Here is a 70,554-nt window from a genome sequence, read left to right as displayed (position 1 = left end):
ATACTGTACCTGAGGTAAAATAGAAAAAAATATATTTTAAGATCTTCTGAAAGGCATATGTGAAGACCTTATAACTTGAAACCAACATTTAAAAAGTAAATGTAAACAAGAGAACTATATGTATTAATAACAGATACAACATGACACTCGTTGGAATTCTGAAAGTTACAATGAAAGTTAGTTTGGGAATGTTTTTAATATCTCCTCAGGAAGGGCTTCAAAAGCCTGGCTCTGACAATGAGGTTTGTTTTAAACAAAACACATGAAAAACTTACACCGATGACCCTCTTAACAGTGTTTCCAGATAAAAAACTACAAATCCCTGCATCCTACAAATATGGTTTATAGGACGTTTTCTAATTTGTTTTTTAAAATTTGATTTCTGCATTCATCTAGACAATAATACAAGACGAGGGATTTCTGATTCTGATTCTGATTCAATGTCCAGGCCACAAATACACTCCTTGATCGTGATGTGAGCGGGATTGCACCATCGGTTGTTAACTAGAACAATAAGCCCCCCTCCTTTATGTTTACTGCTCTTGGGGCAGTCTCTGTTGGCATATACAGTATGGAAGGCCTCAATGGAAATTAATAACAAGACTGAACTTTAATTATCACACTTGTGGTTATCCAGCTATGGAACTCTGGGCAAGAACAAAGCTAGATAAAAGTGCCATGGAACAGAGTTTTTCATTGGAAGATATTTTATAAATGAAAGTCATCACTAATTAAACACATAATGATAAGGTTTCTCCCTTTCCCTCTCTCTTGTACATTGTTGACCATCCTTGCTATTATGTCATTTCAACAGATGCACCACACATCTGATTGGAAAGGAGAGAGTTAGATTCATTCTGTTAATGAGATAGGAAGTGATAAATGATAACTGTAAGTCCAGCAAAGTGCCACACTAACTAAGGTCAGTGTGGACTTACTTCATGGAGGGCAAGGACAAATGAAATCAAATGTTTGAATTGTGTATTAATACTAAACATATTATCTTGTTAATCAGCTAAGAGCTGAAATTTTATCATTACTCATTCACATTACTCATTATTATGTATTCATACAGAATTGCAGGAATTCACAGGCATGGAAATAGACACCAACTTCAACAGCTCTAATGTTTGTGCTCTAGTTTCATTATCTGTTGTAACAGTTGCATTTATATAGGGAAAATATTTAAAATAAGCACAGATTTTTGACATTTTTAATATTATTAATCATGGATGTAAACTGATTTGCAGGAACCCAGAAACATGGCACCAGAAGTCACTGACAACCGCACTGATGAAATACATCCATGTTATCAAATAGATAAGGTCTCTAACACACTGATACACACACGCTCTGCAATATGTGTTTTTTTAAACATTTTCCTTGGGTCATTATCTGTTGTAACAGTTGGTGGAAACCTTCTTGTTATAATCTCCATCATTTACTTCAAACAGCTCCACACTCCTACAAACTATCTTATTCTCTCTCTGGCTGTGGCTGACCTGCTTGTTGGTGTTCTAGTTTTTCCTCTCACCATAGAATTCTCTGAAACCATTTGTCTGTATCATACTGATTTATTTTGCAAAATGCAGGGTAGCTTTGGTATATCATTATCTATATCTTCTATTTTGACCTTGTGTTGTATTTCTATTGACAGATATTATGCAGTGTGTCAGCCTCTGACATACAGAACGAAAATAAATGATAATGTTGTTGTGACCATGATCCTGGTGACCTGGGGTATGTCTGTCATAATTGGACTTTTCTTTATAACTGCAGAAATAGACACAGAAAACTGTGGAGAAACATGTTTTTTTGAGATTGTGATAGTAAACATTATAAGTATGATTTTCATGTTTGGCCTTCCGATGATCATAATGCTCTGTATCTATCTCAAGATTTTCCTTGTTGCACAGAGACAGGCATGCAGCATCCACAACACAACAAAGTCTGGAGCAGCTATCAGTAAGACGGAGAGAAAGGCCACAAAAACTCTGGCTATTGTAATGGGAATTTACTTGGTGTGTTGGTTTCCTTTCTTTCTTTGTTCCTCTATTTATTTTTTCAGTCACTTTAACCCACCACTTCCTTTGGTTGAGTTTCTTAACTGGCTTGCACTGTCAAATTCAACATTCAATCCATTTATTTATGCTTTCTTTTACACTTGGTTCAGATCAGCTTTCAGAATGATCATTTCTGGGAAAATAATTCTAGGTGACTTTACTAACTCAAAGCTATTCTGACTAAACTGTTTGGTGTGCTGAAATATTCTATAGACATGTCTACACTGTACTATACCTGAGGTAAAATATAAAAAATACATATTAAATCCTTTGAAAGCCACACTGTATGTGAAGAGCTGTTTTTAATCAACTTTAAACAAACATTTTGAGAGTGAATGTGAGCAACAGAATTCTATAGAGAGCAGATACAGTATCACATACTCGCAGCTGGAGTTTTCAAAGGTATCCTTTTCCTGCACCTCCATACACCTTTAAGGACCATACCAGTGATTTTGCATGTTAAGCCACATAACTACTGTCTGCTTGAAACTTAGTGCCAGTCATTGCTCAAAGCCTGTAGACATATTTTAGTTTTTGTAATATTTTACAGAATTCAAATTTCAAAATGAAATTATGATATTATATAAAGTGTGTTTTTACACCAAAAGCAGGATTGATTGTACATATTACAAATTTTACACAAAACACATAAAAAACTTGCAATGATGACCCTCTAAACAATGTTTGCAGACAAAAAACTACAAATCCCTGCATCCTACAAATATGGTTTATAGGACGTTTTCTAATTCGCTTTTTAATATTTGATTTCTGCATTCATATAGACAATAACACTAGTAAAGAAGTCCATGTTTTAATTGTTCCATACACATCTATTGTCAGCGGTATAGTTAAAGTTATTTTGGAAATGTTTTTAAGATCCTCTCAGGAGGGGACTGAAAACCCTGGCTCTGACAATGAGGCTTGTTTCACAGAAAAGTGAGTTGCATGTCTTATCTGAGGCTCTGTTTATGGAAGTCACTTAGGCCAGTGCAATTTGGCATCCTTTTGCTGCCGTAAGATGTCAAAGTCTTCATTCTAAATTAAGTCACCCCCAACCACATGTTATCCACTGACTCAACAACTATCCCTGTGTCTTTCCAGAGTCTGTGGAAAGATTGATTGTTTCAGGTTGGTTCAGTATCTGACAAACTGTCTATAGCCATGAAAAATACTTTCTTATCAATCCCAGGTTGTTTATTACTATATGTAAACTTTACTAATTTATCGACTTTTTCACTAAATTCAATGAAGTCAAAATGATAGAGTTTGTCCATTGTAATTTTTCTTGTTATCAATAAGTTTTTCTCCAGCTGATTTCAGGTTAAAAGGAAATGAAATGAAAACAAGCCACAAAGTGACAGGTTGTATGAATAAGAATGCAGCTTTGCAATCTACCTCTTACAGTATGAATCAAGTTTTGCTGTCATCTCAACTTTCTGTGTAATAATATCCAGAGGAAGGAAAAGTCTTCACAATCAAAAAGAACCGAACCTGTTCAACAACAGAGCAGTAAATCCTGCCCCTGCAATGTTCAGTTTGGTCAGGACTATGCAAGAGAGGTGGTGATTGTTACTCTGTAATTTTGTAGGTTTCAGTGGTAGTCTGTGTTATTCTGACACGGTAAGTTATAGTTGTCATAGTTGGTATTTAACTTAACATTTTAGTCACCCGTTTTTTCATCAACGATAATGCATGATTTAGTTACAGCTATTGTTTTTTGACTCTTTTGACTTCAGTTTCATCTTGTCTTGGAAAATAGGTTGTCACAAATTTCATGACAGAAATGAACACTAAATCTTAATGTGTGACAAACTGGTCCCTCTAGAAAAAAAGACAGGGCAAAATCAATGTTGCTGGTTTTACACTTTTCACAGAATTTGACAGCCACCTGTAGTCAGTCTGCGGTCAAACCTTAGTGAACACAACTCCTCCAGAATGAGAGACAAGTCTCACAAGGGACTTAAACAGAAAGCACACATTACAGCCACTGAGCTGAAATGTTGTGCTTTTTGTTTTGAATGTACAAAGCGCCAGTTTGTTTTCAAAGACCAATTGTGAGATCACCCCTCCATTTCATTGCCAATACCAGTAGGAGAGGTTGAGAGAGGTTGGCAGATGCTGTGGACCCATTAAGTGACCTTCCCACCTTTTCATAATAATAATTATATAATAAAGACAAACTTCTCACTCTATAATATAGGTGTCAAAAGGAACATACACCAGACCTGGCACTACCATCTTTAACTAAGATAACCTTTGTTGTGATGCAATGCTATATAAATAAAATTGAACTGACTTGACTAACGTGGTGTGACTGATGTTTTCGTCTGATAATACAATTCATAACAAAACTGAATTTTAATTACCACACTTGTGGTTATCCAGCTATGGAACCCTGGGCAAGAACAAAATCAGATAAAAGTGCCATGGAACAGATACTAATATTTTAATTCAGCAAACTGAAATATTTTCTAAATGAAAGTCATCACTAAACATATTAATGATAAGGTTTCTCCCTTTCCCTCTCTCTCATATACAAATACAGACACACACACACACACACACACACACACACACACACACACACACACACACACAGTACATTGTTGACCATCCTTATTATTATGTCATTTCAACAGATGCACCACACATCTGATTGGAAAGGAGAGTTAGATTCATTCTGTTAATGAGATAGGAAGTGATAAATGATAACTGTAAGTCCAGCAAAGTGCCACACTAACTAAGGTCAGTGTGGACTTACTTCATGGAGGGCAAGGACAAATGAAATCAAATGTTTGAATTGTGTATTAATACTAAACATATTATCTTGTTAATCAGCTAAGAGCTGAAATTTTATCATTACTCATTCACATTACTCATTATTATGTATTCATACAGAACTGCAGGAATTCACAGGCATGGAAATAGACACCAACTTCAACAGCTCTAATGTTTGTGCTCTAGTTTCATTATCTGTTGTAACAGTTGCATTTATATAGGGAAAATATTTAAAATAAGCACAGATTTTTGACATTTTTAATATTATTAATCATGAATGTAAACTGATTTGCAGGAACCAAGAAACATGGCACCAGAAGTCACTGACAACCGCACTGATAAAATACATCCATGTTATCAAATAGATAAGGTCTCTAACACACTGATACACACACGCTCTGCAATATGTGTTTTTTTAAACATTTTCCTTGGGTCATTATCTGTTGTAACAGTTGGTGGAAACCTTCTTGTTATAATCTCCATCATTTACTTCAAACAGCTTCACACTCCTACAAACTATCTTATTCTCTCTCTGGCTGTGGCTGACCTGCTCATGGGTGTTGTAGTCTTTCCTCTCACCATAGAATTCTCTGAAACCATTTGTCTGCATCATACTGATTTATTTTGCAAAATGCAGGGTAGCTTTGGTATATCATTATCTATATCTTCTATTTTGACCTTGTGTTGTATTTCTATTGACAGATATTATGCAGTGTGTCAGCCCCTGATATACAGAACGAAAATAAATGATAATGTTGTTGTGACCATGATCCTGGTGACCTGGGGTATGTCTGTCATAATTGGACTTTTCTTTATAACTGCAGAAATAGACAGAGAAAACTGTGGAGAAACATGTTTTTTTGAGATTGTGATAGTAAACATTATAAGTATGATTTTCATGTTTGGCCTTCCGATGATCATAATGCTCTGTATCTATCTCAAGATTTTCCTTGTTGCACAGAGACAGGCTCGCAGTATCCACAACACAACAAAGTCTGGAGCAGCTATCAGTAAGACGGAGAGAAAGGCCACAAAAACTCTGGCTATTGTAATGGGAATTTACTTGGTGTGTTGGTTTCCTTTCTTTCTTTGTTCCTCTATTTATTTTTTCAGTCACTTTAACCCACCACTTCCTTTGGTTGAGTTTCTTAACTGGCTTGCACTGTCAAATTCAACATTCAATCCATTTATTTATGCTTTCTTTTACACTTGGTTCAGATCAGCTTTCAGAATGATCATTTCTGGGAAAATAATTCTAGGTGACTTTACTAACTCAAAGCTATTCTGACTAAACTGTTTGGTGTGCTGAAATATTCTATAGACATGTCTACACTGTACTATACCTGAGGTAAAATATAAAAAATACATATTAAAATCCTTTGAAAGCCACACTGTATGTGAAGAGCTGTTTTTAATCAACTTTAAACAAACATTTTGAGAGTGAATGTGAGCAACAGAATTCTATAGAGAGCAGAAACAGTATCACATACTCGCAGCTGGAGTTTTCAGAGGTATCCTTTTCCTGCACCTCCATACACCTTTAAGGACCATACCAGTGATTTTGCATGTTAAGCCACATAACTACTGTCTGCTTGAAACTTAGTGCCAGTCATTGCTCAAAGCCTGTAGACATATTTTAGTTTTTGTAATATTTTACAGAATTCAAATTTCAAAATGAAATTATGATATTATATAAAGTGTGTTTTTACACCAAAAGCAGGATTGATTGTACATATTACAAATTTTACACAAAACACATAAAAAACTTGCAATGATGACCCTCTAAACAATGTTTGCAGACAAAAAACTACAAATCCCTGCATCCTACAAATATGGTTTATAGGACGTTTTCTAATTCGCTTTTTAATATTTGATTTCTGCATTCATATAGACAATAACACTAGTAAAGAAGTCCATGTTTTAATTGTTCCATACACATCTATTGTCAGCGGTATAGTTAAAGTTATTTTGGAAATGTTTTTAAGATCCTCTCAGGAGGGGACTGAAAACCCTGGCTCTGACAATGAGGCTTGTTTCACAGAAAAGTGAGTTGCATGTCTTATCTGAGGCTCTGTTTATGGAAGTCACTTAGGCCAGTGCAATTTGGCATCCTTTTGCTGCCGTAAGATGTCAAAGTCTTCATTCTAAATTAAGTCACCCCCAACCACATGTTATCCACTGACTCAACAACTATCCCTGTGTCTTTCCAGAGTCTGTGGAAAGATTGATTGTTTCAGGTTGGTTCAGTATCTGACAAACTGTCTATAGCCATGAAAAATACTTTCTTATCAATCCCAGGTTGTTTATTACTATATGTAAACTTTACTAATTTATCGACTTTTTCACTAAATTCAATGAAGTCAAAATGATAGAGTTTGTCCATTGTAATTTTTCTTGTTATCAATAAGTTTTTCTCCAGCTGATTTCAGGTTAAAAGGAAATGAAATGAAAACAAGCCACAAAGTGACAGGTTGTATGAATAAGAATGCAGCTTTGCAATCTACCTCTTACAGTATGAATCAAGTTTTGCTGTCATCTCAACTTTCTGTGTAATAATATCCAGAGGAAGGAAAAGTCTTCACAATCAAAAAGAACCGAACCTGTTCAACAACAGAGCAGTAAATCCTGCCCCTGCAATGTTCAGTTTGGTCAGGACTATGCAAGAGAGGTGGTGATTGTTACTCTGTAATTTTGTAGGTTTCAGTGGTAGTCTGTGTTATTCTGACACGGTAAGTTATAGTTGTCATAGTTGGTATTTAACTTAACATTTTAGTCACCCGTTTTTTCATCAACGATAATGCATGATTTAGTTACAGCTATTGTTTTTTGACTCTTTTGACTTCAGTTTCATCTTGTCTTGGAAAATAGGTTGTCACAAATTTCATGACAGAAATGAACACTAAATCTTAATGTGTGACAAACTGGTCCCTCTAGAAAAAAAGACAGGGCAAAATCAATGTTGCTGGTTTTACACTTTTCACAGAATTTGACAGCCACCTGTAGTCAGTCTGCAGTCAAACCTTAGTGAACACAACTCCTCCAGAATGAGAGACAAGTCTCACAAGGGACTTAAACAGAAAGCACACATTACAGCCACTGAGCTGAAATGTTGTGCTTTTTGTTTTGAATGTACAAAGCGCCAGTTTGTTTTCAAAGACCAATTGTGAGATCACCCCTCCATTTCATTGCCAATACCAGTAGGAGAGGTTGAGAGAGGTTGGCAGATGCTGTGGACCCATTAAGTGACCTTCCCACCTTTTCATAATAATAATTATATAATAAAGACAAACTTCTCACTCTATAATATAGGTGTCAAAAGGAACATACACCAGACCTGGCACTACCATCTTTAACTAAGATAACCTTTGTTGTGATGCAATGCTATATAAATAAAATTGAACTGACTTGACTAACGTGGTGTGACTGATGTTTTCGTCTGATAATACAATTCATAACAAAACTGAATTTTAATTACCACACTTGTGGTTATCCAGCTATGGAACCCTGGGCAAGAACAAAATCAGATAAAAGTGCCATGGAACAGATACTAATATTTTAATTCAGCAAACTGAAATATTTTCTAAATGAAAGTCATCACTAAACATATTAATGATAAGGTTTCTCCCTTTCCCTCTCTCTCATATACAAATACAGACACACACACACACACACACACACACACACACACACACACACACACACAAAGTACATTGTTGACCATCCTTATTATTATGTCATTTTAACAGATGCACCACACATCTGATTGGAAAGGAAAGTTAGATTCATTCTGTTAATGAGATAGGAAGTGATAAATGATAACTGTAAGTCCAGCAAAGTGCCACACTAACTAAAAATGAAATGAAATGAAATAGAATGTTTGAATTGTGTATTAATACTAAACATATTATCTTGTTAATCAGCTAAGAGCTGAAATTTTATCATTACTCATTCACATTACTCATTATTATGTATTCATACAGAATTGCAGGAATTCACAGGCATGGAAATAGACACCAACTTCAACAGCTCTAATGATCTTATGGTGATACATCCCTGCTATAAAATAGAACTACTAACTAATGTAATTGCAAGCAATCTTTCTGCAATATGTGTATTGTTTCGTGTATTGTATATTAGATGGTGATGATGTGAAGATGATGAAGAGATCTCCGCATTGTCTTGCTTGTATATAGAAGTTTATTACAAAGAAGTTCAGCATCAAATCAAGCACTGCGGTAGCCTGTGAGAGGATCCGAGCCAATATGGATCTCTCTCTCTAACAGCTCTAAACATCAATATATATATAGGGTAGTTGTTTTCATAATCTACGGGGAAACATCCAGTCCTCACTCAATGTCCTCTAACATGTACATCTTTATGTTCATGGCTGTTAACTTAAACATGACCCCATCAAATAGAAATCATGTGAAACTTCTGACATTCCAAGAAAATTAAAACCATATATGAACCTTCAGATACTACATATGTTTTCCTAGTTTCATTATCTGTTGTAATTGTTTGTGGAAACTTTCTTGTAATAATCTCCATCATTTACTTAAAACAGCTCCACACTCCTACAAACTATCTTATTCTCTCTCTGGCTGTGGCTGACCTGCTTGTTGGGATTGTAGTCTTTCCTTTCAGCATGGCATTCTCTCTCAGCTCATGTCTGTATCATGAAGGTTTATTTTGTAAAGTGCGAAGCAGTTGTGATACATCACTGAGCACATGTACTATTCTGAACCTATGTTGTATTTCTGTTGACAGGTATTATGCAGTGTGTCAGCCTCTGACGTATAGAAGTAAAATAAACCATTGTGTTGTTGTGATCATGTTCCTGGTGAGCTGGGGTATTTCTGCTCTAATTGGAATTGGTGTCATAATAGCTGGTTTAAATAATGAAAAATGTGAGGACAGGTGTTTAATTGATGTTCTCATGGCAAACACTATTGGACCTTTTCTCATTTTACCTTCCAGCGATCATAATGTATCTGTATCTACCTCAGGATTTTCCTTGTTGCACAGAGACAGGCTCGCGGCATCCACAACACAAACTGTCAGAGCACAAAGTCTGGAGCAACTGTCAGTAAGATGGAGAGAAAGGCCACTAAAACTCTGACTACTGTTATGGGAGTTTTTCTGATGTGTTGGCTTCCTTTCTTCCTCTGTTTTACCTTTCAGCTTTTGAATCATGTGTCAGTGCCAGCTGCAGTGTTTGAAACTCTTAACTGGGTTGCACTGTCCAATTCAATGTTCAATCCCTTTATTTATGCCTTATTTTACAGCTGGTTCAGATCAGCTTTCAGAATGATCATTACAGGAAAAATATTTCAGGGTGATTTTTCTAACACAAAACTGTCCTGACTTATTGTTTGGTGTGCTCTAACAGCCTACTGACTTGTGACAGTGTTGATGTGTTGGATGATATCTTTGTGCAGGTAAAGTGGCTGAGACACAAAGAGTGGTGTATTATAAGGAGCTGTTCATGTTTACAGTCATGTAAATGAAGAACTGTATTTACATCAGTGGCACTATTGTGGAAATAAGATGAACACTGTGAAAGCCTGTTTAATAAATTGCATGCAGCATTTCTAACTTCTGGAACTTATTCACTATTATATCTATTATATGATATTTATGTAATGCATCTATTGAGGCCACTATTCAGCCCATGATGCCAAGTGTTATGGCTTCATTAAAATGAGATGGAAAACTCAACCTGTTGTGTGCATCAGTTTATGGACATTTATCTAAAATTCAGCAAAGATGTGTACAGTTTGACTCTGCAAGATAGAAGATCTGATTTTTTTAATTAAAAGTTATTCAAAGTTATACATACTGTCCATATTTACATAGATAAGGTTCTTGTTAGTACCTAAATCCCTTGCAAATTTCATAAATTTCATCATCATGAAACCAAAGCCCAAACTTAAACCTCATAGAACATCTATGGAGGGGCCTGAAGATGGCAGTTCACAGATCCTAGCAGGTCATTTAAGAGTTTGAAACACCTCAGCTGGCTTTTGGTTCAAAACCAGAAAGGTAAAACAGAATTCAACAGCGCCCTATAATGCACCAGTCTATGTATCTCATAATGACAGTGATTCCTGCTGTTCCATTCCACAAAGTTAGCCACCAGTTCAATTAGGAGAGACTTAGAACAAAAAGCCTGTATAAATCCAAGGTAAACCATAAACCATATCTGACACGTGGCGCTTAATCAGCAGGGAGGAAGAGCAAAAATTAGATCCGCACATATAAAGCAGTTATCATGGAGTGGTAGCGACAGTGGGGAAAAAGGCCAGCTATTAGGGAAAAGGGGCTAGTGAAAATAAAGTGTCCAGAGGTCATGGGAGGTAGGAATATGCTACCTGATGCAGGAGAATGCAGACGTGCAAGTGATTGGCTCAAGGTGATTGTGAAAGGTAGTGAATAAATGAATACAGGAGTGAGTAGGGGAATCTTAGCAATAATGGGAAACAATTCATGAAACTCAGATGACCTGTGCAGGGGGATAAGTCTTCCTGACTGAAGTTTCATTTCAATCATGACAGACTAATAGCAGAACAAAAGAGAGTGAGAGAGAAGAGGATGAAAAGGAATAATTTTATTGTGCACAGAAGAATAGCCTGTGCTGTGAATGCGGGAAAAATGCATGGACCTAGCCTATTGTTTGAAAAGAGGCGGAAGAAATCCCTTACATTACAGAGGAGGTGGAAGTTATTATTCTAAAAGAATGACCTGAATATAACTGAGTAGATAGATTACACCTGAAAAAGTGATGATTAAACCATGCTTTGACATGTGGGTGATTGCCCAAGGTTAAAAATGGGGAGAAGGTGCATAAAAAGGTCAGCCTTGAAAGGACAAAAGGGGGAATCTGTACAGAACATGGAACCCCTTGCTTTAGAATGTTTGAAAACCTAAAAAGAGATTAAGGTGAAATGCTAACTGAGAAAGGATACCTCTGTCAGGCTTGAAGAATTTGAAGGAGAACTGAATTCTTAGAAAGCCATAGAATACTAAAAAGGAATATACTGCATAGAAACAAGCCAACATAGGAAAAAAATGGACCCTCTCTGAGCAGGATATATGCAGAACTTGGAGTGTGATTAGGCATCTGTTATCTGGAGCAGAGGGAATTACTAGTCTTTAATGCAGGGAATCACCAGTAATGATGCAGGGAAAGTGAAAACATGGAGCAGAAATCATATGAGTTTGTAACACCACCACCAGTAAATACATGACTTACATGCAGTTTTGGAGAACGCTGTGTATCTAGAACTGAGGCAGAATCTGGACATATGTAGGAACCATAAACTGACACATTGAAATATTATTTGGTTACAGCTAGGGATGCAACGATACCACTTTTTTTCAAACCAATACGATACCGATACTTGGATCTGAGTACTTGCCGATACCAAGTACCGATATGAGTACTTATTAATGCCATTACACTTCATACATTTTCTTGAAAACGTGTTTTATTTTCATCAGATATTGTTTCATTCTCTGGCTGTAAGAAATAGCTGTGACTGACATTTGAACATTCCATTGTATGTGGCATTGCCACACATTTTACTCAAATAGAAGTACTGTTAAAGTACTGTTATTGACATTTTAGCATTCAACTGCATCTTTTTTTAACAAACAGAATATCTTCAAGGCAGGAGTAAGCTAGGCGGAATGTTTAAAATGTCCAACTATTTTCCGTCCAACTGCCACAGCATCAGCCACGATCCTCTGTGCTAAAAGCCCCTCATTAACAGCCAACTGGAGGGTGTGTGCGACACACGGCAGGCTCAGGAGTCAAGCATCACTCATGGCTTTGTTCATGTTTTTTGTATTATCACGTAGCACAACATGAACGGAACTTTTAGGGACCCCCCATGTCTGAAGCACACCTGCGATGGTTTACCCCTAAATTGTTTTGTATGCAGGACGACTCTTCGCAGAGTAAAATCCTCATCAATCCTCTGTGCAGTTAAACTGATGAGGGACACCGGGCTAACGTTGCTTGTCCAAAGATCAGTGGTGAAGCTGAGGGCCGAAATGTCTTGCAACAGGCTGCAGATGTGCCTCTTCACAAAGTCGTGTAGCTTTGTGTCAGTGATGTGGTGTCGGCTAGGGATCTCGGCTCCAGTACGCTGAGAAGACGTCTAAATCCCACATTATCAACAACCAACAATGGCTGGTCATCAAGAGCAATGTACTGGGTAAGAGCCTCTGTTATTTTACCTGCACATGAGTTGCTTCTTGACATCGTGACATCTTCTCCAGAGTTTGCTGCAAAGTTGGTTGTTGCTGTTTGCTATTATTAACAAACGCTTTGAACTCAGCATCATATTTGTTTTTTAGATGTTTTATCAGATTGCTTGCTCGCTTTCGTCCCTCCTCTTGACAATTTTGCAGAGCATAATTTGTAGTCCAGTTTACTTTAGTCACCATCATCCACTGTGAAATACCTCCACACCACCGATATTGCTCCTCCTTGCTCTCAATTAGCACCTGACCGCCCAAGTGAACGTCACACTGCCGTAAAGTGGTATTGATGCTGTGGTATCAGAACACTTTTACGAGTACGAGTACAGGAACAGGGTATCGAACCCGATACCCGATACTGGTATCAGTGCATCCCTAGTTACAGCACCTATTCTAAATGAATGACCCAATGCTACTGAGGGGATAGATTTATATGATACCCTGTCTAGATCAGATATCATATTATGCAGAAACAATGAATGAATGGGATACCTATAGATGCTAAAGGGGAGCATATTGAGATTCATTTTAATAGAACTAATATTGGTTTAGTAAAGGCTAGGTAAAAAAGGATCAAAACATTTAGTTGGATCCCAGCACAACCAAAGTGAGCTTGAAATGACATAATGCAGTAATTAAGAAAACATGTATCTGGACAGGTTTCAGGGGAAATATTAGTGAAACACAAAACATTTCTCAAATGACCCAAGCTAAATCATAAGATTTAAGTGAAAAAGTGCTTTGTACAGACCTGGTTGTATCTCAATATTTAAAAATAGTTCCCTAACTAATGCAGAACTCAAGAAGAGGGACAAACATGGAAATTGGGCTAGAAGTGACTCTGGTAGACCTGTAAATTAAATGGGATAAAAGTCAGAGATTATAGAATTTACCAGGCATGTGGTGATGGTAAAGATGAAGTTGTGTGTAACAACCACCCAGGTGAGGCACCTCATAAAGAATGTGATCGCTCTTGAAGGGGAACCCCCAATTTATAATATTGATGGTGCTTTGTTGTCATATAGCACGGGATATTTTTGAATTGCTACTGATGGCTCCAAATGCAGGCAGGCAAAAGAGTCAGAAGGCCAGTACAGTAATCATTTTTTTAAATCCAGCAGCTCAGAAGAAAACAAGCCCCTACATTGTTGAATAGGCATCTTTTGCCCTTGCAGTTGACATAGCAGGAGGTTTTGTTTGTTCAGAGAGGCTGGCTTTTTAGGCCAAGGTGCTAGTGGAGAAAAGGCAACTGAGGTCGATGGGTCTGTGACCTAAACTTCCGCAGATTAAACAAAAGACTAGCTTCTCTTGAAACATGAGAATATCTGAGATTGGAATTGACCAATTAGAGTTATGATTGACTGAGAAATGTGGAATGTTGCCACTGAAAACTTTAATACAGCTTGCAGGATTTTTGTACTTATGTGGGGTGAAATGTTTGCTGATGGGATGTAAGGCCTATCTAGCAGAGGCACAGGAATAGGTTAGCAGAGCCTGGAAAGTGAGGACAGGCCTCTGGTAGGCTGGGGGACAAAATGTGACTGAAATGTATGGGTGTGTGCTACAGAAGCTAAAGCTAAGGCATAATTTAAGCAACTGGAGACGTGAGTCGAAGTTTGAACTGATCTCAACAGCATTGTGTTAGGAGGGCGTCAGGTACTGGTGTGCCTGGAGCGGCTGGAACAGCTGGAGCAGTAGGGACTGGAGGAGCGGCAGTCCGTGTGAAAGAACAGTGGCTAAAATGACTGCCTTTCTAAGATGAGGAGTGGCAGATTTCCTGGTTTGTTTATGTTGCACTTGCTCTCCTCCAGGAAGTGGAGAAGCATCTGGTAAACACTGACAGCAGTACGCTTTTCAGCTGGCCAGCCAGAGGAGCACATTCAGCCACAGACTCATCCCACCACGTTGCACGACAGAGCACCACAGGAAAGATGGCTGATGCCATAACAATGTCATAAAAAGTCCTCAGGAGCCCCCCCTCCACTCCAAAGGACCCGAGTCTTCTGAGCAGGTTGAGTCTGCTCTGAGCCTTCTTATAAAGTCCAGTGGTGTTGTCTCTCCAGTCCAGTCTATTGTTCAGCTGTCAGCATCTCAATGTCTCTTCCCTGGATATTCACTGGTGTTGAGGGGAGGTGTCTGCTCCTGCAGAAATCCACCACTAGTTCTTTGGTTTTCCCTGCATTGATCTGGAGGCAGTTCTGCAGGCAACTGTCCACACCTGTCTCTGTACTCTCTGTCATCCCCATTTGTGATGAGGCTGACAACTGTGGAGTTGTCAGAGAACCTCTGCAAGTTGCAGTGAGATGAGTTATACTGGAAGTCTGCAGCATGTCAGACACACAATCCAGTATCCTCACATACTGTGGTCGGTTGGTGAGGTTGTCCAGAATCCAGAGTGTGAGATGCCGGTCCACCCCCATGAGTTCCAGCTTGTCCCTCAGGAGCATGGGCTGTATGGTGTTGAAAGAACTGGAGAAATCAAAGAACATGATTCTCACAGTGCTTCCAGGTTTATCCAGATGAGAGAGAGCTCTGTGGTAGAAGGTAAATGAAAGCATCATCCACCCCGATGCCAGGCCAGGTAGGCAAATTGCAGTGGGTCCATTGACTGTCTCACCAAGGGCTGGAGATGGACAAGAATCAGCCGCTCCAGGGTCTTCATCAGTTGGGATGTCAGTGCCACCAGCCTGTAGCTGTTGAAGTCCTTGGGGTGCTGCGTCTTCAGCACCGGTACTATGCAGGATGTCTTCCACTCTCACCAACTTCAGGTTCATGTTCTAGAGGTGCTCCACGATTTCACACAGCTGCACTGTGCAGGACTTCAGGAGGTTGAAGCTGATGCCGTCTGGACCCGTGGCCTTTCTTACCTTGATCTTCCTGAGTTCATTTCTCACCTGGGTTATTATGAGGGACTGATTGAAGCAGGGGAGCTGTGTGTTGGAAGGTGTGGGTGGAGGGGGTGGGTGTTTGGCAGGAGAAGCAGTGGGGAGTAGCTTTGAGCTGAACACTGTGGTCAGGGGTGTGGAAATGGGGTGGGGCAGTGTACTGGGGAAGCAGACGAGGGGGGTTTCAGCAGGGATTACTGAGCAGGGGGAGGTGGCAGGTGACGGATCAAATCTATTGAAAAACAGATTCAGATCATTCACAAACTCCTGTCTCAACAACCTGGAGGTCTGGTTTCCTGTGCCCAGACGTGGTTTTCAGGTGTCTCCAGACTCCACCAATGTTGTTCTGCTCCTTATTTCCTGACATAAAGGCTCTCCTCAAGGAGAAGAGGGCCTTTAGGTCAGGATTAATCCAGGGTTTGTTGTTTGAGAAACACTGCACAGTCCTGGTGGGTATTGTGTCCTCCACACAGAAGTTGATATAGTCCAATATGCAGTCTGTTAGGCTGTCGATGTCCTCCCCCATGAGAGTCATACGTTGCTATCATGATAATGTGCGAGAATTCCCTCTGCAGATAGTAAGGCCTCATGCTAACAGCCAACAGTTTAATATCCCTACAGCAGAGTCATTCTGTAACTGCGATATGGCCATTTGATAAAGTAGGGTGTGAGCCAGTGTAAATTCTGAAAGTGGTCAACTTTATATATTTAGTGTTTGTTTTGTTTATAACCCCCCCGCCCAAAAAAAAACAACAAAAAAAAAACTGAATGATATTAGAAGTAGTAATATTAGTCACATGAACATCAAATGCAGCAACATAACTTAAAGCACTATCTGCTTTTTCATGAGTCTACCTGCATGAAATTGTTTTATGATAAATTTATACAAAGACCATTTCTCTTCCACTGCTTTTAATGGACTTCAGTACTATGGTGCATTAATACTTAGACTGACTAAGAGCCCTGAACCCATGTACATATGGACAGTATGTATAACTTTAAATAAGTTTTGATAGAAATTCTGATTCTTTCTTGCAAAGTCACACTGTACACATCTTTGCTGAATTTTAGGTAAATGTCTGTAAAAGTGATGCCCACAACAGGTTGAGTTTTGAAATTCATGTTTTAATGAAGCCAGAACACTTGATATTTTGGGCTGAATGGAGCATTCAACAGAAGCACTACATAAATAAAATAAAATATCAAAACAATCAAATAGACAATATGCTGCATTGTGATACAGTACAGAAATATTGCTCTGACTTTAACTTGAGTGTAATATAGCAGAAAATATGTTACAGAAGTTAGAAATGTTGCATGCAAATTATTAAACAGTATTTCACATTGTTCATATCTTATTTACACAATAGTGCCACTGCTGTAAATAATGCAAGAAAAGCAGTGTTTCTCATTTACATGACTGTAAACATGAACAGCTTCTTATAATGCACCAGAGTTTGCATCTCAGCCACTTTACCTGCACACAGATATCATCCAACACATCAACACTGTCACAGCTGTGTGTGGTGCCAGTGTTGGTAATATTTGCAAGTCAGTAGGCTGTTAGAGCACACCAAACAATAAGTCAAGACAGTTTTGTGTTAGAAAAATCACCCTGAAATATTTTTCCTGATATGATCATTCTGAAAGCTGATCTGAACCAGCTGTAAAATAAGGCATAAATAAAGGGATTGAACATTGAATTGGTCAGTGCAAGGTAGATAAGAGTTTCAAGTAGTGCAACTGGCACTGACACATGATTCAAAAACTGAAAGGTATAACAGAGGAAGTAAGGAAGCCAACACATCAGAAAAACTCCCATAACAGTAGCCAGAGTTTTAGTGGCCTTTCTCTCCATCTTACTGACAGTTGCTCCAGACTTTGTGCTCTGACAGTTTGTGTTGTGGATGCTGAGAGCCTGTCTCTGTGCCACAAGGAAAATTTTTAGGTAGATACAGAGCATTATGATCACTGGAAGGTAAAATACAAAAAGAGGTGCCAAAATGTTTACAAGTAAAATTTTAATGAAACACATTTCTTCACATTTTTCATAGTTTAATCCTGCAACTAAAAAGCCAGTGGCAACTAGGATGGAAACACTCCATGTTACCAGGATCATGACTGCAGCACTGTGAGCATTTATCTCAGTTCTATATGTCAGAGGCTGACACACTGCATAATATCTGTCAATAGAAATAAAACATAAATTCAAAATGGAAGCTGCGCTCAGTGTTACATCAAAGTAGCCACGTACTTTACAAAATATATCTTCATAATACAGACAAGAGCTTACAGTGAATTCCATGCTGAAAGGAAAGACTAGAACACCAACAAGCAGGTCAGCCACAGCCAGAGAGAGAGTAAGATAGTTTGTAGGAGTGTGGAGCTGTTTGAAGTAAGTGATGGAGATTATTACAAGAAGGTTTCCACAAACAATTACAACAGATAATGAAACTAGGAAAATGTTTAAAAAAACACATATTGCAGAGTGGGTGTATATCAGTGTGTTAGAGACCTTATCTATTTGATAACATGGATGTATTTTATCAGTGTGGTTGTCAGTTACTTCTGGTGCCATGTTTCTGGGCTCCTGCAAATCAGTTTTAATTCATGATTAATAATATTTAAAAAATCAGTGGTTATTTTAAATATTTTTTCTAGATAAATGCAATGATAATCTCTCAGAAGAAGATTTTCAGTTCATGTCCTACCTTTGAAATGCTCAAGACAGTTCCTCTTTACTGTGTGACTGTGCATAATCTTGATTTTTATCAACTCCTTTCTCATTAACATAGTTGATACCATCTTTATTTGTCCAATCAGATGACAGACTTTTCATCTTAATGACATCAGAGTCAGAGTATCATGCTGTGCTGTGGATGAGTTTAATCTATTAAATAAGTTTTGAATTCTTTCATTTTAGCAGAATAATTAATTACTGGTAATAGTGTCATCACTAAGACAATAATACTAGCACATACAGTACAGTGGTGGAAAAAAGTTTTCGGACACCCTTAAAATTTTACACAATCTCAAATATTATCATGAAATATTTGGGGAAAAATCTTTTTTCTTATTTTTATTGTTTAAAAGAAAAACTAACAAAATAAATTCTTGACAGTTTCAATATGTCAGTTCTCAACATTGTCTGAATCAAAGTCAACAAATAACAGAGAATGTGTTTAAAACTGAACAAAAAATAAATAAACCATCACATCATCAAATTAATATTTAGTAGTCCTGCCATTAGCGCGCAGTAGAGTTCTAATGGCATGTTCCCCACGAGCCTTTTACACTGTTGAGGGATAATCTTGTCACGTTCTTCTTGAATTACTACTCTTAATTCTTCTAAATTCTTTGGTTTACGCTTTGAAACAGACATTTGATAAGCCGTGTTCTCCTGGCCCTGGATGTGTGGCAAGTGGCATTATCTTGTTGAAACATCCAGTTTTTACCTTGACGGAACAGTGCACGTGCAGAAGGGAGCATGTGGGTTTAGAGAATGGCACAATACTTGGCAGAGTTCAATGTGCCATCACAGACAGTGAGAAGGCCAACACCAGCAGCACTCATGCATCCCCAAACCATGATACTGCCTCCATCACACTGCCTCCGCCAGCTTGCCTTCTTCGCATAGCGCATCCTGCTGCCATGTGTTCCTCAGGTAAGCAACGCACACGCACCAGTCATCCACGTGATGTAAAAGAAAATGTGATTCATCAGGCCAGGCCACCTTCTTCCATTGCACCATGGTCCAGTTCTGATGCTCATGTGCCCATTACTGGTGCTTTCGGCGGTGGACAGGGGTCAGCATGGACACCCTGACTGGTCTGTGGCTATGCAGCCCCATACGCAACAAACTGCAATGCACTGTGTATTCTGACATTGTTTTATCAGAACCAGCATTAACTTTTTCGGCAGTTTGAGCTACAGTAGCTTATCTGTTGGATTGGACCGCCCAGGCCAGCCTTTGCTCCCCATGTGCATCAATGAGCCTTGGCCACCCATGATCCTGTTGCTGGCTCACCACTGTTCCTTCCCTGGGCCACTTTTGATAGATACTGACCACTGCAGACCAGGAACCCCCCGCAAGAGCTGTAGTTTTAGAGATGCTCTGACCCAGTCGTCTAGCCATTGCAATTTCTTCCCACACTTCAACTTTTAGGACAAAATATTCACTTGCTCCCTAATATACCCCCCCCTCCACTAACAGGTACCATGATGAAGAGATAATCAGTGTTATTCACCTCACCTGTCAGTCATCATGATGTTATGCCTGATTGGTGTAAAGTGGTATAGGATTATATTTTATGATAATCATAGTCTTTGAAAGCTCTGGCAGGCCACATTAAGTGGTGGGCTGGATTTGGCCTGTGGGCCTTGCATGTGCATGCACGAAAAATACTTACATGGTTACGGCCACAGACAGGGTTCATGTGTATCTCTCTTGTGAACTACAGTGTGTATGTGTCAAAGTGGTTAAAAAAAATGCGACCGAGGTCAAAAGTATGTCTCCATTTTAGTAAGACTGATGCCAGAAAGTTGCTCCAAGCTGCACAAAGATTTAAAGGTCCTTAGTATGCAGCTGTGAGGTTTAGACACTAACTTGTTCTTTTCCACTGAAAATTATTTGTTGTATATTTTTTTATGTTAAAAAAAACTGCTTTGAGTGGAAAAATGCCAAAGCTAATGCCAAAAGCCAATTTTCAGAGGTATAGTTAAGGTTATTTTGGAAACATTTTTAAGCTAGCCTCAGGTAGGGGCCGAAAACCCTGGCTCTGACAATAAGGTTTGCTTCACAGAAAAGTGAGTTGTGTGTCTCAACTGAGGCTCTGTTTATGGAAGTCACTTAGGCCAGTGCAATTTTGGCATCCTTTTGCTGCCATGTCAAGGTCTTCATTCTAAATTAAGTCACCCCCATCCACAAACTTGGAGTTACATGTTACCCACCAACCCAACAACTATCCCTGTGTCTTTCCAAGTCTGTGGAAAGATTGATTGTTTCAGGTTGGTATTCAGTATCTGACAAACTGTCTATAGCCATGAAAAATTGTTTATTATCTATATTATCAATCCCAGGTTGTTTATTATTACATTTAAACTTTATTAATTTATCGACTGTATCACTTTTAATTCTCTAAAGTCAAAATGATTGGGTTTGTCCATTGTAGTTTTGTTATCAATAAGATTTCATCCAGCTGATTTCAGGTCAACAGAAAATGAAATGAAAACAAGCCACAAAGTGACAGGTTGTATGATTAAGAATGCTGCTTTGCAGAGAGTGTGCATGGCCTGATGATATTAAATTAACTAATATATCCAGACATAGATAGAGACAAAGAGGATAAAAAGATGAAGCCTGGACAGATGCAACAACATTAGCAAATCCAGTGCCATCCACTTGTTACAGTATGAATCAAGTTTTGATGTCATCTCAACTTTCTGTGTAATAATATCCAGAACAAGGAAAAGTCTTCACAATCAAAAAAGAACCTGTTCAACAACACAGCAGTTAATCCTGCCCCTACAATGTTCAGTTACTGGTCAGGACTATGCAAGAGAGGTGTTGATTTTTACTCTGGAATTTTGTAGGTTTCAGTGGTAGTCTGTGTTATTCTGACACGGTAAGTTATAGTTGTCATAATTGGTATTTAACTTAACATTTTAGTCACCTGTTTTTTTGTCAACAATAATGCATAATGCAGGTTTTCAAGAAACATAAAAACAGACACATTAACCATCAGGATGAGGGTGCTATATCCATGTAACAGATGTCATCAATTTGGGCAACAGTGCATCGCAAAGATGGTAAATATAATGAAGGATTCTATAAAGTTACACTACTCACAATAAGTTAGGGATATTGTGAGAGACTCAGTGGATGTCATACATACGGTGTTTGTTTCACTTCAGGGATTTTTGGGATAGGGAGGCAGTTGTATTGGGGTGATAGACACACCTCATTTTGTGTTTTCCACGTAATGGTCTCACTGTGTACAGTGTGTACAGGAGTGGAGCCCCACGAGTGACAGACCGCAACGATGACCTGTACCTAAGGACCTATGCACTCAGACATCGTTAAGCAACTGCCACACAGCTGCAGGCCCATTTACGAGATGTGAGGGGTACTAGGGTTTCCAGACAAACCATTCGCAACCGACTCCACCGCTTTGGCTTGAATGCCAGACGACTGTTGCAGGTGACTCCACTGACACCAAGACACCGCCAGTGAATGTTTGCAGTGGGCACAAGACCATGTGACCTGGACAATGCAGCAGTGGTCTACCGTCCTGTTCACTGATGAGTGTCGGGTCACCTTGCACAGAAATGATGGTCGTCAGCGTTGCTGGAGAAGGCGAGGTGAGCGATACGCCGAGGTCAACATGGTCCCCAGGGTTCACTTTGGTGGAGGAGGTGCAACAGTCTGGGCAGGCATCACCAGTCAGCCCAAAAAAGATTTGGTTATTGTAGATGGCTCAAACACTGCACGTTCTTAACTTAGAGACATCATAGAACCCATCATCATCCCCCAATTCCGCCAGCACACCCCCAACTTTCTGTTCGTGGACGATGATGCTCCACCACATCATGCCAGAATTGTCACAGCTCGACTTCAGGAAGTCAGAGTGCCTCATATGGTATGGACAGCAATGTCCCCTGACCTGAACCCCATAGAGCACGTCTGGGACCAGCTGAAGCAGAGACTGGATGATCGTACCCCACCCCCACGTGACCTGGCAGAACTGCGTGTAGCACTTGTTGAAGAGTGGAATGCATTGCCTCAGAACAACATCATGAGGCTAGTGAGGAGCATGAGACGTCGCTGTCAAGCTGTCATTGCGGCAAATGGTGGAAACACCCGCTACTGACATTTTCAATTTTGTTATTTGGGGCTATCCTTGTTATTGTCTAAATTTTTGGGGTAATACATATTAAACAAATGAAAATGGTGTTTCTTCTCATTCATTATTAGTAATATCAAAGGGAACTTTTACTTATTTCATTAAAATTCAGACCAAACAGGAAAAGCATTCATGTAAACAACAATATCCCTAACTTATTGTGAGTAGTGTACATCTCATGATTGTGCTTATACTGCATTACAGTATGATCCTCAGACTAAAACCCAATTAAAACAATTCAGTAGGTCTCCAAACACTGCAGCCTCAGCTGAGCCACATACATCATCTCCAGCAGAAGCATCAATATTAATTAATAAAGGCAACACTTTCATTCATCATTTATTTTAAATGACAAGGGCCTGCACTGTTGATTCTTGAGGTGTCGAGACAGATTTCTGTTAAACTGACATCACAGGGCTGAAATCTGATTGAATTAAAGCTCTATCATAAACAGACTGGATTGGAAGCAGCGCAACCAAGTGGAAAGCTATGAGGTGAAGAGAACAGCGATTGGGAACAATTTAATACATATAGTATTAATGGAAAAAAAACATATAAAAATATTATTCAGTGATTGTGACAGTGTCTAACAATAGCCTCACTGACCATTGTTTGAGAGGCTTGTTTTCTCAGGACTCACGACGGGCTATGAGTACCAGAGGAAGCTCCAGCTACAGGAGGGAAGAGCAAACTGACTGGGTCAGGAAAACTGTTTGATTCTTATTTTGTTCACAAAAACATCTATCTGGCAATAGTGGTTTATATATTCAACTATGAGTATATTTACCTTTAGTGCCTAGAGCAGAACTTACAGGGAGCACATTACCCCACACACACATACTTCCACATTCCCTTTCCTTGAAATTTTGTAAATGTTTTGAAAATAAAATAGAACAGAGCATTGTAAACATCTTTCAATTGCATTCTTGACATAATCATTAGAACAGTTGCTATTAGCAGATATTGTGCTGCAAAACTGGATATTTGTGGGGTAAAAAAAATCCCAGAAATTACAGAAAGACATTAAATAATGAATTAATAAAATATCACTGTCTGAGGTTTCACAGAAAAACACTGACCACCCACAACATTCACTACCATCTAGATTTAAAGGAGCAGTGTGTAGGATTTAGTGACATCTAGTGGTGAGAATGCACAATGCAGCCAACTGAATAACTGTCCCCTCAACTTTCCTTTTCCAAGTGTGTCAGAGAGTCTATGGCAGCTGTCAGGCAATAAAATGGCACCAACTATCACATCGCCAATCAACTCTGTCAAGAAAACTAAACAGTGGCCCTATATATAGCCACTGGTTGGTTCAGTTTGTCCATTCTAGGCTTTTGTAATAACATGGCACTGCAACATGGCGGACTCTGTGGAGGAGGACCTGCTCCCTTTGTGGATAAAAATTATTCATTCTAAGAGAATTAAGAGACAACAATGATTAGTTTTGGGTGATTACATACTAATAAAAACATATTTTCCATTTCTGCAGAAAAGATCCCCATAAATGTTACAGACTGGATCTTTAAAGAAATCACATAGAAATCAGTCCACAGGCTGTTGTAGACAAGTGAGTCAGGGACTGTCTTGTTTATAATTATAAATAAAATGCAAAAAAAAAAAAAAAAAAAATGATTCTTACATATAGTAACATTAAGTAAAGGACCTGGATACCTTATCAATGCGATCCTAAGCCTCCCTACAGTTCATTTTAGTGCTTGATGACTGATTCAGAACTGGCAGAATGGCAACTGATAATACTGTTAACATCTGGGCTGGGTTTACCCACCCATACATCATTGCCTCAGCACTTGCCACAATATCATCTTTAAAATACTCAATTTTTGCAGCTCAAGTTTGCAACACACTTTCCAGCAAAGGCAATGCAATATGCAACAAAACAATTAGCACATCTTCCCATAGTATATCTTAACTCCTCAGACTCATAGTGAGTGACATGAGAATGACCTGTGTAGATTAACTGCCTTGAGGCAAGGAACCAGGTTAAAGGACATTTACCTTATAACCTCAATATACCCCCAAATCCAGCTGGGTACTTCTGTTGCATATCTTGTACTTAAAAATGTGCTTAGCTAGGACACAGTACAACCATGGCAACACTTGTTGTTATCTCTTTGTGCATATCACTCACACACATGTACACACACACACACACACACACACACACACACACACACACAAATGTTTTTGCTGATCTTTGTTGTAATGGCATCATAGGATGCAGTGTACCACATCTGATTGGACAACTTGAGTTTGTAATAATCATATTCATGAGATAGGGCTTAATAAATAAAAAGTCTACGTCCTGGATGGTGGTGTTGTTTCCAAGGACATCCAGTCTATCAGTCTATCGGGTTTAACTGGTATAGTATAACACTATAACTATCATATATATATATATATATACATACATATTGTGCATTTACACTGTACTAAATATTATAAACGTAATACACGTGATGAAATTTGCTGTATATATGCTGAACTGCACAAGATAAAAACATGGAACTGGAAAGCAGTGTCAACAGGACTGATTTTATTGACATACATCCATGCTATAAAGTAGATGTCACTTACCTACTGACAAGAACCCATTCCATATTATGTATATTATTGCATATTTTCCTTGGCTCATTATCTGTTGTAACAGTTTGTGGAAACCTTCTTGTAATAATCTCCATCATTTACTTCAAACAGCTCCACACTCCTACAAACTATCTTATTCTCTCTCTGGCTGTGGCTGACTTGCTTGTTGGTGTTCTAGTCTTACCTCTCACCACTGAATTCTCTGAAACCACATGTCTGTATCACTATGATCTATTTTGCAAAATACGGGGCACCTTTGATGTATCACTGTGTACATCTTCTATTCTGAACTTGTGTTGTATTTCTATTGACAGATATTGTGCAGTGTGTCAGCCTCTGACATATAGAACTAAGATAAATAATCATGTTGTCCTTCTCATGGTCCTTGGGAGCTGGGGTATTTCGGCCCTGATTGGAATTAGCTTTATAATTGCAGGATTACAACAAGAAATATGTTTCAAAACGTGTTTAGATGATGTTATAATTGCAAACATTGTGGGACTTATTTTTGCATTTTACCTTCCACTGATCATAATGCTCTGTATCTATCTCAAGATTTTCCTTGTTGCACTGAGACAGGCTCGCAGCATCCACAACACAAACTGTCAGAGCACAAAGTCTGGAGCAACTGTCAGTAAGATGGAGAGAAAGGCCACCAAAACTCTGGCTATAGTTATGGGAGTTTTTCTGATGTGTTGGTTACCTTTCTTTCTCTGTACCACTATTCGTTCATTTAGTAATGTTTCAGTGCCAGTTGGTTTACTTGAATTACTTAACTGGCTTGCACTGTCAAACTCAATGCTCAATCCATTTATTTATGCTTTCTTTTACAGCTGGTTCCGAGTGGCATTCAAAATGATAATTTCTGGAAAAATAATTCAAGGTGATTTTACTAACTTAAAACTACTCTGATTTGCTGATCACTGAGCTGAAATACTGATATGTTCTATACACATAAACAAAATAAATGGTGGTACATCTAAGGCCTAAATCGTCCTATTAGTAATATTTCTAAATTACTGATGTTTAGTGCCTCTTCATCAGACAAAAGGCTCAGGGTTTATCATAGTTCAGCCAGCAGATTTATATCATATATTCCAACCCTTTTATTTTCACAAGTCACAAGTAATCCTCTTGCTTCACTGAAATCAGTAACAATAGCCTCACTGACCATCGTTTGAGAGGCATGTTTTCTTGTGACTCATGACAGGCTATGAGTACCACAGGAAGCTCCTGTTACAGGAGGGAAGAGCAAACTGCCTGGGTCAGGAAAACTGTTTATTTTGTTCACAAAACATCTATTCCACATTCCCTTTCCTTGAGATTCTGTAAATGTGTTGAAAATAAAATAGAACAGAGCATTGTAAACATCTTTCAATTGCATTCTTGACATAATCATTAGAACAGTTGCTATTAGCAGATATTGTGCTGCAAAACTGGATATTTGGGGGTAAAAAAAAAATCCCAGAGATTACAGAAAGACAGAATAAATAAAATATCACTGTCTTTGAGGTTTTACAGAAAAACACTGACCACCCACAACATTCACTACCATCTAGATTTAAAGGAAAATTACTGTATTTTTTACCTGTGCCTATAAATGGGGACAATAATATTTGGAATCTGTGCAATATTGAGCTAGAGCAGCATACCTGACCTCTGTGAACAATTGCTGTAATGAAATTCAATAGACAACTGTCCAGTTCAAAGTATGTCCACTTAAGTACTTGTTTTTGCTACTGACAGGTTCAGATTGCTGTGTCTGACAACATTATGGACAGGAGTCCCACAGAAAGACAAGAGTAAGATCTTTTTTTAACAAGAAACACTGCTATATATTGGTACCAGACTCCTTTTAATTTTTTTTTTTTTTTTTACCAAGGAGTACATGGAAGTTGCTGGAATACCACTGCTTCAATTGGTTAGTTTGTTTGAGTTATTGTGTGGTAGTTTTACTTTTGCAAAGGATCTGAATACTTCTCCCACCACTAAAAGTCACACAGATGTGCTTATTAATGTTAGGCGTTTTATTATTTTTTTGTTGAATTATATCTCTTCCCTGTCACATCAATGATCAGTCTCTAAGCCACTTTACTGAGAAATTCAGACAATATATAGTATAGTATATTGCTATACTATACTATATATTTGACTAAAATGTTGGTGGGCGCAGAGAATTTAAAGTTCCACAGAAGCGTTGAAGCAGATGAAGAAGCATTTTGACCTTGTCTGAGTGGACTGAGCAGCCTTTTGTGGTGTGGACTGATCACGAGAACCTAGACTATATTCACTCTGGTAAACAATTAAAATCACTAAAACAAAACCTGATGTTGTCTAAGTTAGCATGAACTGAAACTGGTTGTGCATCAGTCTTTAAGGTAAATAGTGCATTTTTGTGCCATTATCACAGAATTGCTGATTATTTATGAAAGACCGATTTGTTTGTGAAATTTCAGGAGCATGGAAGCATGGATATATTAAACATTACTGATATTGTTATGAGCATGCGTCTCTGTTATGAATCATGTTTCCAGCATATTATGTGTTTTATTATATGTTTTTCCTGGCATAACTGTTGTCATAATATGTGGAAATTTTCTTGTGATAATTTCCATCATTTACTTCAAACAGCTCCACACTCCAACAAACTACCTTATTCTCTCCTTGGCTGTGGCTGACCTGCTAATGGGGCTTTTATCTGTCCTCTTAATATGGCATTCTCTCTAACCTCGTGTTTGCATCAGGCCAGTTTACTTTGCAAAATCCATGGCAGTTTTGATATAGTAAGCACATCTTCTATTATGAACTTATGCTGTATTTCTATTGACAGATATTATGCTGTGTGTCAGCCTCTCACGTATAAAGCTAAAATAAATCAGCATGTTGCTGGGATCATGAGCCTGGTGAGCTGGGGTGTTTGTGTCCTAACTGGAATCATCTTCTTAATAACTCTGCTTAATCAAGATACTTGTGAAGAAGAATGTTTTTTACTTCTTATCATTTATCTATGCTTTCTTTTACAGCTGGTTTAGGGCAGCTTTTAGAATAATCATTTCTGGAAAAATATTTCATGGTGATTTTGCCAACTCAAAACTGCACTGATTATGTCAATAATGTTAAAAAATAAAGAAAACATATTGATGAACACATTCTCTGTTTTGTCTTTTGCAGTATAATTGAACTGTCACTGTTTATAACTCTATGTACCTCAAGGATATGAGTTTTTAAAGATACTCAAAATATTTTCAAGTTTGCATGTGCTTTGTTCTTGATCATATTGCTGGGGTTCAAGGACTGAGAAATATTACTATGTGTGTATATGTACAAAAGTAGTACTGTTTAAGATATTTTCTGGGTGTGCTCAAATATGCACCAAGGCTGGCTATATACCATGTGAGACTAATGAAGATATGCATTGCTCAGTTACCTGACATGAAAGAAAGCAGACTGACAACAAAGATATTTATTTGGGAGAGACAATTCATTGGCTCAATAACTGGTAGTTATGTATACCATGTCAACAGCATTACAGTTTGAATGGTTTGTACATGTTGTTTTACAGCTAAGGGTTAGGGGCGTCATTTTCTGATAAAGACATATAATGAAAAGGTCAGGATTTGTTTGTTCAGAGAATCTGTTTGCTGAGGGAAAAGGCAGTGGGCTGATGATATACAGCACCAAAACTGTACATGTAAGATGACAAAAAATAATATGGTACTGAGAATTATGTTGCAAGCAAAGATCCCTTAAAGCCCACATGATATTTGATATTTTACCATATATTGTTGAAACTAACTGGTATGTCAGTCTGGAAGAGATACTCTCTGAACAAAACAGAAAATTTCATTTTCTGTCCTATTTTTCTGTAATTTTGATAAAAATAATACTTTGTTTAGTAAGATAAAAATGATATGTTCTCATATGAAAGCCATATACCTGGAGGAAGCCTGGGAGAGAAAATGCCTTGTGACCCCATGTGGGGTGGGCTGTTTGGTGTGACACAGAATCAAAAATAAGACTAAAAAACAACGATGTACACAGAATCTGCACTGAACTGCTTTGTTTGTAGTGTTAAAAGTAAATTAAGCACTCTCTGCTGTAAAATTATGACTGTAAATAAATGGCTAATATGATCCCAGAGGACGAAATAAAAACACAAATCTGACAAATTAAAACAAGACATAATTTCGAACTCATTTGAAATAATAAGCAGTTATCTGCAGGTTAGGATAAGGCAGCAAAAACTTATTTCCAAACATTCTGTGTTTAATATCAGATAATATAAATATACTCTATATGTCATTCTCAGAAGTCATGGAAACTCACAAGATATTTGGAACAATGAAAGTGAATATCTCAGTTGGTGGAACATTAATGAGAATATGATCCTTACTACAAAGATTAAAGGCTATGACACTAAATACAAATAACCCCTATATGGAAGAGTGTGACAAAATATCATGCATTTATATTTACATATACCGTATACAGTGGCATGTATTGTGTAGGCCTCCCAGTTACGTCTAACTAAGATATGGGATATTTAAGGATAGTACACAGGTATAATACAGGTATAATACATGGAAATAAGATGGAAGATTTTAGTTAAGACCATAAAATTTACCTCTGATATCAGTCAATATACTCCCACTCATTTCAACACTACTGGGTGTGATAGATAAACTAGAAAGCACTCAGAGAGCGCAGACCTCTGCTAGGGGAGCTCTTTTCCCCCATATGGAATTGTTTTGTATTTGATATTGATGAATAATAATAATTCAAGCATCTCTATTGTGTTAAGTACAGTGCTGACATCAGCATCCCTACTGTGTTAAGTACAGTGCTGACGTCAGCATCTCTGTTGTGATAGGTGCATTGTATTTTGGTGTGTTACTTGCAATAACAACATTGTGTTACTAATGTGTTTCCAAATAATTGAAACTTAAGTTAGAGTAGCTCTAGATTTAAATAAAGCCACATATTTGAAATTTACCTTTGAATATTGCCAAGATCCAGATGTTGGAAAACCTATTGTAAGCTTTTCCTATACTTTCTGTCAAACATCCTGAGCCTTCTCTGTGGAGTAACATGCAACAATGTTAAAAAATGGCCCTATCTCACAATGATGAGATGAGAATGAGAATTCTTCAAAAAATTCCTGGATCCAGACAATGATCCAGATCACTCCCAAAATATAATCAATTGGTCGTTGTGTCATTTCTGACCATCATTTTGTATAAAGTTGCTAACAGAGAAACAGACAATGCACAATCAAACACAAACAAACAAGAAAGCACTCAGCAAGCACAGACCTCTGCCAAGGGAGCTAATTTCCCCCATATGGCATTGTTCCCCTCGCCAAAAAGGTTATGTTTTTGCCAGAGTTATCTGTAGGCATGACAGTGGAAAGGGGCCCACAGAGGCTGCATATGTACAGGGCCAACATTTTTATGCCATACACAATAAGTTAGCTTTCAGGCACTGATGAGGAAGACTGTTAAAGGCCATGGGTTTTTCCTTAGATAAACCCATGGCCTTAGATAATATACATTCTATTTGCTTCACTTTTAATCTGTCTTAATTTATTACATGTCTGTAATTTTTTTATGCAAACACACACACTCATCACATCTACATTGCGTGACAACTTGTCATCTCATAACACGTACTTCTCCACAACTGATTGGTGAGCTTAAGAAGAAACTAATTATGATAATAAGGTAGCTACTGAAATAGTTACTTCATCTTCAACTGATAGCAAGAGGGGTTAACAATAATGGTAGGTTGCCTCACGATGAGCAAAAATAAAATGACATCATCTTATCTCCTCACATAAAGCTCGAACATCTGGATTGCAGGAACCAGACAGCATGCATCACAAGTTCATTTTTAACAAAACTGATATTTTTCAGGAAAAATACGCTTGTGATAACTCAGTAAATGTATCGTGTTTAATGGCTATCAGTCCATTAACTATAAGTATATTATTATGTCTTTTCTATGGATGCTTATCTGTAGTTATAACATGTGGCAACCTGCTTGTAATAATGTCCATTGTTTATTTCAAACAGCTCCACACTCCTACAAACTATCTCATCCTCTCTCTGGCTGTTGCAGACCTGCTTGTGGGAACTTTAGTCTGTCCCTTTAGCATGGCACTCACTGAATCTTCATGTTGGTATTATGAAAGTTTGCTTTGCAAAATAAGAGGCAGCTTTGATATAATGCTGAGTAATTCTTCAATTCTTCACTTGTGTTGTATCTCTGTTGACAGATATTATGCAGTGTGTCAGCCTCTGACATATACAACAAAAATGAATGACCATGTTGCGACCATCATGATCCTGGTGAGCTGGACTGTTTCTGTTGTGATTGGAACTGGTGTGATGATAGCGGGATTTCAGAAAGGGAACTGTGAGGACAGTTGTTCATTTGATATTCAAATAAGGCCCATTTTTGGATGCATTGCATCTTTTTATCTCCCAGCAATTGTCATGCTCTGTGTCTACCTGAGGATTTTCCAGGTGGCACAGAAACAGGCTCACAGCATCCACAACACAACCCATCAGAGCACAAAGTCTGGTGCAACTGTCAGTAAGATGGAGAGAAAGGCCACCAAAACTCTGGCTATTGTTATGGGAGTTTTTCTGATATGTTGGACTCCTTTTTTTCTTTGCATTACCTTCCAGCCAGTAAGTAATTATGGAATACCGGTTTCTGTCATTGAAATATTTAGTTGGCTTGGAAGGTCAAATTCAATGCTGAACCCATTTGTTTATGCTTTCTTTTACCGCTGGTTCAGGGGAGCTTTCAGAATGATCATTTCTGGGAAAATATATCAGGGTGATTTTGAAAACTCAAAGGCTCCTTTAATGTCTTATTCATTGAGCTGAAATGTGTGCTATGTGTTGATACATAGCACAATAAACATAATATTTCTGCTTTTTGTGTGTCTGGATTGTTACAAAACATTATATACTGTAAGTGCTTATACAGTAGAAATGAATGTATAGATACAACTATAGTATGTAGCCGCTGAAACAGTATATAGCTATGTGTCGTCAAATAGTGTTCATATAAAGTCATTAATTAAAAGATAACTAATATAGTTTAACACTACATTAACTGTCATAACCAAAATTTACTTCCACTTGCTAAGTTGAAAATAGGAATCAATGTGTATTTTCAAACAGTTTCAGCATTGTATGCAGCTTAAGAACAAATGAAATTTTAGCAGCAGTAAGACACAATAATCGTCTTTATTTAAGATTAGATTTTGCACGTCAGTTGTTTTTGAACTGTTTCTCCACCTGCAAGACAACAAGTCAGTAGTGTGCTGTTTTTATTTTTTCTTTAATTATTCAGTTATTTATTTTTGGCCACTCTGGGGCAGCAGAGCAAGCTGTTAACAAACACTGATACGTTATTACCCCATTAAGTTACAATGCCAAGCAAGTTAGGAAACATTTGCTTACCTACACATCTAGATCCTTTCTTAACCAGAAACACTGCTATATGTTGCTACCAGACTCCAATGACAAAGAAACCAATTTTACTTTGCAGAGTGGGGAGTTGTTGGAATACTGTTGCCTCCATTGGTTAGTTAGTTGTTGTTATGCCATGGCACTTTTACTTATTTAAAGGATCTGAATACTTCTTTCATCACTGAATGTCACAGAATATCACAAACAATCTAACCAATCAAGGCAGCAGTCTCCCAGCAGCTCCTGTTTTCAGCAAGGAAAAATTCCTGTTTTTGTTGATAGAGTGCAATGTCTGTGGTTAAGCAAAAAGAGTCTTACTCTTTATTACAAACATCTACCTGTGTAGTCATCCTTTCCCATAATGTTGTCAGACATCTGATAACAATCTGAGTCTGCCAATGAAAAAAACAAGCACTTTAGTGAATGTACTTTGATGTGGCACAAATGCCTAGTTGAATTGCACTGCAGCAGCTGTTTGCGGTTGCCAGGTATATGTTCTTATGTTTTTTGTCCCTATCAATCATTGACACCTAAAAACAGGGGAAAATAAGGCCCAAGTTGTCTGTGTAGGTTCTCAGTCATCCAGGTCATGGTAGTCTTATATGTTAAAGATGAAGGCAACTGGACTTCTGTTTTCTTTAGTTCTGGGAACTGAGGAAGCCTTTCTGATGAGAGGTGAAACATCGTCAAAGAGCCTAAAAAAAGAAGTCCAGTTGCCTTCAACTTTAGAATTTAAGAAGGCCCAAGTTCTAAATTACCAGAGTTATCCTTTAAGGTCATCATCAGGTGTTTAAAAATACTGAGATCTTGACATTCTGTCCTCCACAGAGCCTGTGTCACAAAGGTTTAGAACTTCCAACCATGAAGTGTGAGGCAAAGTATTTGTTGGTTGTTTTACACAGCACTGAGGAAAAAGTGGCTCAACATATAGCAATTTGAACTCATACAGCCACACAGAAGCTATTTAGCTATTTTATCTGATTCCTAATCAGTTCTACATTTCCTTCAAACTTTTCAGAGCCACCTATTGTTTTCTGGACTGGACTCTTAGTAGTTACTGAAGTTGTTTTTTGCTATCACCTTGTTGTGACACTATTGTTGTTAATCAGCTATCCTTGTTTTTCTTTTAGCTGTTTCTCTGTTGGAAACATTTCAGAGGTAAACATTACATAATTACTACATAGTTTGCTCATACAACGCACCTTGGGAAGAAGTCGGGCTCATGTGTACAGCTAAGGGACCAAAGACTCTTTCACACCTCTAATAGGAGAGGTGTCAGGTTGCATAATATTATTGCATCAGGCCATTAACAAACAGTGAAGACCAAACTAAACATACTGTAATTTGTCAGTTATACAATTAAAACTTTTTTAAATGCCTGAATGAAACTGAGCTTGACATTTTCAGAAACTTGTTATTCAGCATTTTCAGCAGATTAAAATGTTTTGGGTGCAAAACAGCCTGAGCTGAATGTTGTTCCATTATACATGCTACAATTTTTCAATTTTAACATCTGAGGCTTCATTTTTAAGTTCTGTCCATCATTTACAGGTTATGAACATTAGACTTACTAGCTCTGAAATTAGAGTGATAATTGACAGTAAACTTCTAGAGTCAATTCAGTCTCCCCCCAGAAGTTGTTAAATACCATTATGTTGTGAAAAAAAAACAAAAAACATATAGGATTCCATATAAAAACACACAGCACCAGTCAGAAGTTTGGACACACCTTCTCATTCAATGATTTTTCCGCTCATTCAATAATTGTATTTTAGATTCTTTTAAGTAGCCATTTTGATGACAGCTTTGTACACTGTCACACATGCAGTCCAAGTCATCCCAAACCTCTCAACTGGGTTTAGGTCAGGTGATTGTGGAGGCCAGATCATGCAGCACTTCATCACTCTCCTTCTTGGTTGAATAGCCCTTACATATCCTGGAGGTGTGTTTGGGGTCATTGTTAAAAAACAAATGATGGTCCCACTAAGCACAAACCAGATGGGATGGCATGTCACTGCAGAATGCTGTGGTAGCCATGCTGGTTAAGTGTGCCTTGAATTTTGAATAAATCACCAACAGTATCACCAGCAAAGTACCTCCAAACCATCACACCTCTTCCTCCATGCTTCACAGTGTGTACATAGACTGCACGTGTCTGCTCACCATTACTGTGTTTCACAAAGACATAGCGAGTGGAACTAAAAATCTCTAAATTTGGACTCATCAGACCAAAGTACAGATTTCCACTGGTCTAATGTACGTCCCTTGTGTTTCTCGGCCCAAGCAATTCTCCTCTTGTTACTCACCAGTAGTGGTTTTTTTCTATTTAACCATGAAGGCCGTATTTACAGTCTCCTCTGAACAGTAGATGTTGAGATATGTCTGCCACTTGAATGCTGTGAAGGATTTGTGTTGGCTCTAATCTGAGGTGCTGTTAATTTGCAGTTTCTGAGGCTGGAAACTCTGATGAACTTATCATCTGCAGCAGAGATAACTCTTGGTCTTCCTTTCCTTGGGTGGTCCTCATCAAAGCCAGTTTCATCATAACATTTGATGGTTTTCGCAACTGCACCTGAGTATACATGCAAAATTTTCTGGTTTGACTGTCCTTCATGTCTTAAAATAATGATGGACTGTGGTTTCTCTTCACTTAGTTGAGTGGTTCTTGCCATAATGTAGATTAGCACAATAATCGAATAGGGCTATTCACTGTATAGAACTGTGTAACCCCACCTCTGCACAACCCAGCTGTCTCAAATAAACTATGAGGGTAAGAAATTAATTCATTGAGAGACAAATTAATTGAGAAAATACCAAGAATGTGCAAAGCTACCATCAAAGCAAAAGGTGGCTAATTTGAAGAATCTAAAATATAAAACATAATCTGGTTTGTTTAACACTTTCTATTACAATTTTCATTTTCAAATCTAATATTCTAATATGTTATTATGTCTATGCACGTTCCAAAAAAGTAGGGTGTGATGTGTTTTAGCATTCAGTAGCATACCTCCCATTAGGTTTTGATAGTATGCATAATTGAGTGATTGATGGGAGGGAATACTAAATCTACTGTATCTATATTAATTCATGAGTATGGGCATGGGTGAAAATTAATTATGTGCAGGCAGTGGGTGAAGTGAATATCACACAAAAAGAAATTTGGAACAGAAAACATAAATGAAAATATATATTATTTGGTTCCTTTTACAAACCAGCTCCTTAGGGAAAAGAGTAACAGGTGGATTTAGTTTTGCCCAGATGAGAGGTTGGGGGGGGGGGGCGCTAAGGGCCTGGAGGGCCTGATCCCTCATCTGAGTGATCTACAATTCTACTTCAATATGGCATGGGCCTTCCATATGACCTGCCAGTCATAAAGGTCAGAAAGCTGAGCTTGATTCATCTAAATGACTTTAGTTGCCACTCTAACAAACTGACTAAGCCTTTTCTTATTGGCCAGATTCAGGTTCCCAAACCACCCTGCAATACAAAAGGACAGAACAGATTCAATAAACCACAAATAAACTGAGGCTTGAAATGGTGGACAGCAAAACAGCAGCAGATAAAATCAATGTGGACAGGTTTCACAGAAATATGAACTGAAACACAAAACATTGCCAAATGGAACACAATCATATGATTTTAGAGTGGAAGCTGCAAGACCTTTTCCCATATAAAACCTGGATGAATCTAGATACTTTTCGAACAGTTACCTGTCTAATTTACAGCTAGCTCCTCCAGAGGAAGGACAGGCCTGGGACTGGGCTGGTATCCACACAATGACCTGAAAATTAAAACAGGAAAAGTGACTCAGAAATGTAATGAAAATGTAGAGTGCTGCCATACTGAAAAAGCTTTAACATACTGGTAAGATACCGTATGCTCCTCCCCTATTGAGATCATCAGTCAGTGCCAAGTGGGCATCTACTTCTACTCTTCTATCAGGATAAACAGAACAAATCTCATCTCTGTAGATTGCCAAAAACCACCAAAAATTGACCAAATTGACAGATTCCTTTCTAAACAGGGTCGGCAGATGTAATGACAGCTGTAATGTTTTCAGTGGTGGAGTTTTTTGCTGTTTGCTGCTGAAGGAATGTAGGGCTTACTGAGCAGAGGCAAAGGGAAAGCAGAGGTCAGAAAGTGAGTACAGGCCTCTGGGATCCTTATGGCAGCAGAGAGGGAGACACCTTTGAACTTTGACAACTTACAAGTGATTGGCTCAAAATAATGAGGGGCTTAGAGAAAGCAAAAAAAATGTTTTGCGACTCAGATGTCATGTTCAGGGAGGTAGTCTTCCAAACTGAACTAAGGTTCAGTCAGTAGGATCTGTGCTGCTGAAAATACACCCCACACTAAGCCATCCCTATGACAAAATATTTAGTGTAATGGAGACATGATGCAAACATCATGCCTCATCCTTTCCTGCCTCACATAGGAAGCAAATTTTGACATCTTTCATAGTAAAAATACTTATCATTTCAACACACAATGAAATTTATCAGACCACTTCAGAACACTGGACATAGATTATGGAGTCCATTGTAATAAGTAAATTTTGAAGTGTTGGAGCTTTAACAATCAAAGTATAAAGTTGCACAGCAGCATCAGGCTCTTCATTTAATGCCACTCCCTTGAATTTAATATGCTAATGAGCTCAGAGTATTTCATTTAATCCTAAAATAATGCTCATCGGCACAACGGACACCTAGCACTACAGATGCACAAACCTGCATTCGTTGGCATGAAAACTTGATACTGCTGTGTATGTTTCTTTTATGCTTAGATGTCCTAATTTAAGGCATGTTATTATAAATGCTGGTACCTTGGAATTAATGATCATTTATGCATGGAACCGAAATTCTTTATAAACAGGGCTGATGTTGCTGAGGACAGACTTTTATGTAATGAATCATCAAATGTGCCTGACATAACTGCAGTCACCACTTCATATTCACTATGTATTTTTGTTGGCTCTTTATCAGTTCTTATAATGTGTGGGAACTTACTTGTAATAATCTCCATCATTTACTTCAAACAGCTCCACACTCCTACAAACTATCTTATTCTCTCTCTGGCTGTGACTGACCTGTTAGTAGGAGTTGTAATTTTGCCTTTTAGCATGATAATCTCTGTAAGTTCATATTGGTGTCTTAAAGATTTATTCTGTAAGGTACGAGGCAGCTTTGATATCTTACTGTGCACTTCTTCTATTTTGAACTTGTGCTTTATTTCTGTAGACAGATATTATGCAGTGTGTCAGCCTCTGAGGTACAAAACTAAAATAAATGTCCGTGTTGTTGTGATCATGATCCTGGTGAGCTGGACTGTTTCTGCTCTACTTGGAATTGGTATCGCAATAGGACCCAATCGAGGACAATATAACAAAAAATGTCCTTTATTTCAAAGTACAAGCTCAACAATTATTGGACCTGTTTTTGGATTTTACCTCCCAGCTTTTATAATGTTCACCATCTACCTAAAGATTTTGACAGTGGCACAGAGACAGGCACGAAGTATCCAGAACACAACAAAGACTGAAGCAACTGTCAGTAAGACGGAGAGAAAGGCCACAAAAACTCTGGCTATTGTTTTGGGGGTTTTTCTCATTTGTTGGACTCCTTATTTTCTTTGCATCACCTTTCTCCCTTTGAGCAATTACACAATACCAGTTACTGTAATTGAGACATTTAAGTGGCTTGGATGGTCAAATTCAATGCTCAATCCATGTGTTTATGCATTCTTTTACAGCTGGTTTCGATCAGCTATCAGAATGATCATTACTGGGAAAATATTTCGAGGTGATTTTTCTAATTCTAAACTGTTGTGACTCATTATTTGACTTGCTGAAATGTTATGAATTAAGTCTGGCACTAAAGAGTAACATTTTTAACATCTCTCGTTTGGGCCTCAAATATTTATGTATGAATTTTCACTATACTGCATCTGTATGTACAACACAGGGTATAGGGACAACCAGCTGAATGATATGTAATGTGTTGTTTTGACTTGCTGCTCTGTTTGTAACTATATGATGTGTGAATGCCTATAAATAAATATCCATATAGTTCACTGTGTATGTCATTTATTGTATTTATTTAGTTATTACCATTCTGCAGATACTACATCTGTATGTTAAATACAGGCATTGAGCTTTACATTTTTGTCCTTATTAACATTATTAACTCATAAGTCTTTGTGTGTACTGAGGAACATCCTGCTGTAACACACAAGCAAGGCTTCAAACCAATTTATATTACTGAAAGGTCAAATGATCTTTCTTAATCATTTTGTTTTGGCTCCATTTGGTAATGGAATTCATAATTTCTATTTATATTGATAAAGCAGGTGTATCTGAAAAATTGAATATATATTGTTAAGAAAATAAATTCCATGTTTCACAACAATATCTAAGTCAAAGTTCTAATTCTGTCTCTGCTTTGACACTTGAAGAGGCTGTGAATACAAGACTAAGGAGAGAAAACATCTGCTTGTGAATGTTAATCTCATAACATTAACATTAACAAATATCATCAACACCTGGCACCCGACACTTGTCACTGTAGTGAAGGGGCCAGGACAACTGGTAATAGCTCACCAAGGGCAGTCGGAGTCATTTCTTTTCAGTTCAAACAGACACACATATCATTTGTCTTGATACAAAGAATATATTTAAGAATTATTCTCTCAATATGTAGGAAAATGTGCTTTAATTCAGCAAATGCTAATAACATCATCTTGAAATGAGGACATATGTGTCCATTTTTCCTTCTTAATATTATTTTTAAACTCAACATTTTACTCCGCTCGCCCACACTACACTCAAAAGTACATTGGCCTGCACTAACCCGCAAAGCATGCTGGGAAGTGTGCCCTCCTAGCACTCCCCAGCAAATACAATACCATATTATGCTTAAATGCAGAAATTCTAAAAGAAGATAAATGAAACAGAACTACTACTCGAAATGTGATCGGCTTGCTTAAAAAAGATATGAATCATAATGCATTTCTTTTCACCTGTTTCTTTTCAAGCTACATATTGAAAAGAAATCAGGTGAAAAGAGTTTGGCAGAGCTAAAACACAAAGGCCATCGGTTATCAAGATTAAAGACCTGTACCATGTGGGGAAATTACAACCATGCATTGTCTGTTTACATGAAGAGAGGAAAAAGATGAAATGCTTGACATTAAAAATTCTGGCTTTGACAAAGCAGTTTTGTATTTGTCAGCATTGATAAAACAGCCTTATAATTATGGTAATTCTAGTTTCAAGTATTAACTTACTCAGAAACAGTATTAAAATCTTACTAACAATCTTAATAAGAAGAATGCAATACATAATAATGGATATGTATGTATGTATGTATGTGTGTATATATATATATATATATATATATATATATATATATATACACACACACACACATATATATCTTATTTGCTGCATTTCTTCAGTTTTTACCAATCTGCAAATATAGCATCTATATGTTTAATATAGATGTTCATTATTAGTTTTTGACCTTTACTTAGGACACAAATTGTCATTTTACTATGCTTGGAGCTATAAGTAAAAAACACATATCCAGTGTTTAGGCCAATATATAATGTGTTGCCCTTATATTTGCACCAATGTGATGGGTTAATGTCTCTAAATAAATGTCCACAGGGAGCCATATACTTTTATACTGTTGTGTATCACATTTACTGTATTTATTCAGTTATTATTATTCTGCAGACATTGCATTTGTATGTTGAATACAGGTGTGCATAATTAACATTTTGTCTCTGTAAACATTATGAGGTCATTAGTCTTGGCTGCACTATGACATTTAATTACTGAATAATGAAATTATCTTTCACAATCATTTTATTTTGGCTCCATTTTGTGATGGAATTGCTAAGGCAGTAGGTAATCACTGTCAAGAAGGATAACTTCTAGATTTAACTGTTTAGCAAGATCTAAACTAAATGTTCTCATTCTGTCTTTGCTTTAACAATATACAGTGACTGAATTCAAGACAAAGGAGAGAAAATATCTGCTTGTCAATGTGAATGTCAAATGTGATTAGACATAATTATAACATTTCAGTAACCATGTCTTTTGGTCTCTTGCCATGACAATTTTCTGATAAAACTGTAGTGGGTTTACATTATATGTTGATATGGGCTATCCAGGAATCTAACTGTCTTTTTTTTTCTGTAATGGGTTGAATGCCAAGTAGGCTACATAATTACCAGGCTAGGGTTTTTAGATTCAAGTATTCCATAGGATGGTGGTCATGTATAAAGTGGGTCAGTGTTGTTCCTCTGAAAGAGCTCAGAGCTTCTACCTCCTCTATCTATAAGGTTGGCTACAATGGGTGATACTGGGGAGCCCATAGTACATCCATGTTTTTGCTTGTAGAAACCCTCATATTTGAAATTGGTGATTGTAAAGCAGAGGTCTAGCAGGGTGCAGATCTGATCTGGTGTGAAATTTTGTTCTGCTGTGTAAGGAGTTGTCTTGCTGCAGACGTTTTTTTTTTCTCCACTGCTTCGGCTGTGGGTATGCAGGTGAAATGACATCAGAAGACACCATAATTTCATCTGGAGTTTCCAGACCTTGTTGGTGAAATGCATGTGTTAGGTGTAGTGTGGTTATTTTGGTGTAACAAGCTGCTGTGTTGAGAACAACGGTGTATCTTCCCTTGTCAGCCGACAGATAACTAATGCTTCAGTCTTTGCTCAGGAATGTAATAGCCTTCCTTTCTTGGATCATGACGTTGGAAGGAAGTACTTTTGCACTGGAGATGGCTGAGAATACCTTTATCCTGATTTGTTCTGTCTCAGACCATGGCAGCTTGTTGGTTCTTATTGCTGATTCTGTGGCTGTGATTAGATCCACTATGGGCAGCTGTTCTGGAGATATTGAGTCCTTTGACTGGAATGTCCATTTGTGATTAGGTAAGGTTCCTGTCGGATAAGTTTTTTACCCACTTTTCTGTAGGTGTAGCATTGTTCTGTATTGGTCCAAGTGATCCAGGTATTCTTGCAGAATCATATGCCCTTGCTTGTAGTGTTTGGAATCTGCAAGTTTGTCGTTCCTTGCCTTTGATGTGTTGTGCCTACTGGGCCTTTTCCATGCAGTTAGAAACTCCCTCCAAAATGTAAGTAGGTAGAGGTGATGTCAGCTTCTGTAGAGTCTAGCTGATATTGTCCTTAAGTGGATCTAAAGTAAAATGGCTCTGCCTTATGCTGTCATTTAGGCTGGGCTGGGTCTGGGCTATTTGTAAGATCTGCCCAGCCCTATGTTTCTTGACCATCAATCTAGGGTGCAAACTCTTGGGGACCAGCCTAGACTAACATCAATACCCTCATCATCCAGGATCTGCTTAAACACTATGGCCACAGGGGGCCAGGCATTGTCTTACACTAGGAAGAACCCAGGACCCACTGAACCAGCATAAGGTCTAACACTCATCCCAGTACCTAACAGTAGTCATGGTACCGTTAACTATGACATGGAGGTCTGCGCGACCCTCCATAAATATGCCTCTCCAGACCATCACTAACCCATCACCAAACGGGTCATACTGGACGATATTACAGGCAGCACAACATTCACCACAGCATCTCCTACCCTTTCCTACCTGTCACATGTGCTCAGTGTGAACCTGCTCTCATCTGTAAATAGAATGGGGCACCAATGGCAGACCTGCCAATTCTGATGTTCTCTGGTGAATGCCAAGTGAGCTTTACAGTGCTGAGCTGTTGGCTGTGCAATCTTATTGGGCTGCAGGTACCACCTCATGCCACCAGCAGTGACAAGGGCACTACCAGGACACAAAATTAGGGAAGAGTCAGTCAGGAAAGAGAGAGCAATTGTCTGTGGCCACCACATGCAAAACCATCCCCTTTTTGGGGGTTGTCTTGCTTTTTATTGCTCTTGCATAATTCTTTTCTCTGACAGTTAATATTTTTCAGACTCATCATCTGTAACAGCTGTAAATCTTGGGTTTGACATATTCACCCCACATTTCATTTCTGCAGTAAAGATGTGGGGAGATGCTGTGAACTGGTTTTCACTTGTCATTAATTTATTTCTCTGTGGCAGCAGAACATAATACAGCTCCATAAATTCCTGCAGATGAACCTGAACTAACCAAGGACTTTTAGGGCTGATTTAAAACTCACTATACATGGACGGACATCATTTGCTAGCTTAGCAACATAATTAGGCTAAATAATCCATGCAACATAACACTCTAAAATATCGTAGTTACACTAATATTTGCTCCACTCAAAAAGAATATTGGTTGTAATGAATGGAGACATAATTATACCAAGAAAAAATACTGCCTTATATTATGAGCAATATGGTATCCTCTCTTTAGCATGGTGATCTGCAGAATAAAAGAATAGCTGCATGAAAGATGTTATTTTTACATTTGAACTTGAATTTAGTTTACAAAAAGGAAAACACTGTAAGAAACTGGGTTTGTGGAAACAATTTACACTAAGAAGAAATAAATAAGAATTCTAAGATCTTAGTTTGTTTTCATTCTTTCTTCATGTATCCTTAGATTAGATTAGTATTGTGAGTGTATTGAAACGTGAGCCCTGTATTGAATAACCAATTGAATCATGAGTTGATTGAATTGTTACACCCCTAATTCATATCCCTGAAGTTTAACTGACTTGGTATTATACTGTGCTGATTAAGTGTCCGCTTAATTTTTTTGAGCAGTGTATAATAATACAACTGCTGTGTGGACTGTATACTAAAAATAAAATCTTGAATTAATCATACACATACACAAGGAATGGTATGACTACTCATCATAGTGACATGTTAAATTTCCCTCCCATCCATCCATCCATCCATCCATCCACCAATCCATCCATTTTCTTGAGCTTATCGGGGGTAATTCTAATAAGTAATGTAATACCCCTCCCTTTGAATTTAATATGCCAATGAGCCCAAAATATTGAATATAATCCTAAAATACTTCTCTACTACTGCTCATCAGCTCAGAGACTCAGGACACTTATCGCTACATAGGCACAAAACCAGGATTCATTGACATGGTATGAAACATACAGAGCACTAAAAATCTTTGTGTTCCTTTTATGCTTATATGTCTTCATTTTAGGCATGTTATTGCATGTTCCTCAGAATTAGCCATTGACCATTTATGCATGGAATCTAAATTCTTTATAAACAGGACTGATGTTGTTGAGGATTGTTGTAATGAAACAGAAAATGTGCCTGGCATAACTGCAGTCACCACTTCATATTTATTATGTATTTGTGTTGGCTCTCTATCAGTTCTTATAATGTGTGGAAACCTACTTGTAATAATCTCCATCATTTACTTCAAACAGCTCCACACTCCTACAAACTATCTTATTCTCTCTCTGGCTGTGGCTGACCTGTTAGTAGGAGTTGTAGTTTTGCCTTTTAGCATGATACTCTCTGTAAGCTCATATTGGCAACTTGAAAATTTACTTTGTAAAGTACGAGGCAGTTTTGATATCTTCCTGTGTGCTTCTTCTATTTTGAACTTGTGCTTTATTTCTGTAGACAGATATTATGCAGTGTGTCAGCCTCTGAGGTACAAAACTAAAATAAATGTCAGAGTTGTTGTGATCATGATCCTGGTGAGCTGGACTGTTTCAATAGGAATTGGTGTCACAATTTTGGGACCAAAGCAAGGACATAACAGGAGGTGTGCTTTATTTCAAAATACTCATTCCACAATTACAGGAGCTGTTTTTGCATTTTACCTCCCTGCTATCATAATGTCCATCATCTACCTAAAGATTTTGATGGTAGCATGGAGGCAGGCACGAAGCATCCAGAACACAACAAAGACTGGAGCAACTGTCAGTAAGACGGAGAGAAAGGCAACTAAAACTCTGGCTATAGTGATGGGGGTTTTTCTCATTTGTTGGACTCCTTTTTTTCTTTGTATCACCATTCACCCATTGCGAAATTACACAATACCAGTTCCAGTAATTGAAACATTTAAGTGGCTTGGATGGTCAAATTCAGTGTTCAATCCATGTGTTTACGCTTTCTTTTACAGCTGGTTTCGGTCTGCTTTTAGAATGATCATTACTGGGAAAATATTTCGAGGTGATTTTTCTAATTCAAAGCTATTTTGATTCACTATTTGAAGAACTGAAATGTCACTGAAGATTAACAGCTCTCCTCTTTATGTCTCTTATGTCTTTATGTATGAAATGTCACCATACTATGCATACAGCATATGTATGTAAAAACACAAACATACACAGTGTAGAGACATCAGTTTGACCAGTATATAATGTATTGACTTGGTGTTGCTCCTCTGTTTGCAAGAGTTTCATGGATTAATGTTTATAAATTAATATCCACAAGGATCCATATACCTCATTGTGTCTCTCATCTACTGTATTGAGCTTTTACCATTCTCTGGACACTGCATCTGTATGTTGAATAATGTTATTTGCATTGTTAGTTTATTACTCTTCATTATTCAAGCTGTACTTAGGAGGGTCCTACCATAACACAGAAACTAAACTAAGGAATTACTGAATAGTAAAATGATCTTATATTACAGTACTTTTCAATCTGTGCTGTGGCCATTTTGTTTTTGATAATAGAATTAGGAAATAGAGGGGTTTGTACCCCTCTACCCCTGTATTTGTAATTATATTCTTAAAGCAGGGATATCTGCACAATGTGGAATAAGACTGTAAATAGCAGTTATACATTGTCAAGGCAAATAACTTCTAGGATTCACTGTACAACAATATATTAATGTGGGACTCTTGGTAAATTTGGCAGTGTGGACGGACACCGCCCATTCTCATTCTCATATTGTGTTTTAACTGTACTATATGCTGATTATTTTGTTGTTGTTATTTTTGTTTCTTTGTGATCTGATATGTGCATTTACGAGAGCAGCTATTATTTTCAGTGGGATAATAAATGGTTACAAGGAGTAAAGCTTACACAGGCACTTCGGGGCAGCTTAGGGGTCCTGTAAGCCCACTGCAGGTCAACGTTAATTAATGAGTGGACCCCCAGATAGCCTGAATGTCGCAATGTTGTTGTGCTGATGTGCTTGTGTTTCTGTGTTTTCAGGTGAGTGAATGAGAATATGTAAAAGTACGTACTATGCATAGAGATGCGTGACGATAAGAGACTATGTTACTGTAAATGTATTTCAGTGTGTGTTTTACAGTGAACGAAGTTTAAATGCTCACCTACAGTAGCCTGGCAAAGGTACCACTGTATATCGTCTGTGTGATTGCCATATCAGTGTGATTTATATATAACGCAAGCATGTATTGTAATAACGTAATAAAGTACTATGTCGCATGTCTCTGCTTGTGACTCTTTTCAGAGAGGAAGGTTGCTAAAAGACCAAAGCATGGCAGTGTGCCTTAATAGACATGTGATGAATGTCAAATCATTATGATGTTTCAGTAAACACATGTTTTGGCGTTGTTAGAGTGAGTTAGATGTACAGCAGAGAATATACAGTCAATTCACGCTTTTAGTTTTGTATTTTGAACACAACCTCTCCTCTTTGCCATGTCTTGCATCGTGCATCATGACAAACATCTTTACATTCATTTATTTATCCTCAAGTCTCATACATCTCCATCCAGGAACCAATCTGTCTTTTTTCTTTTCATTCACTGAATACTAAATAGGCTATATAATTTACATCCCAGGGTTGTGCCATCATTTTTTTCAGTGTTGGATATGGGATAATATGTCATGTATACAGAGTGCTCATTTACTTGTAATTGATAATTTAGTAAACATTATGGAAAAATCCATGGTCCATCTTACACTTTATATGTACTGTATATCCAGAGCACTGACTGGTGCCAGGAAGCTCTTGAAACTAATGTTTATTATTATTTTCCACAAAAATTAGTTGTATGTTTGAGGAACTAAAGCTGCTTGAAATGTGAAACCTTGCATATGAATCACAACTAGTGAATTTTTTCATCTTTTATGGGTGTTGCACATGGGAAGGGCAAAATGGCTCAATAGTGCCCCTTACAAAATCTCAACAAAGGAGCCCTAATGATATGCTTTTCACCTACATGTATGAAAGTCAGTAGCCACATGTAACATCCCAAGACCCACTGTTACAACCCCAGTTGGCTGGGGGAAGGGGAATCAACATAAAACACAAACCAAAATACAACAGTGAGATAACCAAATGGCCTATAGTGGGCGCTACTTAACTCAAAGCAACAAGTGAAGCTAAAGAACAGACTACAGCTAAATTTAGCCAAACTACCACAATGCTACTGGTCATATTCAACTTTCTGATGAAGGCAAAGATGAAAGGTTCAAGGGATCACATGAGGAGGGGAGAACATTTTGTGCTTTTACTACTACATTAATGGGGAAAATAGCAGTTAGTAGTCCGCTGGTCCCTTACGGCAACAGAACTGTGAGGTAACAGTTTTATTTACAAGGCGAGGACACAGTAACAGCATGTTTTGATATTATTCATGGAAGTTCATGTGCTTGGTCTGCACTGTGGTACGGTGATTAGCACTATTGCCTCACAGCAAGAAGGTTCTGGGTTTGAGCCTCGGTTTGGGCCCTGGGCTTTTCTGTGTGGAGCTTGCATGTTCTCCAGCTTCCTCCCACAGTCTAAACACATACAGGTTAACTGGTGACTCTAAGTTGCCTGTAGGTGTGAATTAGAGTGTGAATGGTTGTTTGTCTCTATGTGTTGGCCCTGTGATGGACTGGCGATCTGTACAGGGTGCACCCCGCCTGTCATCCAGTGACAGCTGGGATAGGCTCCTGCACCCCCAGTGACTCTCAGTTCAGTTCAAGAAGTCCTCTCCTCCACGCAACGACAGTGCAGCTAGTCAAACTCATGGTTAAGTTAAAGAAATCCTCTGCTCCGCACCAACAAGGTGCAACCAGGGAAGCTCACAGTTAAACTGGAGAAATCCTTGGCGAAAGTCAACAAAAAACCCAACATGTTGTCCTCTAACTTTGCACTAACACACATGCACTAACACTCGCCCCAGTAAACTCCCACTTAATGAGGAAATGTGCATTAACCCTCTGAGATCTAGGCCACTTTTGTCAATGTACTTGTGCCTCAGACCTCTTACTATTTAAAGAACTGTATAAATCCAATACTGTAAGATACAAGCAAGTAACTGATATCATTTTTTTCAGCACAACCTGGGCTATTTGAATATAGTTCTAAGACCATAAACCGAAAAGAAAAAATAAAACAAAACAAAAATGTATTAAATTGTATTCATTTTTCAACAGAAGAAAACTATGTGCAAGTGTTTGGAGTCTAAATTCATGTAGCCCAAGGTCTCAAGTAAAAATGAAGTCTCTACTGCATACATAGGCAGAAATATTTACATTTATGTCTGTTAGTCCACTTGTTTTTTTTTTCACTTGGGCCACTCTGTTCCATTGTTTCTGACCAGGATCAGGCAGAGAGCTACATCATGCACACACTGCACTCCCGGGGCACAAAACTGTTCAAAATATAGTCCCCTTTGTCTCCAAAGCCTCTATATTCAAAATCTCGAAAAACTCCGTCGTTCGTTTTTGCAGGCAGTGCCGCACATTGGCGGCCGTATCCTTTGTAAGCAACTGATCAGCTGCTTTCAGATTACTATCTTGGCACATTATTTTACCTCTGAAGTGTAAATTCATGCTAAATTAGATCTCTAAATGCTAATGACATAGCATAAGCATAGTAAGTAATGTCTGTAAATCGGGGATCCGCCATGTACCCATTGATTGTTTACACAGTCAATATGGCTGCCATGAATTTCATTAATCAGAAGACAGTAAACATTATTTTGATGATAAATTATGCATAAATAAAGACACAAAACACAGATTTATCGAATATATGTATTTATGTAGTATTTACTAATATGTATTTTTGTTTGCTCTTCATCAGTTCTTATAATATGTGGAAACCTTCTTGCAATAATCTCCATCATTTACTTCAAACAGCTCCACACTCCTACAAACTACCTCATCCTCTCTCTGGCTGTGACTGACCTGTTAGTAGGAGTTGTAGTTTTGCCTCAAAACTATAACTCCATACCACACTCGAGCAATTACAGAACACCACTTCCATTAATTAGAACATTTAAGTGGCTTGGATGGTCAAATTCACTTCTCAATCCATGTGTTTATGCTTTGTTTTACAGCTGGTTTCGGTCAGCTTTTAGAATGATCATTACTGGAAAGATAATTCAAAGTGATGTTTCTAATTCTAAGTTGCTGTGACTCATTATTTGAATAGCTGACGTGTCACTAAAGACTAAAATCTGACATTTTAAACACACAAATATTTTAACTTAGTGTGGCTCCTCTGCTCAAAATGTCACTGTACTATACACGCAGCATCTGCATTTACAAACACGTACACACACAAACAGTGTATAGACAACATATTGAACAGTATATAACATGTTGACTTGCTCCTCTGTTTGTAGCAATTTCATTAATGTCTACAAATATATATCAACAGGGATCCATATACTTCATTGCATATCTCCTTTACCGTATTTATTCAGACTGCAGACAATGCATCTGTATGATGAATACAGGCATACATCTTTAAATTAACTAAAGTCTTTCAACTTTACTGAAGGTCCTACCCAGCAAGTCTTCAAACTGACTGATAAGGATTTTTTTTCATGATAAAATGACATTTTCTTTTTTTAATCAGTGCCTGGATTATTTTCTTTTGGGTGCATTTGGATACAAAATGGAGATAAAAAGGGGTTTATTACCTTGAATATAACCTTGTAACAGTTGAAGCTTCTGGCACCATGATGCCAGTGCCCCCATCACCTTGTTCCTCCAACCACAGCAGCTTAGAATAGCTAGAGCTGATGGCACTGGGATGCCAGCTTCCCTCAACACCCATCACAACAGCACGTTCCTTTTTTTATTATTTTGGTTGCTGGTAATAAATATTTTTGAAATTACACTCATAATCTAGGTTTGGTCACCCCCTGAATTAAAAGAAGCTGTTTAAACCTTTTGAAGTATTAATGTTATTGTTTGACTGGTCACATAATTAAATATTAAATTAAATAATTTAGAAGAGGAAGCTTAAAATGCTAAAACTGTATCAACTATGGATGTTAAGCACACATATGCACATACACAAGGAGTAGTATGATTACTCATCACACTGACATAATGATGATGACATAATGATGATATGCTAATGAGCCCAGAAGATTAAATCTCATCCTACAATACTGCTCATCTGCACAGAGACTAAGGACACCTATTACTGCAGATGTACACACCAGGACTGAATGGTATGATGTGAAACATTCAGAGCATTACAGAAAATTATGTGCTTGTTTATGTCTCTTTTATGCTTATGTCTTTATTTTGTAAATGCAGGTATCTCAGAATCAATGATCATTTATGCATGGAGCCTAAATTCTTTATAAATGTGACTGATGTTGTTGAGGACAAACTTTATAATGAAACAGCAAATGTGCCTGACATAACTGCAGTCACCACTTCATATTTATTTTGTGTTTTTGTTGGTTCTCTATCAGTTCTTATAATGTGTGGAAACCTTCTTGTAATAATCTCCATCATTTACTTCAAACAGCTCCACACTCCTACAAACTATCTTATTCTCTCTCTGGCTGTGACTGACCTGTTAGTAGGAGTTGTAGTTTTGCCTTTTAGTCTGATAATATCTGTAGGCTCATACTGGTGGCTTAAAGATGTACTCTGTAAGGTACGAGGTAGCCTTGATTTGTTACTGTGCACTTCTTCTATTTTGAACTTGTGCTTTATTTCTGTAGACAGATATTATGCAGTGTGTCAGCCTCTGAGGTACAGAATTAAAATAAATGTCCGTGTTGTCGTGATCATGATCCTGGTGAGCTGGACTGTTTCTGCTCTACTTGGAACTGGTGTCACAATTATGGGACTGAGGCAAGGACAATATAACAGGAGCTGTGCTTCATTTCAAAATACAAGTTCATCAATTATTGGAGTTGTATTTGGATTTTACCTCCCTGCTCTCATAATGTTCACTATCTACCTAAAGATTTTGATGGTAGCATGGAGGCAGGCACGAAGCATCCAGAGCACAACAAAGACTGGAGCAACTGTCAGTAAGATGGAAAGAAAGGCAACTAAAACTCTGGCTATAGTGATGGGGGTTTTTCTCATTTGTTGGACTCCTTTTTTTCTTTGTATGACTTTTCACCCTTTGAGCAATTACACAATACCGACTTCTCTAATTAAAACATTTAAGTGGCTTGGATGGTCAAATTCAATGCTCAATCCATGTGTTTACGCTTTCTTTTACAGCTGGTTTCGGTCTGCTTTTAGAATGATCATTACTGCGAAAATATTTCAGGGTGATTTTTCTAACTCTAAGCTGTTGTGACTCATTATTTGAATAGCTGACATGTCACTATTGAAGTGTGGCACTAAAGATCAAAATCTCTAACATATCTCCTCTTCATCTCATACAAATTTTCATTCTGTATAATGTGTTGACTTGGTGTTGTTCCTCTGTTTGCAACAATATGATGAACTTATTTCTATGAATAAATATCCATAAGAATCCATATATCTCATTGTGTATCTCATTGACTATATTTATTCAGTTCTCGCCATTCTGCAGACACTGCATCCATATATTGAATAGAAGAGTACATCTTTAAATATTTGTGTCTGTCTAAGTGTTATGAGTTCATTAGTCTTTGAGCCTGATTGAGGAAGGTGCTGCTGTAACACACAAACAAGCCTTCAAATGGACATAAAGGGAATTATTTGCTTGATTTGGTAATGGAATAACTAAAAAGGGAGTTTATCTGTTTGAATGATATTCATAAATCAGGGATATCTGCAAAATTGTCAAGAAGGATAACTTCACTGTTCAACAAGATCTAAAGTAAAAGTTCTCTTTCTCGCTCTGCTTTGACACTTTAGAAGAGGCTGTGAACACAAGCTTAAGGAGAGAAAATATTTGCTTGTGAGTGTGCATCTCAGATATGATCTGGCAGAATTGTCATCTGGCATAATTATCACATTTCAGTGACCATATACAGATAAAATTTTCATTCTGTGCTTTGACACTTTAGAGGAGATGTGAGTACAAAGCTAAAGGAGAGAGAATATCTGCTTTTAAATGTGGAACTCAAATGTGATCTGACAAAATTTCATTTTTCATTAACCATATGTTTTGGCCTCCTGTCTTTGTCATGTCTTCATCATGACAGACATCTTTAAAGTCATTCAAGCAATACATATTACAGGTGATGTGGGTTTGGGTGAGTGCCTGCATTTACTCTTCTATTCCTTTGAGGAGCAGGTATCGGAGGCCAGAGTCTTCACTCAGGATCTGTTTTAGATCTGGAGTCAAGCTCAACATGCTCTGCATCTTCCTGATCAAGCACAAGCACCTTGTCTTCTTTCAGTTCAGACCTAGAGCTTACTGATTCATTCTCACAGTCCTGCACAGGTGAAATCTCAGTGGCTAGATTTTGGGATTAAACCAAAGGAAACCTCAACTTTAACTCCCTCCTCTGATTTCTCATCCAGCCTCCCTGACTCTGTTTCTGTTTCCAGGACCACATCAGTCTCACATACTGGCTGATGTTGTTGAGGACAAACTTATATGCAATAATGGGTACCTGTCAGTCATTCCCATTATACCTGATGGCGGACGTCACTGCATAACAGTGGAGTCCAATGATTTTGATTTAATTATGCCACAAAAACACTAGCCACAGTTTATCACTGCGACTTATTCTATTCTTATATCCTACATTTATATTAAGCATATAAGGGATAAAGACAGGTAATTTTAATTCTCCTCAGATGAGACTGAACATTCAGCTTTGAGGCCCCCTAGTGGCTAGTAGGGCCCTATGCATTTGCATAGTCCGCATATAGCAAAGCAACAGCTCTGCATCCATCAATCCATCCTTCCATTCTCTTCTGTTTAATATGCTAATGAGCCAAGAGTATTGAATATAATCCTAAAGTACTTCACATCAGCACAGAGACTCAGGACATTCATCACTACAGAGGCACAAACCAGGATTCATTGGCATGGTATGAAACATACAGAGCACTAAAAAAATCTTTATACTGCTTTGAATATTTGTGTCCATTTTATGCTTATATGTCTAAATTCTTTATGAACAGGGCTGATGTTGTTGAGGATAAACCTAAATGTAATGAATCATCAAATGTGCCTGACATAACTGCAGTCACCACTTCATATTTATTATGTATTTGTGTTGGCTCTCTATCAGTTCTTATAATGTGTGGAAATCTTCTTGTAATAATCTCCATCATTTACTTTAAACAGCTCCACACTCCTACAAACTATCTTATTCTCTCTCTGGCTGTGGCTGACCTGTTAGTAGGAGTTGTAGTTTTGCCTTTTAGCGTGATACTCTCTGTAGGTTCATATGGGTGTCTTGAAGATTATCTCTGTAAGGTACGAGGCAGTTTTGATTTGTTATTGTGCACTTCTTCTATTTTGAACTTGTGCTTTATTTCTGTAGACAGATATTATGCAGTGTGTCAGCCTCTGAGGTACAGAATTAAAATAAATGTCAGAGTTGTTGTGATCATGATCCTGGTGAGCTGGACTATTTCTGCTGTAACTGGAATCGGTGTCACAGTCGTGGGACTGAACCAAGAACAATATATCAGCGGGTGTGCTTTAATTCAGACTACACGTTTCCTTGAAACTACAACAACTACAGGAGTTGTATTTGTTTTTTACCTCCCTGCTATCATAATGTCCACCATCTACCTAAAGATTTTGATGGTAGCACGGAGACAGGCACACAGCATCCAGAACACAACAAAGACTGAAGCAACTGTCAGTAAGACGGAGAGAAAGGCAACTAAAACTCTGGCTATTGTGATGGGGGTTTTTTTCATGTGTTGGACTCCTTTTTTTCTTTGCATCACCTTTCTGCCTTTGAGCAATTATACGATACCGGTTCCTGTAATTGAAACATTTAAGTGGCTTGGATGGTCAAATTCAATGCTCAATCCATGTGTTTACGCTTTCTTTTACAGCTGGTTTCGGTCTGCTTTTAGAATGATCATTACTGCGAAAATATTCCAAGGTGATTTTTCTAACTCTAAGCTGTTTTGACTCATTTGAAGAGCTCACATACTACTAAAGATTAACACAGTTAATATTTATATACAATTTTTCTTTGTAGTATGCATACAGTATCTTTGTGTACAACACAGTATACAGACAACCCCTGACGAGTACATAATGTGTTTTGGTGTTGCTCCTCTGTTTGCAAAAAAATCATGGATTAATGCATATAAGTTAATAACCACAAGGATCCATATATCTCATTTACTGTATTTATTCAGCTATTATCATTCTGCAGACACTGCATCTGTATGGTGAATACAGGTGTACATCTTTTTTTTTGTCTTTGTAAACATTATTAATATATCAGCTTTATGTTAGAAGGTTCTGCCCTAACACACAAGCGAGGCTTCAAACTGACTTTTAAAGAATTATTGAACGGTCTTTTGCTCATAATACTTAATATTATAATACTAAATAAGTTCTTTGATCATTTTGTTTAAAGTAAATGTAAAAATTCTTTGTTTTGACAATTTTGCAAGAACGCTGAATACAAGAAAACAAAATGTCTCCTTTTCTGCCCCAGAATGTTAAATTGTGTTCACTTTAGCCACACCTTTAACAAATTTTTTGTTGTTGATTACTTATATTGTCATTCATTCATCCATTATCTATACTGCTTATCCGTGAAGGGTCGCAGGGGGGCTGGAGCCTATCCCAGCTGACATTGGGCAAGAGGCAGGGTACACCCTGTATGGCTCACCAGTTCATCGCAGGGCTAACACATATAGACAAACAACCAATCACATCACACCTAAGGCAATTTAGAGTCACCAATTAATCTAACGTGCATGTCTTGGAGGTGGGGAAGCAGAGTACCCAGAGAGAACCAACCCAGGCACAGGGAGAACATGCAAACTGGGGTTCAAACCCAGAACCTTCTCACTGTGAGGCGTACCACTGTGCCGCCCCACTTATATTGTAATTGCGACAGGAAGTTTGAATCATCATGTCCAGCACTCCTCACTAGTTCATGTTTTCTGCAACAGTTTATAGGCTTTGCTAACTTTTATAGATACTTCATCATAAACTTCAGTTGTTAATACTCCCCTTCATGCTCTGACCTAATGTCAAGTTCCAGTGGTCTCCCCAGGCAGAGCTGTCTTTCCAGAAACTTAAGACCAGTTTCACCTGTACCTAGCCTCACTCTTCTGGACCCCTGTCTCTAGTTTCTTGTAGAGGTGAATGCTTTGGATGCTGGCAATGGAGCTGTTTTGTCACAATGCCGTCCAGGGACAAGAAGCTCCATCCATATGCATTTTCTCTTGGAAACAGTCGGAGGAGAAAAACTATGACGTGGGTGATGGAGAACTCCTGGTGGTCAAAGTAGCACTTGAGGAGTGGTGTTACTGGCTGAAGGGGGTGGAGCATCTTTTCCTGGACTGGACTAATCATGAAAATCTGTAAAACTCTAGGCAAGCAAGGGTCAACACCGCCTTTCAATTGTTCAATTTCATTCCCTCATACCGCCCAGGCTAATGTGACATTAAGCCTGATGCACTTTCGTGTCCCCTCTGATCAGCCTGTCCGTAATCATACAGTCTTCTGTGGTGGGAGTGGTCACTTTGGAGATTGTGGAGCAGGTCAGACACGCAGTAGATGAATACCTTAATACTGGACGGCTGTCCTCCGAACCAGTAGTTTGTTCTTCCTGATCTCTGCTCACTTCTTCATTGCTTGTCACTGTGGCATCACCCAGACATGCTTCCTCATTAGACAACATTTCTGGAGAAACAAGTTGGCGAGTATGTGGCAGCCTGTCTTTCTGTGCAAGGAACAAGATGTTGCGTCCCCGCCATTTGATCTCCTGCGCCCTCTGCCTGTTCTGAATTGCCCCTGGTCAGACACCTCCCTGGATCTCCAAGCCTCACAGTTCACTTCATTCCTCTGCCCAAGCTGCCCTCTACTGAGGAACTGGCAGAAGTTATACTTTCTCAAGTGTTTCATCTGCATAATTTTTCAAGAGATGTGGTGTCTGAGTAGGTTCATTTCTAGATTCTGAAAGATGGTTTGCTTGCTCATCAGCACCACTGTAAGCCTTTCCACTGGCTGCTATCCCCAGTCAAACGGAAACACAGAAAGACTTAACCAGGAGCTAGAGATAGGCCTGTGTACACACTCCCTCGGTTCCCTGCAAGATTTTTTTTGTTCTACATTGTGTTTGTGTGGCGATACAAAAGGGGCCTATGACTGGAAAGCAACCAGACACCACCACCCTGGGAATTTCACCCAGAGAATTATGAACTGGTGACGGTAGAGCCCATAAGGTGCCCAGTCCCATCCTACAAATAGGCAGGGAGATGTGGTTCCAGGTAAAAAAAAAAAAAAAAAAAAAAAACTTTATTACAAATAGATAAATCACTAACACTGCCACACACACACACACACACTATAACAAGGTGGGAGGGAAGACTAATCAGAGCTGAGGCTTACTAGTGTGGTGGGGGGGAATAAATAAAAAGAACCAATTAACACAATACAAATTAATATCAAAATACAAATAACCTAACCAAATTACCTAAAATAATCCAGATATACCAAAATTACTTACTGGAAAAATGAAATAACACAAATGCAACAGAAACACAACACAAATCATCCCAACTCAGAAAATAACCCCAATAACAAACAATAAAACAAAAGACAATGAAAAATATGAAAAATGGAACCCTAATAGATGGCAGAGAGCACACACAGCTTGTCAGATACTACACCAGCACACCACCGCAACCCAATCAGCTGTCAGAGTCAGACAGACAAAACTGGACCCACAGAGCAGACCCGAGACAGTAGGATGAGGTGAGGCGGTTTATTCACAAGAATAAGTGAAGGCAGGCAGAAGTACAAAATTGCAAGGCAAAAATCGGGTCTCAAGAAACAAACTTGGTCAAAATCACGAAGAACTAATCACAGGGAAAACACCAGAAAGCTACACACTAGGACACAGACAATCTGACAAAGACACACTGGGGAAACAGGCTTATATACACAGGAGGGGAGGAGATAATGAGACACAGGTGAAATCAATGGGGCAATCACACACAGGGGAAGACAAGACACCTAAAATGAACACAAACAGGAAGTAAGGAAAACCAAAAGAATAAAACAGAAAATCAAAACAAACTACACAGTAAAGGGACTGACATCAGCTGTAGTCAGATGAAATGAGCGGTGATCAATGGTGAATTGTGCCATGCCTTACAACACAACCGAGGCAGCCACTGCTACATTACCTGCTAGAGGAGGCCGGAGACGGAAGCAAGACAACCCAGAAGGAAGCGGTCGCGAGGCCAACGAGCAAGGGGGGGGGGGCAAGAAGGGCGCCTCGTCCCTTTATAAGGTGCCCTGGAGTGCTGGTTTGTTAACAAGCGGAAGTAAATAAGGGGCAGTCGATTCCTGCTACATTTTTATTGCTTTCCAGAATTCCTCTTGTGTGTGATTCCATGATTTGTGATCTTGCCTCATTTTTTGGTTCTTGAATTTTTTCCTATTCCCTGCCTGTTGCTGTATCGGACCGACTTGGGTCAATGATAAAGACATGAACTTTACTAATGTGGTCACTGAAATTATGTTTTCAATACAAAAAAGAAGGCAGAACCTCCAGAACTGCATTTATTAAGTATTGTGGCTGCTGTTAAGCTAACAGACTATTGATTTGATCTACCTTTTCACACCAATGAGCAAAAGAGATTTGCTGACACAAATCTGATATAGCCATGCAATGGACTAGCGATCAGTCCAGGGTGTACCCCGCCGCTCACCCAAAGTCAGCTGTGATAGGCTCCAGCCCCCCTGTGACCCTTAACAGTACAGATGGTGGTGGTACGGATAATGCATGAATGAATGAATGAAATCCTACGTGCCGTGATTTTATTACAGGACTTTAACAAAATGTAATTTATTGGATGTGAGTGTCTAGCTAAGTGGCTAGCTCTCAGCTGAGACTGATTTCCCGGTGGTACACATTCATAAATTAAGGTTTTATCATATGATGCACCTCATTTATTTCAATCTGCCTACACTTCCTCCCACTGAACAAAAATTAAGCTAAAATATCCCAGACTCTCAACCATGAAGTTACACACTTTTTATAGCATCAAATAACTAATTAAAACCAACTTAAAAGTAAAATGGACACTTGAACATGAATCAGCATATTTAAGATTCAACAGAAACCATCTTTGGAACAGAATTATCTGTTGTGTGCTTTGATGTTTTGGTTCAGTTTGGTTTGTGTCCCATTCATTAACTTTAGAGGAGGCAGAGTGTTAGACCCATACTGCAGCCAGCTGCCAGGCAGCATTAGAGATCTTTATAAATAATCATTAATCTAAACAGGTATACCGTAATTTCCGGACTATAAGCCGCTACTTTTTTCACACGCTTTGAACTTTGCAGCTTAAACAATGATGCGGCTAATTTATAGATTTTTACGGGCTAACGAGCTTCATGCCACAAAACCATTTAGACACCTGCGGCTTATAGACAAGTGTGGCCTGTATATGTACTTTTTTTTTTTCCTTTTTAAATTTAGTGGGTGCGGCTTATAGTCAGGTGCGCTCAATAGTCCGGAAATTACGGAGTTTATATTTTTGAACAAAACATTACCTAACTAAAGATTAATCACTTTTTTTCACAACACAAATAACCTAAAATTATAACCTTTGTAACTAAGTTATTGATTTCAGCTTCAAACTGTGGTGACACTTTGAAATAAGGTACACACACAAATCTGAGTTGTTAGTGTACACTAAGTTGTTAGTGTCTTCATCAACTGAGCGGACTTATGAGTATGTATAGTCAATAATTGTGTCATTAATAATTAAGTCATTCAGCAATAACCATTCATCAAAAACCAGATGCTGGTTCCTTTGTAACTACTCTGGCTTTTGTGCATGATCCAAGTATTACCAAACACAGAAGCACTAGACATCATACTTCATTTATCAGCTGCAGCTAGCAGCAACTTGCAGCTGTTCACAAATACCATTTCACAGTTTCATTCAGAATATTGTGTCAGAGAACTTTACATTTTAGACATATCACACTTATTTTTCCAAAGTTTTTCATTCTAGAAATGAGAACATTGACATTACCATTCATCTTTTAATGTTTTTTGTTTAATACCACACAATTTCCTGATTTCACAACATATCAAGTTGTTTTTCAACACTATTTACATTATTATCCCAGTGAACTTAAACTCATACATAATCAGTTTCTGATTATTTTCTGAAAATTCTTATAATACCTGACAAATCTTATGAATTAATGAAATAAATGTAAGTGTACAGATTGTTGCACTGATTCAGATATGGACAAATGACTCCGATGCACCACTGCTGCTCGAGTTTGCGGCTTGTGAAACATGGTACATATCTGTAAGACAAACAACAAATTGTTTGGTAAAATAACTGACTCAAGTAAGCAGGAAAGCTGCTTAATGTGAAACAACTTACATCTTCTTCCACGAAGTCGACTTATCAAATTTATTCCAGTGAAAGAGGAAACACCACCACTTGTACTCTATAGTAGAAACAAATGAGCATAATGTAAAATAAAGTGCAGGAAAATGTTTGCAGCATTTAATGTAATATTTCTGTAGCATTTAACGAGTATGTCTATCCAACTGCAGGTAGGATGCATTAATATACAAAGAAAACCTGAAATTGTTTGGGGATTTTAAAAAAAATCACTTACAGTTGTTGGATTAGAGCCGGTGCTTGGTGTTGGTAATCTCCTTGAGAGGATAGAACGGATCTACAGGCACAATCAAATTTATGTTGGTGACAAAATGAAGAGCACTCAACTACTGTGCAATTTGGGAAGTAATCAGCAGGGCAAGCAATTTAAACATTTTGACATTTTGGGAAATGTGCTCACTCAATTTTTTGTCAAGAGTTGGATAAAAAAAGACTGATCTTGAATACTCTCATGTGAGTGACCTTGGTGACCAGCCATCACCAAGAAACGGTTACAGCAAGGAACTCCCCATAAAACCACAACTGACAACGTTTAAAGGTAAGACAGCTCACACTCTTACTGTGTTTTTAAGGCAGTTAACAGACTTTGCTAAAGCTCTGTTAGAGACTCTGCATCAAGAGTTTAAGCATGTGGTTGAGTGATTAAACCCCGTATTTACAGAAGTTTAAAGAAGGGGTAAGGTTTTGTTTGTTTATAGTGTAGATAACCTGTAACAATAATCTAGCTCATCTTGTATATCACAGAACTGGTATATTACTGATATAAATATAATATCCAGAATGAGTGCACCAGTGCTATGAACTTATGCAGCAGGCAAACACCATAATTAAAATCTATTTTCTTCTCTTTCTTTCTTTTATATATTTAACTACACTAATTCTTTATCTGAATGTTGCTAAAATGCATGTGACATACACTCTAGATATCGTATGAGCTCTTTTTTTCTTCTTTTTTGTACTATTCCTATAAAATCCACATACCTTTGAATCGAATAGTGTTCCAAACACTAAGATGAAGAAACCCTGTGGAAAATCAGACATGCATGTCTTAATCATCAGTACAAAGGAACACAAAATGTTTTATCACACAAAATTACTGTCATTAAATTACAGTCTTGTGTTTCAATGGGTGCAAATACCTGTAGTGAATTGAAGAATGCAAAGGCAATATGGACTCCTTTATTTGTTGATGATACCATGGTTGCCACTCCCAAAGACCAGGTAAGTCCAAATAAAGGAGTGAGAATGATCACACATCTTACAATGACAACCAGTGTATGTTTTTCATCTGTTTGGGCAACATCTCTCACTCCTCTTCTCAGCATTTTGAACATGACCACAATTACAATTAAAATGTTGATGAAAACTATGGTCAAGGCAGGTATCACCAAGGCCAGAAGGGCCTTTGTGTCAAACCAGTTCAGCCAACAAGCATCGCGTTTCCTGATGTATCCATTCCCTGGTGCTGTGACAGCAACAGTAATAACAGCTATGATCAAAGGGCAGCCATAGCCTAAACTGAAACCAATGGCCAACATGGTTGACTTGGACATGTGTGAGAAGACCATGACTGTCCGGTAAAATAGCAGAAGGCCTGACACAAGCATCCAAAAGAATAGAGCAAGGTAGAAAAAGTGCATAAAAAATGTTGCTGTGCTACATGGTCCAAGTGGAACTTCATAATCCTCCCCTGGGTTTTCAAGGGAATTCTTTGCTACAGAGGCACCGATGATGAAGCAGATGTCAGCGATAAGCAGAGACAGGGCAGTATTAATGATGGAAACGTGACGCATGAAGGCAGTGCTATTTCTAGTTACGGCTTTCCAAACATATCCTTCAATAATGAGGCATATAACTAAGCTCGCCAGAGAGATACCGACTCCAAAATAAGTTATTATATCCAAGGCTTCTCTCAGTGACGGAGGGATGTCTATTGCCATCAGAAGTGAGAAGGAGGTGAGGTGGTTACAGTTACAGGTTACTGTGTTGTCTATGTCAGACACAAACACACACCCTTCATCATCCCAAGCACCAAGTTGATCGAAGAGTGTGAAGTTCCAGAAGACACACTGTGGGTTCAGCCTCAAGGAACTGTTCAGTTTGTTGTACTTCAGAGAGACATTTTGAATTGTTTCATTTATTCTGACAAGCACCACAGCTGCATTGATGGTATTGTCATTGACAGTTTCATTGCTGGTGGCATTGAAGAGGCTGGGATCAAAGCTGGAGTTCCGTGCTGGCATAAAATTATTAGGGGTGGAGAGGATGACAGTAGTAATAAAGACATTACTCATGTTGGTGTCTGGAATGTTTATGACGATGCTGGAGTTCAGGTCTGCCATAAAGGAGTTGTTAAATTTGGTTCTGTTGAGCAGGATCCGCTGAGTCACAATGGTAAACTCCCCAACCAAGTCACTGGAGAGAGTCTCCAATGAACCCAGTAATTTTGAGCTGGCATTGAGGGTTTGATTTGCATTCAGAACTACCCAGGACTCTCTTGCATCATCACCAATGATGACATCAACAGTGTTGAGTACATTCTGCAGATCAGGAGACATTTCAGTGTGAGGGTACAGCTTCATTAAAAGTATATTTGCTGCCATAACACATTTTTTACTAAAAGCATGGGGTTTAACATACCTGCATGACAGTTTCATCAACAGTAGTCGAAACATCTGCAATTTGGGTCACGATATGAACAACAGCTGAAATGGTTGCAGATGAATTTACAATTCCTGCTTTATTTTGCTTGACAGCCCTGCTTACATTAACCACAAATTGTGGTACTTCCTCCACCACCAAATCCTGAAAGAAAAAAACACAAAAACTAATGCATGACAAATGCAGAGTTGTTTCTTTCTGACCTCAAGAAAATGGTATTGGTAAAGCATTTATGTCTCATTACACTTTTTAAATATCAAGAGATAGGTTTAGGTACTCCAAGTCTTTCTTAATACAATACTCATACGCCAAATGTATACTGAGAAGGAATTGTCTCCTCATGAAACCACACTGTAGGAAATGGAGGACCAAATGGGTGTGTATGTTAGAGTTCTTAATGTGTATGAATACACTGTATGAATGTGTGTGTGAATGGGTGAATGTGACCTGTATTATAAAACACTAGTGGTTGATATGACTAGAAAAGCACTATTTAAGTACAGTCCATTTACCAGTCCATTTCCCTCCCCAAAATGCAGCTTTGATTGATTCAGTCCTTTCAGGATCATCTGTGAGCACAGGGTTAGTTTGTTTTTATAAGTAAATGTTACCTGTCCAGCAATAAAAATAAAAATATATAGTGGTACCTCATTTTAACCTATACACAAACAGAACTGAAAGAAAAGTAACCCAAGATGCCTAAAAAAAAAAAAAAAGCAAAATTCCATCTTTGTGTTTGCCCAGTTTATCAAGTGTGCCACTTGATTTTGCTAAATGAGACTGCTGAAGCCTCATATTAGCTTCAGCTGAACACCAAAATCCAGCACAACATTTGCTCACAACAAGGAGTGTGGATTTTTCCCCCCATTTGCTACATTGTACAATGGAGGAAATGGCTTGCCAGCCAGTATAGAGAGGAGGAACGGTCACAGCGACCAATAATTCTCTCTATGTACATATGGCATCTTCTGGAGTAAGTCTATTCTTAAACTTACAAATGTAAAGTTGAACTTTGTCACAGTTCCTACTCATTCTCTAGTTAATTTAATCAATTTAATAATAACTCTTTTGTCACTTCAGATCCTACCACAAGATCTGAGTTTTCTCAAATAAGCAAGTTTGTGTGTCACATTTTTTGTAAGAGTAAGATTGCCCTTCTTCTCTAACATATCTTCACTTTAAGGAAATAGGGTAGACTGAAAATCTATCCTTTTGGGCCATGAATGCATTAAGTTACCATGCTTTACTTACTGTGATTGAGCTACATTTTTTCCCCAATAAATAAGCAAAAGTCAAATACCCAGTGCTCGAGTCCAAGTCTGAGTCACCAAAGAAGAGTTAGAGTCAAGTCCCTATTGCCTGTGTCTGAGTCCAAGTCGTCAAGGTTGATTCTTAGCACTAACTGTTGCTGACAGTATGATATTGTTAGAGTATTGACATGGTTATCAATATCTTATGCCAAATTATTATGGCCTGTAACAAAAAAATTATAAAGAAATAAGAACAACAGTCAGAGTCATTGTCTCCTACTTCCAAGTCTGAATGCTTGTCAGTACTTGAGTCTGAATCCAAGTCTGACTCATCAGTGCTGAAGTCCAAGTCAAGTTGTGAATGCTGAAAATCAGGACTCGAGTTGGACTCAAGCACTACAACATTCTCATTAGCATGCAGGAAGCAGAGTATATCACCTACCTGTGAATCGATCAGTAATTCCTTGATGTGAGTTACAATGCAGGTGTCCATCTCCAGTTTCCACCCTCCTGTTTCCTGGCAGACTGCAGTTTTGCTCCCCTCTTGACCTTGAGCACAACCTATGCTTGATATGTCACCTACTCGCCCGGGTCCATACTGAGTATCATCACATACAGGCTCTTTAAGAGTTAAATGATCAATTAGTGAAAAATATGGTAAAAACAGCAGAAGAATAGTAATACATTTTTAAAGTTGCCCTTACTGTCTGTGAAAATGATGAGTGTCATTGTCTTTTCATAACCTTGTGGTTCATCTACCCTACATGTAAAGCGTATTTCTTGGTCCTGTGATCCGCTACAGCTTTCTATTTGGTAGTCATGCTTGATGCAGTAGTCTTCTCCATCGTTAATAGGAACTGTGAACATTTAACATTGTTGTTAATAAGATAAAGTGGCATAGATAAACTACACAGCATGGCTAGAGTAAGGAGTTTCACCATCAGTTAATTCTTACCTGAGTTTAAGACTTTGTCTTTGTCAAACCACTTGACTTTGTAGAGGCTCTGCACACAACACTTAAGTGATTTTATCAGTCCACTTTTACATTTTACATTAAGTTCACTCTGTAGTCGCACAATTGGAGCTTGTCTAATGTTAGATTCTCTTACAGTTCCCTGTTGGACAAAATCCATTACATTGCTGCTCAGAGTACATATATAAAGTCCTGCAATGAAGAGAAGCAGGTATTAATGATTGGTTTGGAATTGGTACACTATAAAATCATAAGTTAATATATAACCCTATATATTGTATAATTGCTAATAAGAGTATGACGTCTTGGCTGGCAGAGGATTATTACAAAAAAAGATGTTTTAAAAGATGTGAAAGAAGCTTTTACATGATATTCTGTTTCTATAGTATCACAATACATCTGATCTTATTCATAGTATCAATATCATGAAACATAGAACCCATTACTATTGTATTATGTGAGTTGTATGGTGATTTCTTGGTCACTGATTTCTTTTTAGTTAACAAATTCAGCTAGTTCTTACTTACCACTATCGGCAGGAATGACGTTGTTAATTTTAAGTTGAGACCCACTGTTAGAAGTAGTTATTTCCCTTCTAACACTGTCTTTAATTTTCATTCCTTTAAAGTTCCACTCAGAGATAGTAATTTTTCCCAGCTTAATAATCCCTGGAGGCTCACACATTAGCGTCATGCTTTTACCAGTATAAGTGTCTGGAATGCTCATTGGAGTTGGACCTTGGGATAAAAAACAATCAGTCAGTTAGGAATTCAGTCAAGTCAAACAAAAAGTAAAGAACTTTTTTTTTTAACTTACTATTGTATGTTGCAGAAACTGATCCAATGACTGGTGCAATAGAAAGCATTGCGTTTTTTAGTTTTTCATTTGCTTGAGCCATTTGAACGGGGTCAACTTCTGTTGTCTGAACAACAAAATCTGTAATTACGCTTCCTTTACTGTGAGAACAAACAAAAGCAAAAGCTGTGATGTCGAATGTGATATTATTCACACTTCCAAATTTTTGTTAATGCCAGAATTACCATACAATACCTGAATCTTGTCACAAAAACATTGATATATCCTATGATTTTATTATACTGCCCCCGTAACTGTGGGAGAGATATTAATGATATCAACATTTGACCACAGCTGAAAGTACAAGGTAAAATTAGGTATGGTGTTAACTGTGTACTTACCACTGACTCAATATCAGATTTAAGTTTCTTGTATTCAGAACTTTGTGGATTATTATATGCTGCTATGTATTCCTTGTCTAATTCAATTGACATTTCCACACTGACTCCTGTTTATTAAAAAAGAAAAACACGAGCAAGGCTATGAATAAACATATCAGGTTTTAGTGATGTAAGAACACAGGTAAACGACAAAATTCTAGAAAGAAACATGAGGCTCTATTTGCTATTTATTTGCAGTGCCAATGCAGATCACTGGTATAGTATGAACTGTGAAGCCATTACTCATTTAATTATATCCTTTTGAGCAATTTAATTCATATACTTTCGAGATGTCAAGTGACTGGTGGCATATAACTACTAGATAAAAGTACAAAATAAATTAATACTCAAGCTGGCACTATTGTTCATTGCAATTTAATACATAGTAGATAACTTAAAAGAATGTATTACTTTTTTGTCAGTAAAACACTACCTGTAGGTTGTGTGGGAGTAACAGTATTTCCTATGGTTGTTGAAAGGGTACTAGGTGTACTGGTGATGGTGGTGGTTACAGCTGTGGTAAGGGTTGTGGTGGAGATAGTGGTAGTAGCCATGGTCGTGGTTGTGGTGGCCATTGTGGTAGTCGTGGCAGCTGTGGTAGTCGTTGTGGTGGGGGTAATGGTGACATTTGTGGTAGTGGTTGTGGTGGGGGTAGTGGTGGCAGAAGTGGTAGTGATGGCAGACATGGTAGTAGCGATCATGGTGGGAAGAATAGTATTAGTTGTGTTAGTGGTCGCGGTTGTAGCTGAAAATAGAAAACAAAATAATTAATGTTCAGATCGCTTACTGTCCAGTTTCACTAAATTACACGGGTAAGTATTTCACATTATCTTAATTTACACACTAACTATTCTTTTATAACAAGAAAGACCACTGTAACCACTGTTTACTCATAGGAATTGAGTTGACCCAGTGGTGACCACCTATTTTAAGACTGTTAGTGTTAGCTAGTGACTGTTATCGCTTGACAGAGTTTTGGTACATGTATATCAGTTCTTTCAAAAATATAAAGACACTATGTTATCTGCTATTTGAAAGCTACTGGCAGAATTTGGGCTGAAAAAACAAAATGACACTACAATATACACTGTGGAAGCAGAAGTTGGAAGCAGACCCTTGAAAATAATTGCTCTGTGGTCAGACACAAACAAGCTGTCCTGCAAAATTCATATGTTATCCATTTATATGTGTTTAACATTTTTATACTTAACTGTTGATGAATCTACAAAGAACAATTTTGAATTTCTTATGTCAAACTGAGACATTTCTTATGTAAAACTCACACACACACACATATATATATATATATATACACATTTAATTAACACTCAATCATCACATTCATGTGGTGGCCACAGACAGCTGCTCTCTCCTTGTCCTTCCTGACAGAGTATTCCCTAGTTTTGGCATGAGTTGGTACTTGCAGCCCAATCTGGTGCACAGGTAGTCAACCTGTGCACCAGATTGACACATTCATCCATGCAGTTGTGAGAAGATTTGCTGTGTCTCCCAGCACAGTCTCAAGGGCATGGAGGAGATAACAGGAGACTGGCCATTACACGAGGAGAGCTGGACAAGGCCACTGAAAGGCATCAACTCAGAAGGAGGACCAGTCTGCTCCTTGCCTGAAGGAGCAGATACTGGTCCAGAGGCAGGAGGAGAACTCTCAGAGCCCTACAAAATGACCCCCAGGAGGCTACTGGTGTACATGTTTCTGACCAAACTGTACAGACTCCATGAGGGTGGCATGAAGGCCAGACATCCTGTAGTGTGGCCTGTGCTCATAGCCCACTCTACTGAGTCACATTATGAGTTGCTCTGATGAAATTCACACAAGTTGGATCAGCCTGTGATTTCAGTTTTATTTTGATATGATTTTGAATCCAGCCCCCAGTGGGTTGATGATTTTGGTTTCCATTGACCACTGTTACAAAATTTCAAGATTTTCAACTTGAATAATTCTTTTGTTAAGATCCATTGTGTGATTTAAGTATTTCCTTAGTTTTTTTGAGCAGTGTATGTATGTGTGTTTGTGTGTGTGTGTAGATAGATATAGAAACTGATAATGAGGATATTTAGAAAAAGGAAAGTGATGGCACTGACTTGTTACAGTTGGTGTTGTTGCAGCTGTTGTAGTAAGAGTAGGCGTTGAACCTGCAAAAAAAACCACAGAATATTGTAACCGGTATGTAGTAATATTCTTCGAGTGAGGATATAATTGGTGAAAATTTTCATCTTCATCATTCATCAATTTTTAACTAGAGGAATGCTATGTCATGCTTTGTCTAAAAACACATACTGGTAACTACAGTTCTTGGTATAATTGTGGGTGCTGTAGTGTTCAGATGTGTTGTAGCAGTCGACGTTGAATCTGCAAAGACCATTTCACAAACATATGTTACTACTAACAGCAATTTTCAAACAACAAAATGTTGGCTTGTTACAGTTATTGATGGTGTTGTGTCAGCTGTTATGACACAGTAAAATTCTGCAAGTAAAGGTGAATTGCTGAAAAATTTCAGACAAATGTTAGCAATATTAAGTGTTAGCCATCCCTTAAATCTACAACTTCACTACTAAATACAGTTGTTGGTGAAAGTGTATTATGGTGGAGTATTATGGTGTTCATGAATACATACCAGTTACAGTTGGTGTTATGTGTTATCATACAAAAGAAAAATTAACTCAGGCAAAGACTGTATTTAAACAATAATATTTTTAACATTTACATGTTCACTTGTTACAATTGTTGGTGTTGTGGTAACTGTTGTCATGTTTGCATCTGTTGTAGTAATTGCTGTTAAATCTGGAAATAGCAATTTATAATTTTGTATGTTGTACTGACGGGTAAATTTTGATATATGAGGATAAATTGCAAATATCAGGGAAATTTGGGAAAGTGATGTAAGTTTATTTAAAGCACTGACTTGCTAAAGCTGGTGTTGCGGCTGTTGTAGTGTTCATACTTGGGGGAACTGTGGGAACAGTTGTTGAATCTGGAATAAACATAATGTGTAAAATAATAATATTCAAGTGAGGATAAAATTGCTGAAATATGCTGGAAAAACCTACTGGTAACTACAGTTGGTGGTGTAGTTATGGGTGTTGTAGTGTTCAGATGTGTTGTAGCAGTAGGTGTTGAATCTGCAGAGACCATTTCATAAACATATGTTACTACTAACAATAGAAAGCAAATGATTACTTCTCAGATTACTTAGTGTACATTTCATTACATTTTTATATTGTGAGCATTATCATTTAGCATGTATTTGTCACAGTTAAGTCTAAAAGATGAAATACTAGAATATATTTCAAACAAAAGTTAATCATCACAGTGTTATCCAACTGGGGAAGGTGTGAGTATTATGTGTTCAAAAATACATACTGGTTACAGTTGGTGGTATAGTTGTGAGTGTAATGAGAGTTGAAATGTTTTTATATGTTGTAGCAAAAGGTGTTGAGTTTGCAAACAACATTGTTCCATGTTCACTCACTTGTTACAATTGTTGGTGTTGTGGTAACTGTTGTTGTGTTCATATCTGTTGTAGCAATTGTTGTTGCATCTGGAAATAGCAATTTATATCTTTGAATGCCATACTGAGAGGTAAAATTTGATATATGAGGACAAATTATATACGATTATCAGGGAAATTGGGGAAAGTCTTATAAGATTATTTAAAACACTGACTTGTCACAGCCATTGTTGGTGTTGCAGCTGTTGTTGTAGTGTTCACATTTGTTGTGGCAACAGGTGTTGAATCTGGAAAAAACACAATGTGCAAAATAATAACCTTTAAGTGAGGATAAAACTGCTGAAAATGTTCTAATAAATTTTAACTAGAGGAATGCTCTGTCATCCCTTGTCTAAAAAAAACCTACTGGTAACTACAGTTGTTGGTGTAGTTGTGGGTGTTGTAGTGTTCAGATGTGTTGTGGCAGTAGGTGTTGAATCTGCAAAGATTGTACAAACATATGTTACTTCTAACAATAGAGAGCAAAATGATTCATCCTCAGATTGCTTACCATAATTTTAATAATATTTCAATATTGTGAGAATTGTTGTTAAGCATTTATTTGTCACTATTATTGTTGGTGTTTTGTCAACTATTGTGACAAAGTAACATTTTTCAAGTAAAGATGAATTACTGGAAAGTTTCAAACAAATGTTAATCAGCAAAATATTACTCTGCTCTTTAAATCTACAACATCACTGTTGGACAACTGTATACAGTTGTTGGTGAAGGTGTGAGTATTATGGTGTGGTGCATAAATACATACTGGTTACAGTTGGTGGTGTAGTTATGAGTATTGTAATGTTTTGATATGTTGAAGCAATAGTTGTTGAATCTGCAAAAACATTATATGACCATGTGTTATTGTACAAAAGAAAAATAAACACAGGCTCATATCAAAGGCTGTATTTTAAAAAATATATTGTAAACATTGTTACATGTTCACTCACTTGTTACAATTGTTGGTGTTGTGGTAACTGTTGTCATGTTCACATCTGTTGTAGCAATTGTTGTTGCATCTGAAAATAGAAATTTATAATTTTGTATGTCATACTGAGAGGTAAAATCTGATATATGAGAACAAATTACATACAAATATCAAGGAAATTTGGGAAAGTCATATATGTTTATGTAAAGCACTGACTTGTTAAAGCTGGTGTTGGAGCTGTTGTTGTAGTGTTCATATTTGTTGTGGCAACAGGTGTTGAATCTGGAAAAAACATAATGTGCAAAGTAATAAGCTTCAAGTGAGGATAAAACTTCAGAAATTTTTCAAACAA

General features: G+C 37.9%; 10 protein-coding genes and 1 pseudogene across 10 annotated transcripts in view; 9 read left to right on the top strand and 2 right to left on the bottom strand.

Annotated features, from left to right (window-relative positions):
* LOC108901807 (trace amine-associated receptor 1-like) overlaps positions 1 to 2,243 on the top strand; it is a 5,862-nt gene extending 3,619 nt beyond the window's left edge. Inside the window, exon 3 of the mRNA XM_018703444.2 lies at positions 1,251 to 2,243. Within this exon, the coding sequence (XP_018558960.2) occupies positions 1,251 to 2,243 (993 nt within the window). The remainder of the gene's footprint in view (positions 1 to 1,250) is intronic.
* A 2,905-nt stretch (positions 2,244 to 5,148) lies between these two features.
* On the top strand, positions 5,149 to 6,129 carry LOC108901806 (trace amine-associated receptor 1-like). Its single transcript, XM_018703443.2, has one exon. The coding sequence runs from the start codon at positions 5,149 to 5,151 to the stop codon at positions 6,127 to 6,129; it is 981 nt and encodes a 326-aa protein (XP_018558959.2).
* Positions 6,130 to 7,206: 1,077 nt separating this feature from the next.
* On the top strand, positions 7,207 to 10,205 carry LOC108901805 (trace amine-associated receptor 1-like; annotated as a pseudogene).
* Positions 10,206 to 17,576: 7,371 nt separating this feature from the next.
* Positions 17,577 to 18,569, bottom strand: LOC108901804 (trace amine-associated receptor 1-like). Its single transcript, XM_018703442.1, has one exon. The coding sequence runs from the start codon at positions 18,567 to 18,569 to the stop codon at positions 17,577 to 17,579; it is 993 nt and encodes a 330-aa protein (XP_018558958.1).
* Positions 18,570 to 25,419: 6,850 nt separating this feature from the next.
* Positions 25,420 to 26,415, top strand: LOC108901803 (trace amine-associated receptor 1-like). Its single transcript, XM_018703440.1, has one exon. The coding sequence runs from the start codon at positions 25,420 to 25,422 to the stop codon at positions 26,413 to 26,415; it is 996 nt and encodes a 331-aa protein (XP_018558956.1).
* Positions 26,416 to 26,706: 291 nt separating this feature from the next.
* LOC108901802 (trace amine-associated receptor 1-like) lies at positions 26,707 to 32,396 on the top strand. The gene is made up of 3 exons (XM_051068496.1): positions 26,707 to 26,767; positions 31,522 to 31,701; positions 31,774 to 32,396. Exons 1-3 carry the CDS (start codon positions 26,707 to 26,709, stop codon positions 32,394 to 32,396), a joined length of 864 nt encoding a protein of 287 aa, XP_050924453.1.
* Positions 32,397 to 36,086: 3,690 nt separating this feature from the next.
* On the top strand, positions 36,087 to 38,814 carry LOC108901801 (trace amine-associated receptor 1-like). The gene is made up of 3 exons (XM_051068495.1): positions 36,087 to 36,090; positions 37,970 to 38,152; positions 38,225 to 38,814. The coding sequence occupies exons 1-3, from the start codon at positions 36,087 to 36,089 to the stop codon at positions 38,812 to 38,814; spliced, it is 777 nt and encodes a 258-aa protein (XP_050924452.1).
* Positions 38,815 to 42,669: 3,855 nt separating this feature from the next.
* Positions 42,670 to 46,103, top strand: LOC108901799 (trace amine-associated receptor 1-like). The gene is made up of 4 exons (XM_051068494.1): positions 42,670 to 42,700; positions 44,293 to 44,475; positions 44,548 to 45,102; positions 46,096 to 46,103. Exons 1-4 carry the CDS (start codon positions 42,670 to 42,672, stop codon positions 46,101 to 46,103), a joined length of 777 nt encoding a protein of 258 aa, XP_050924451.1.
* A 4,187-nt stretch (positions 46,104 to 50,290) lies between these two features.
* On the top strand, positions 50,291 to 51,409 carry LOC108901798 (trace amine-associated receptor 1-like). Its single transcript, XM_051068493.1, has 3 exons — positions 50,291 to 50,312; positions 50,562 to 50,744; positions 50,817 to 51,409. The coding sequence occupies exons 1-3, from the start codon at positions 50,291 to 50,293 to the stop codon at positions 51,407 to 51,409; spliced, it is 798 nt and encodes a 265-aa protein (XP_050924450.1).
* Positions 51,410 to 52,653: 1,244 nt separating this feature from the next.
* LOC108901797 (trace amine-associated receptor 1-like) lies at positions 52,654 to 54,148 on the top strand. The gene is made up of 3 exons (XM_051068491.1): positions 52,654 to 52,657; positions 53,289 to 53,471; positions 53,544 to 54,148. The coding sequence occupies exons 1-3, from the start codon at positions 52,654 to 52,656 to the stop codon at positions 54,146 to 54,148; spliced, it is 792 nt and encodes a 263-aa protein (XP_050924448.1).
* Positions 54,149 to 59,258: 5,110 nt separating this feature from the next.
* LOC108901811 (mucin-17) overlaps positions 59,259 to 70,554 on the bottom strand; it is a 23,338-nt gene continuing 12,042 nt past the window's right edge. Inside the window, exons 29-52 of the mRNA XM_051068492.1 lie at positions 70,419 to 70,484; positions 70,225 to 70,293; positions 70,041 to 70,109; positions 69,642 to 69,713; positions 69,451 to 69,522; positions 69,257 to 69,325; positions 68,835 to 68,906; positions 68,690 to 68,737; positions 68,062 to 68,133; positions 67,866 to 67,916; positions 66,196 to 66,507; positions 65,724 to 65,830; positions 65,578 to 65,636; positions 65,344 to 65,483; positions 65,055 to 65,264; positions 64,510 to 64,719; positions 64,259 to 64,411; positions 63,997 to 64,175; positions 62,284 to 62,448; positions 60,783 to 62,183; positions 60,625 to 60,666; positions 59,861 to 59,920; positions 59,620 to 59,686; positions 59,259 to 59,539 (exon numbers count right to left, since the gene is read on the bottom strand). Coding sequence (XP_050924449.1) covers positions 59,469 to 59,539; positions 59,620 to 59,686; positions 59,861 to 59,920; positions 60,625 to 60,666; positions 60,783 to 62,183; positions 62,284 to 62,448; positions 63,997 to 64,175; positions 64,259 to 64,411; positions 64,510 to 64,719; positions 65,055 to 65,264; positions 65,344 to 65,483; positions 65,578 to 65,636; positions 65,724 to 65,830; positions 66,196 to 66,507; positions 67,866 to 67,916; positions 68,062 to 68,133; positions 68,690 to 68,737; positions 68,835 to 68,906; positions 69,257 to 69,325; positions 69,451 to 69,522; positions 69,642 to 69,713; positions 70,041 to 70,109; positions 70,225 to 70,293; positions 70,419 to 70,484 — 3,836 coding nt within the window. The 3' untranslated portion in view covers positions 59,259 to 59,468. The remainder of the gene's footprint in view (positions 59,540 to 59,619; positions 59,687 to 59,860; positions 59,921 to 60,624; positions 60,667 to 60,782; positions 62,184 to 62,283; positions 62,449 to 63,996; positions 64,176 to 64,258; positions 64,412 to 64,509; positions 64,720 to 65,054; positions 65,265 to 65,343; positions 65,484 to 65,577; positions 65,637 to 65,723; positions 65,831 to 66,195; positions 66,508 to 67,865; positions 67,917 to 68,061; positions 68,134 to 68,689; positions 68,738 to 68,834; positions 68,907 to 69,256; positions 69,326 to 69,450; positions 69,523 to 69,641; positions 69,714 to 70,040; positions 70,110 to 70,224; positions 70,294 to 70,418; positions 70,485 to 70,554) is intronic.

Source organism: Lates calcarifer, unplaced genomic scaffold (assembly GCF_001640805.2).
Source record: "Lates calcarifer isolate ASB-BC8 unplaced genomic scaffold, TLL_Latcal_v3 _unitig_4671_quiver_767, whole genome shotgun sequence".
Lineage (NCBI taxonomy): Eukaryota > Metazoa > Chordata > Actinopteri > Centropomidae > Lates > Lates calcarifer.
The sequence above is the reverse complement of the archived record's forward strand: the minus strand, read 5'-3'. Positions and strand labels throughout refer to the sequence as shown.

Bases quoted from the DNA above. Each gene is read 5' to 3' on its own strand.
- LOC108901799 (XM_051068494.1), top strand. From the start codon at position 42,670: ATGGCAGACCTGCCAATTCTGATGTTCTCTG. The intron at 42,701-44,292 runs GTGAATGCCAAG...GCTCTCTATCAG, and splicing joins GCCAATTCTGATGTTCTCTG to TTCTTATAATGTGTGGAAAC. The intron at 44,476-44,547 runs GTAAAGTACGAG...TTATTTCTGTAG, and splicing joins GCAACTTGAAAATTTACTTT to ACAGATATTATGCAGTGTGT.
- LOC108901802 (XM_051068496.1), top strand. From the start codon at position 26,707: ATGACAGGCTATGAGTACCACAGGAAGCTCCTGTTACAGGAGGGAAGA. The intron at 26,768-31,521 runs GTCAGGAAAACT...GCTTATCTGTAG, and splicing joins GGGAAGAGCAAACTGCCTGG to TTATAACATGTGGCAACCTG. The intron at 31,702-31,773 runs GCAAAATAAGAG...GTATCTCTGTTG, and splicing joins GTATTATGAAAGTTTGCTTT to ACAGATATTATGCAGTGTGT.
- LOC108901801 (XM_051068495.1), top strand. The intron at 38,153-38,224 runs GTAAGGTACGAG...TTATTTCTGTAG, and splicing joins GTGTCTTAAAGATTTATTCT to ACAGATATTATGCAGTGTGT.
- LOC108901806 (XM_018703443.2), top strand. From the start codon at position 5,149: ATGGCACCAGAAGTCACTGACAACCGCACTGATAAAATACATCCATGT.
- LOC108901803 (XM_018703440.1), top strand. From the start codon at position 25,420: ATGGAACTGGAAAGCAGTGTCAACAGGACTGATTTTATTGACATACAT.
- LOC108901797 (XM_051068491.1), top strand. The intron at 53,472-53,543 runs GTAAGGTACGAG...TTATTTCTGTAG, and splicing joins GTGTCTTGAAGATTATCTCT to ACAGATATTATGCAGTGTGT.
- LOC108901798 (XM_051068493.1), top strand. From the start codon at position 50,291: ATGTACACACCAGGACTGAATG. The intron at 50,313-50,561 runs GTATGATGTGAA...GTTCTCTATCAG, and splicing joins GTACACACCAGGACTGAATG to TTCTTATAATGTGTGGAAAC. The intron at 50,745-50,816 runs GTAAGGTACGAG...TTATTTCTGTAG, and splicing joins GTGGCTTAAAGATGTACTCT to ACAGATATTATGCAGTGTGT.
- LOC108901804 (XM_018703442.1), bottom strand. From the start codon at position 18,569: ATGGCACCAGAAGTAACTGACAACCACACTGATAAAATACATCCATGT.